This window comes from Ruditapes philippinarum, unplaced genomic scaffold, assembly GCF_026571515.1.
Source record: "Ruditapes philippinarum isolate M1 unplaced genomic scaffold, ASM2657151v2 ctg2953_1_1_1_1, whole genome shotgun sequence".
NCBI classification, from domain to species: domain Eukaryota; kingdom Metazoa; phylum Mollusca; class Bivalvia; order Venerida; family Veneridae; genus Ruditapes; species Ruditapes philippinarum.
The window spans coordinates 18,769-90,819 of record NW_026862629.1 but is presented as its reverse complement, the minus strand read 5'-3'; the positions used below and the strand labels follow the sequence as shown (position 1 = coordinate 90,819).

Genomic DNA, 72,051 nt, shown 5'->3' with positions numbered 1-72,051 from the left:
TATCAAGAATGAATGATTACTATTTCTTAAACTTAAAGGCCCATTGGGCCAATAATGAAACGATGTTTAATTTCCAATAGTTTTCTTTTATTTTTATTTCCCGATGTCTTGTTTAAAGTTTTACTCATTGGCCATAGTGCCGAGTCACCTTTAGCCTTCTTTTTTAGCAATTTAAGAACAAATAGAGTGATTGAGTATATTGCATGGAAGTCAAAATTCCACATTGTTTACATCTTACTACATTTGTCACAAAATATTTTACATTAAGCGCTATTTTCCTTAGATGATTAGCATCTTACAATATCTTAATACATTATATAATAACACAATTTATAACAAAAACCATAGTTTCCCTTTCAATAGAAAGAAAAAATTTCTGAGGCCCAATGAGGCTTTAAAGTAGATTTTATGCATTATTTGCCATGTACTTTAAAATCTTTTCTGAGTGTTATGTTTTGTAATTTATGTTTTAACTTGGTGTTGTGGAAAATCAAAGTTTAAAAGAAATAAATTTTTATGTTAACACCCGTTTATTTAATTTGTTATTATTTGGATTTCGGACATATATGTTAACAGGGGCGTAACTAGGCGTACTCCTGTACGCCCATGCGAACAAATCAATCCTTTATTCTGAAAAAACACATGGGCTAAAAGTTCTAAAAAAGTGATAAAAACAAAGGGGGTAGTGTGGTCGGGGCACATATATTCGTATAGGCCTACTGACTCTTTCGACTTTATCATTATACATAACAAATTCATAACACATACAGTATAAATTAATATCTTTAAAGTGATCTGTATTGCAAGTTCTTGTACAGATTCAGCGGAGGAAAGTTACGAAAAGCTTTATGTGCCTGGTTCAGGACCCATTCTTGATCGAAATATTCTCCGAGCATTGACATCATGCTTCTTATTCGGCAGTAATTTTTCCACAAACCTTTTACTCTTTATTTCCCGTATTGGCCCTTCTGTGTCCTCTTCTGTTTTTGGTTGGGTACCTTCTGGGTGCCCTGCTGGTGTGGCTGGATTGTACGGGGAGCTGCGTTCTACCAAAGTCGCCTTGGATATTTGATTTTTGTTCTCATAAGCAACAAATTGGTGTACTTTCTCAAAGATTGTTGAAAGACATGCAAAGTTTCCACGGCATATTAATCAATTATTGCTGCAGAAGATTACTTGGCCGTGCCGAAAAGGCAGACAAAGACATAGAGAGTACAATTCCATCTCAATGATATGCATTTATTTAAAGAAATCGCCAGAGCCTTGTTTAAGTTGTTAAGATGGTCAGCAAAACATTGCGATGAGTCATCAAGCACGTTCAATGCGCAGTTACATAATTGTTTAAGTCGTATATCTGTTAATGAATTTATTTTATCACAAAATATCTTAAATGGATCCTTTAATGTATATTTAACTCCACATAATCTATGTTATACGCAAGATTTTTTTATTTAATTATAGATATTTCTGAAAGAAGATTTTAAAATACCTTCACGTGTTAAATAACGCGGTATTTTTTATATATTGTAATGTAATGAAATATTTAACAAACCAAACCATTCACTGAACTTGTCACAATTTTCACACTATCATCATTCTTATTATATTGTTACAACAGTTTGTACTTATGAGGTCCAGAATGACGGCCTTTCCTGAGAGAGCATAGGGGGCATTGAACCTCGCATTTAACGCAAGCTTAATTGTAAATAAACCCATCTTTGTCCGAGAGTCTCGGTGTGAGCTGTGGCGTATGTGGTGGGCTAACGTAAACTTGACAATTGCCGTTCAGCGGCCCGCCTCCTCTGAAGGAAGCAAGGCTCTGTACCTAAACATGAGGCACGTTTGACAGTTTAAATGGTCATGCCAGTGTCAACAGCAACAACTGAATTAAAACGTCAGAAGTATGTTTTGTTTGTTTGTATCATTTAACGCCTTTTCCCAACAGTATTTCAGTCATATAGGCGGGTAGTTTCCTAACCATCGTTCCTGGAGAGTTACACCAGTACTAAACTACCAAAGCATCTCCCGGGGATCGAACCCATGCCAGAGAGGTCAGAAGTATGTACGATTTAGACTGAGCGTATGTCTGGTATAACACATATTGATCTTATATATGAATTATATACGGCATATTTGACACAAAAGACTACATGTATTTTTTAATGAAAAAACAATAAAACAGAGAACAATGCCTATGCATACAAGTTGGGAAGACGGTGTCAAGTGCTGTGTGGCAGCTGTAAAAAGTTGCCCCGTACTTCACTTTAGTGTTGTTATATTTTTCTGGTCTTTCGGGATCATTGATACTAGCACTATTAAGTGTTGAGAATTGAGTACCGCTCAAGCCGGTGCTAGGGGGCGTGAGGGATGTAGCACTTATTCAGTATCCCTCATGTACAGACTCAATCAAACCGAGTCTGCAATTCTTATGTAATTTTGTTGCGATTAATGCTTCGTATAATAATAACATTTATCACAAAAACCGTGGTACAGGAGTGTAATAAAGCCATTTAATAGCTAGAAATGTGTCATCATGCCACGGATGCCCCCGCATGCAGCCACAATTTCAGATGTTATAATATTTAGTTCCAAATTTTTTTTCATTTAAAGTTCAAAGCCCTTAAAACTTTTCAATGTTAACACAAACCATTTTCATACAATGTTCAAGGCAATGAAATTATTCACTGAAATAGCATATTGCATATTTGTAGCCAAAATAATGGCTACATACATTTCCACAAAAGTATGAGTTTCAAAATTTTTCCAAATTCAGGAAAGATAAGTTTGTCCAGAATCGTTGAGCCACGACCAAATTCAAACTTAAACTGCTTATTCCTAAGATGTATCTATATTATTTTCAAAGTGAAAGGGACTTAACTCTTCCAAAAATTCATCAAACCATGACCAAATTCAAACTTGACCTGCCCATTCCTTTGACATATCCATATGTCAAATCTGAGTTGAATATGTAACACTGTTGGGTAGATAATGAACAGAAACAGTAAATTTCATATTATTTTCAAAGTGAAAGGGGCATTACTCTGCCAAAAATCATTGAACCATGACCAAATTGGAACTTGGCCTTGGCATTCCAAAAACATATTCATATGTCAATTTGAGTTGAATGTGTTATACCGTTGGGGAGATAATAAACAGAAACTGAAAATTTCATATTATTTTAAAGTAAAAGGGACATAACTCTGCCAAAAATCATCAAACCATGAATAAATTCGAATTTGACCTGTATTTTCTCATGACATATCCATATGTAAAGTTTGAGTTGAATGTGTTGTACCGTTGGGGAGATAATGAACGGAAACTGAAAATTGCATATTATTTTAAAGTAAAAGGGGCATAACTCTGCCAAAAATCATCGAACCATGACCAAATTAGAACTTGACCTGTATTTTCTCATGACATATCAATATGTCAAATTTGAGTTGAAAGTGTCCAACCGTTACTAAGATAATGAACGGAATCTGATGATGACGGAATGACAGAATAACGGAAGGACGGAATGACGGAAGGGTCGGAAGGACAGAATAGGGTAACACTATATGCCCCGGAAAACGATATTACACTAGACTAAGTGTAATAACACTTTGACGTGACGTCATTTGCGCTATATATATAGAGGATATTTGTTTATTTCAGTGTAAGATCGGAATATATTTCACCGAGTGAACACCAAAAGGTATATTTCACGAGTGGCGCAGCCACGAGTAAAATATGAATTTTTGATGTTCACGAGGTGAAATATATTTCGATCTTATATTAAACTTAACAAATTTTCGTTTTATTATATGCAAAGAAACGTTTTAAAAGACATTTTAACCTAGTACTAAATGAAAAGGGCGCCAAATAATAATAATACAACGTGACGTCATTTACTACGTCACGTCATTAAGTTGGTTTCCGGTACTGTGAACACTTGTATTTCACTGAAACAACGTAACGGGCTCAAATATTCAAAACAGTGAAATTATCAAATTGATAATTTCAATGTTTAAAAAGGTTAAATTATCAGTTTTTATCTCACCGATATATTTCTATATACCACCGAAAAGCATGTAATAAAAACATATCGTTGACGCACGCTAATGTAAGCGTTAGACTATAGGCGCGTCATTGAACATTTACTCATTGAAAAAAAAAAACAATATAATGCTCGCCAGAGGCTCGCATAATATGATTTTATTCAACTCGTTCAATAAATTTAGTATTAAACTACACTCATTCAATATCCTCTATATCCGGGACATCAAAAAATTGCAAAAGAACATAAATTTCTGGAACAACTGTTATAAAGATAGTAAATGCCAAGTAGACAATTTTGCATACCAAAGAAACAGTCGTCTAGCGTTTGTTAAATTTTAAATTTAAAATAAATTTTACTGAATACGGGAGCTTTGTTACAATGACATCAGTTTTAAAGTCGCAAAATAACAAATTTTTGCTGCAAAAGAATCGATTATAAATGTAAAAAAGTTTTATGGTACATGCATAATGTAACGTACTTGTTCATTTTACATATTTTAAAACTAATAAATAGAGTTTGAAATCATCATCAATATGTTGTCAATATAGCCTCTAGATAGTCACGAAATGCCAGGATATCGCTTTCTCTTTCAAACATTTTCTCGGGGGAGACTGCCCCCGGACCCCCTAGTTATGGAGTACATATCAAAATAGCTTAGTTACGCCCCTGGTTAATGAAATTCAGTATTATCTCAAAGCTTTATTACTAATTTGACATGGGTAACTCTCACATATCTAAGTTAATATATTGTACTTGATAACTTATAGACATTTATTAATTACTATATTGTAAACCAAATAAAGAACGACATTTTGAATCCAATGCTTGTGAGTTTTATCTTGCATGTTAGGAAGCTATCCAGCTGGCTTAAGGAACATCGGTGGTTTTATTCGCTATACGCTCATGGGGTCTTTCTTCAGCAGTAAAGCTTGAAAGTTGTCGTATGGTCTCTTAATGTGTTGATAAAACACAAAACCGATTTGAAACAAAAATTTTTTTAGAAAATTAAAGTAAGGGTGCTTTTTTCAGTAACGCATTTTGCTTGGTTCTAACTGACAGAAGATTAGGCTGCATCAACAACACACATTTCAATATTGGATTGGTCTCATTTAGAAATATTCCTTCAAGGAAAATTTCACGCTCTGTTAGTTTTGAACTCATTATGGATTACCCGGTCGACAATCCAGTGCTCATATTTTTATCAAACTTGGTTGCAATCCGTGGTTTTCACAACGTAATAACTTTAAATGACATTGTGTATCAATGTGTGAAACTTGTGTCAAGTTTGCAAACTAGAACTTCAAATTGTTTATACATTCTGAGTGATTGCATTGTCTTATTGGTTTAACATTCTTCTTTTTCATTCAATATATTATTTGCTATAGGGAGCATATAACATTATCTAATGAAAGCTTCGTTAAACTTGATAGTGCAAAAGTTCTTGCATCTAATAATGGAAGCCTATGTTATTTTGGTATCACTTCCTAGAGCTGACTGGTACAAGTGTAAAGCAAAACACTAAACCATGATATCGGGCTCGAACCCAAGATCCCTGAATTGAGAGACCAACACTTCAATCAGAACAGAAAATATCTTTATTTACTTAAGTTGCATGTAAGAAATACATGAGATACATTAACAAACAGTTGTGAATTTATACATTACATTGTTTTATTTGATATTTCTACACACAGTACAATATCATTTTAAGTATCTATAAAGGGGTAAATTAATAATTATCACAAGGGATGGAGAAAACTATCTAATGAAGTGGATATTTACACAAAATTAGTATTCTTTTTTCTTTGCCAGTTTGAAACGGACTACAACATTGCAAAGGTGGTAAATACTACATCAATGTTTACATACGGATATATCTTGAGGGCATGTTAAAAAGATTGTGCACTGAATATGTATTTTTTTCACATAATTGAACAAAAGCATTTAAATTATCTTTTCAAATAGGTTTTTACAGGACTTCGCTATGGTTTTTCGGTAATAGGAGCCACACGTTAACATTTTAAATCTTATTTCTCCAACAGATAAGTCCTGTATGACATAATTCTAAAATCAACAACTAAACCTTTATGTATTTTGTAATATAGAGCATTGGAGAAACAATTTTAACTCCCCTAGAATTTGAAAATGAACAACTTAAAAACATTCCGCATTCCACAGAGTATAAATGGTGTTAAATTGACAGTGTAGAAAACGTGTGTCTTGAAGAAAGTAAATATCACATTTTGAATATTTTATGTACTGAAATACTTGCACCCTTTTATTAATAGGCCTCTGTAATTAAGAGAAAAGATTTTTAATTCACTCATATTTTTCAGTAAGACAAGTTGTTTGACTACTGAATAATGCAAAGAGGTAATAAATACCAAATCATTGTCACAGGCAAACTAAAACATCAAAAACACAGCATTATGTACACAAAAACATCCAACTTAACACGATTTTCACAACGAAACAACTAAAAGAAACTATATTATTTTATGCTTTCCAGTGTTTTTTTGTAATATATCAGATGATTATATTCTGATAAACCACTAGTGAAATTTATAAAATATAATTTTCACTGTAGCCGGACTATATCTAAATGCGGATGAAAAGAAAATCATAACTAAATGGAATAACAGACAGAAATTAATGCTGTCACGCGTAAATTTTGCTTCTTTAGGAAAAGAAAGTCGATGTCACCATACATTATATTAAAAATGTAACAAAATTAGAGAAATTTAACAGAACTATTTTTCAAATTTGATAATGTGACGTCATGATGTGATGACGTCACAAAGGAGAATGCGCGACGTTACGCGGCAAAATTAGTAAAAAATACTTAAAATCACTTGAAAAGCATGAAATAAAAAGAAAATTTATTTGTTTTACATATAAGATTGAAATATATTTCATTCGTGAACACCAGCTATTATATTTTCACTCGTGGCTACGCCACTCGTAAAAATATTGCATCTGGTGTTCACTCAGTGAAATTATATTTCAATCTTACACCGAAACAAACAAATATCCTCTATTTAACATTCAGATATGGTATACATGTATTCTGTTATTTGGGCGGCTAATCCTAGCTTACATAGCACTAGACAGACTAAAGATGTAGTAAATTCAGAAATTTCGAGTTCAATATTTGTAAAGTCTGAAACTAGTTCTCAATGAAAAATCGAAAAGGAACGAAAAGACTGAGAAACAATTTGTAAGACTTCTTTTTTTAAACTTCATGGGAAAACGAAAATTTAAAAGACAATGAAAATCAAAATTTGACGCCATACATTTACTGAATTGTGCGACAAATTTACTTCTCAATGTAATGGAAAACGAAAAGTCTACGAAGAAAAATTATAGGACCTTTTAATCAATATTTGAAATGACACTTGTATTAAAATATAAAGCATTACATAGAGAATGATTTCTACATAAAGAATATTCGTATTGATTTAATATTATGTTAATTTATATTATGTCACGCTATTTTTCTTTTTGATGATGAAAGCAAAATATTTGTTAATGAATATATAATCTTTTTTTTTAGTTTATATATTATAGTACATTGTATACTAAAACGTTACTCTGTAAGTTTACAATAATATTGCCTAAACGATTAGAAATATTAACAAAATCAACGCTATCTAGTTATCATCTTTTTTATGTGAAAATGCTAGTACTTATTTACAATTATTCTAAAATGTCTCAATAGCTATTTTTAAATATATTCGACAGGTGGCAAAGTAAAACATGTAGTCAGTACATTAACAAAAAAAAGTAGTGATGTGTAGTTTCCACCTCTCGAAGAATAACTAGACTAATAATGATAATATGTAGCCTTTGAAATGTTTAAATAAGCTTCTTGACAGGTGACAAAAAGAAAGTATTGACAATATCAATAATCTGTAGTTTCTTGAAAAATTACTCGACAGGTAAAATAATGATAATAAGTATTAACAACATGCAACAGATCAAAAAGTATTTGCATCATTTACAAGCTGTTATTTCCATCTTTTAAAAAGCTACTTGACAGGTGATACAATTATTGTATGAATAAACAAAGCTACTAAACGTGACACAATTAAAATATGCATAAACAACATTGATGATCATTTAAACAGTCATGGATAGGTGACACCATGATTATAGGTATTCACAACACCGATGAGCGTTCAAAAACTACTCGAAAGGTGACAAAACGAAAGTATTGACAATATCAATAATCTGTAGTTTCTTGAAAATTTACTCGACCGGTAAAATAATGATTATAAGTATCAACAACATACAACATATCAAAAAGTATTTGCATCATTTACAAGCTGTAATTTCCATCTTTTATAAAGCTACTTGACAGGTGATACAATTATTGTATGAATAAAAAAAGCTACTCAACGTGACATAATTAAAATATGCATTAACAACATTGATGATCATTTAAACAGCTACTCGATATGATATATGTATATACAACGTTGATGGTCATTTAAAAAACTACTAGACAGGTGCCGCAATGAGAATATGTATAATAAACATTGATGGTTGTTTACAAAAAGCTACTCGGCATGTGACACAATGAACTTATATATAAAACACATTGATATATGTATATACAACATTGAGGGTCCTTTCAAAAGCTACTCGAAAGGTGAGACAATGATTAAATGTACATGTATAAACAACATAGACTGTCATTTAAAAAGCTCCTCGACATGTGACACAATGGTGTTAGTATGTATAAACAACATTTGTTATCAATGATACTCGACAGGTGAAAAATTAATTGATGTATAGTTTCCATCTATTGACAAATTGCTCGACAGGTGTAAAAACTTATGATATGTATAAACAACATTGAAAGTCATCAAAAAAGCTACTTGATAGGTGACACAATAAATATATGTATAAACAACATAGATACTCATTTATAAAGCTACTCGAAAGGTAACACAATGATTATATGTGCATGTTAAAACAACATTTTAAAACAAGATTGATGGTCGTTTAAAATGCTACTCGACATGTTACACAAATACAATACGTATAATAACCATTGATAATCGAGGAAACTCGACAGGTGAAAAAACAATAGATGTATAGTTTCCATCTATTGACAAATTGCTCGACAGGTGTAAAAAATTGATATGTGTTAACAACATTGAAAGTCATTTATAAAGCTACTCGATAGGGGAGACAATGATTATATGTGTAAACAATATTGATGATCATTCAAACAGCTACTCGATAGGCAACACAAAGATTAGATGTTTAAAAAACATTGATGGTCGTTTACAAAACTACTCAATCGGTGATACAATGATTATATGAACATGTTTAAACAATATTTATGGTCGTTTAAAAAGCTACTCGACAAGTGACAAAATGAATATATGTATAATTGCTGGTCGTTGAAAAAAATTACTCGAAAAGTGATACAATGATAATATGTCTAAACAACATTGATTGTCATTTGAAAAGCTCCTAGACAAGTGACGCAATGAGTATATGTATTATCAACATTGATGGTTGTTTAATAAAGCTACTCCACAAGACTCGTGACAAGATGATTTTAAGTATAAACAACATTGATAGTCATTTAAAAAAGCTACTCGAAAGGTGACACAATGAATATATGTATAAAAACATTCAATTTGATAGTCAAAGATACTCAACATGTGACCAAAAATATGGATTAGTAGACACCAATAAATGACAAGTTACTCAATAGGTGAAAAAGATAATATGTTTAAACAATATTGACTGTTTTTTTGTTGTTTTTTTTTTTGTTTTTTTTAAACTACTTGACAGATGACAAAAAGGAAAGAAAGGAAAGAAAAAAAAACAATATCAACAATATGAAGTTATCATCAGTGCGGAGTAGGATAATTCTACACACCATAGGACTATAATCAGTCCTGTATTTACAGAGAAAAAAGATAATCTGTCGTTCATTTTATACATTCATGTTCTTTTTCTTTTCTTTTTTTTCATATTACACTTTGATAGACTGTTTTTTTTGTTTTTTTTTATTTTATGTATTGGCTCAATAAAGAAGAGGGTACTCTGTCAACACACCGATGAAATACGGAATATGTTTCACTGCAGTGAAAAAAATTTTTATATAGTGAAAATACCGAATATGAAAAAATACGCAGTTTATTTCATCATCACTTTCTTAAAATTCATAAGTTTATAATAAATTTATATATTTATTTCTCAAAAGTTAGAGTTATATAATACACTGGGAGATTGCAGTTTTTATACATGTTGCCTTTATACGTAATAAGAAACAACCTTCGTCGTTGTCATCTTGTTAGTTTATTGTTTATATAGCACATTCATCATCAGGAAAAAGTAATCGACCAAAGGGAGTTAACTTTAATCACGTAACAATTCACTTGTTTGTAAAAACATTTTTTCTTCTTTTTGAAAATAAGTGATATATCATTTGGTCGCGGCTGCATAAGTCAGTCCTGGTTTGGCATACTGCGTAGGAGCCTTGATTGATGTTTGAGGCGTATAACTATTTGGCGGTTTAGATGTAGTTGGGTTTTGCTCAAATCCTAAGCATGTGTTTCATCCTTTTCCGGCCACGGAAGATTAAACCGATAGCGGTAGTGTTTATATTGTAATTGCGTAGCAAATCTCTGTTATGTATATTTCACGTACATTTCCCCTTCAAACACCACGTTTTTCCGACATTTGACTTGTCTTTTACACGACACGATGCCAACACATCCGCGTCCATTTTCGTCAAATCTTCTTTGACATAAATCTTATGTTCTTTCAGTTGCTTTGACCTTTTGAATAGTTAGACTTTTGTTTGGCGTCTTACAAATTTAACTATAATTGGTCTATGCTTGTCGACTTTGAAATTTCCAAGCCTGTGACTGATGTCAATATCTGCCTACTGCAGAACAAGATCTTATTTTTTCTTTTATTGTGTGTATTACTTTTTGCATAACTGTGTCTGAGGTTTGCTTGTTGTCATCGCCCATAATGCCAAAGATTCGAACATTATTTCTTCGGACTCGTTTTCAAACTTTTCCCAGCAAAATTCAATATTGTAAAATCTTAATGTAAAATCCTTGTCACGATTATTTCATTTTTTAAGCCAGAACTTGTTTTCATTCCCTTTTGAAAAGTCAACATGTGTATTTCATACATTGTTCTCTTTTGTTCTCATTTATTTTTTATTTAAGCTTACAAACAAAATACAAATTATTAAATCGTTGATACATTCAGTTTATACAAAGCTTAAAATTAAGATATGTGCTAGTAGATAAAAAACGCTAAGCAACATAGTGATATCAAGAACTTGTAAAAATGTCTATGTGCATTTCATAACGCCACACATCAAAGAAAACAAATATTTCGTCAAAACGTTTAAACTACATATGAACATTTAAGGAGGAAAATTAAAATGCAAAGTATCGTGTAATTTAACAATAACATTAACATTTATGGGGGTTTGGAACAGTCAGACATAGGCATATAGCAGACTGAAACTACATCATAGAATTTATTCAACGTTTTATCTTAGATTTGATAACAATAATCATGGCCTTAAATCTTATTTTCAAGGGCAGATTACTTTGATATACATTAGCCTTTCAAAGCTATTTTTACTATATTTACTTTCATTCATTAGATTTTCGTACCAACTCTTCAAGCATTGAACTTATCGAATCAAGTTTGTGCTCAATTGCATCGAATCGAGATTTCGTTTCAAAGTTTTTCAAAGAACTTACTTTCAATGTAGCAAGTATTGACTGGATCGGGGTTAAAACGCATGTTTTATAAGAAACTCCACCTTCAACCATTCCTATACATTCAAAGTGACCTGACATTCCCTTACAGAAAACAAGTGAGCCGGAGTCACCATACGTAGCAAACTTTTCAGTATTTACTTCAAGCTGATTATAAAGTTTGATGCGAAACCCACCACAAAACAGTTCTGGACAGCTCCTTGCAGAAAGTGGTGTCATTCTTATTCTACCTACGGTTAAATCTGATTTGCATCCAAACTTGAACAGATCTTTTTCTCTAAACCTTGTTACGCCACATGTCTTCCCAGTTTCAAAAGAGTATGGAACCTTCTCTGTTTTTCCTGAAATGAAGTATTTAACCTTTGTCGTTTCTCGTAAGTGTTGTTTTGATATTCTAAAAAAACAAATTCCATCATATACTAAATGCTTAACGTTTATAAAACAATGGATAATATTGTTATTTGATCCGTAGCAATTTTCTGATAATACCATTTGAATTTACACCTTCATTCATAATGACGAAATGACGCCTTCTTAGTAAAAGAAAAACTCATTCTTATTGGCAACGCCAGTGCTCTAAACAGCCATGACAATGACGGAATTGTAAGCAAAAAAGATTGAGGTGCCACATGAGGAAAATCAATAAAAGAAGTCTCTTCATTTCACGTGCAAATCATTAATCCACTCGGAAGCATAAAATAAAATATTTTTGATAGCATGCCCAAAATAAATATTGCTTTAAGTGAAAAAGAATATATTTTTTTCATTGAACAGCCTTTAGAGTCACGTTAACATTTAGCTGGTATTCACATAATGTTTGCATCACGCCTATGAAGTCAATATATGCAAGGCCATGCCATATCATTTTACAGAGTCGCAAATGCAGCACGGGTATGTGATAAAGAATGATACTGCATGCAAAACATTAATTAAGAATTTTGTTAGTTCAAAAAAATTGCTTTAAGTCAACAACTTTATACACAGTGAGGAGCCTTAGACAATGACCTTTCAGTATTATTCCAAATAAATGTATTAAGTTTTAAGCGAATAGTGTCAACAGTTTCATGCAAAACTTTAAATTAAATTTTACTTATCCAAGTGAAAATTGACGATGAAGAGGTAATAATGACAATACATTTTGCCCTTAATATGTGCAATTCTATATCTCAACATGTAACATTAATCAATAATCCACGTGACAAACGGAAATTGATAAATATATCATTTAGAAAAGTATCGGCGACGCTGGGTGATTAAAAAAAGGTTGGAAATAGAGTGAATTTAGAATCCCTAAGAAAAGCACAACACGGCAAAATTGAAAATGTTGCAGGCAACATTGTTGGAAGTCTTTCTTTATTTTATTTTCATGTATAGTTCATAAACTTTTCCCATGAAAATAGCCAGTCTTTGAAATATGTTATTAATTCAACTTAACTTAAAGATGAAACAGATGAGCATAATGTCTCTTTAACGAAGATGTGCCTGAGTTCACAATAGGCATTTATTCAGTCAATATCCATGCTACAGTTGGAAAGTGACATGCAAATTGATCCCGAAGAAGATGTTATAATTAAAATAAACACCTTAAGTAGTTTTGAAGATTGTGTTGAAATAAATTTGTTGCGCTAAATTTACCCTTGAAAGAGAAAATAATTGCTGGAAAAACAATATTATAATCAATTGTTTCCAGCTTTGTTCAACCTTGTACTTTTTCAAAATTATCTGTGTTAGTTTTATGGAATAACAAAAGTCGAAACTTTATCAAATTCCATTCACCGATGCCTTCTATTTTTCAAATTGCTTCATAGAACCGCGTTTGTAGAATAGTCATTTGTAAGTGAATATTAATGAAGCCTAATAAAGCCTACCATCAAATATGTTAGTATTCACTTGGCCCGTGGCGGTTCGACATAAATTATAGACATTCTCTTGTCGCTAATCGCTCGTTTCTAATTTTTGTAGAACATCTTAGATGAAAACTAACAGATAATTCCTATCTGAGTGATCGACCACCCCAAATTACCTTTCCTGCGCATGTTTCCTTCCCTGACCAATACTTTTCCCTGACCAAGTGATGGTGCTGTCAAAATTTTCTTCCTTGAGCATAATACCATTCCTGAAAACAGGTTGTCTTCCCTGTCCAAGTAACATTTACTGGCCAAGCTATTGGAGTTAACCTTCCCTGGAAAACTTACCATTCTGACCATCCTGACAAAGTTATCATTACTGACATAATTACCTGCCATGATCAAGTCACCATTCCTTACAAGCTTTAATCTGTGACCAAGTTTCCTTCTCTGACTAAGTTAACCCCTCCTGACTATTTTATCATTTCTAACCAAGCTTTCGTCTTTGATCAAAATACCTTCCCTGATCAAGTTGCCATCCCTTACCAAGTTCACTTCCCTGACACGGCTACCTGAACATATAATCTACCCTGACCAAGTAATCGTTTCTGTAAAGGTTACCTCCTCTAATTAAATAACCGTTCCTGACACATTTAATTTACCCTACATAATTGGCAATGGTTTTATCTTACGTACATATATCATTTTATTATTTCATCATTCTATAACGAATATTGTCATACCATTAATTGTAGTCTCTGGGAATTCACCCGATACTGGTGGTCTATCTTCTATTTGAATGAGAGCTACTTCTACACCTGCTTCAGAATGGTTACCTTCTTTGTAGATAGCTTGTACAACGCGTCCTATCTTATTATGTTGATAAGCTACACACTTCGGCTGGTTTACTATATCACTAGAATAGACATGTGGCGAGGCTATTTCCCCTTTATTTTCAACACAGAATTTCATTTCCTCAGGCCGCATCATTGCATGTGCACATGTTATACAACATAGTCCATACAACGGATGGTCAATGAATCCTCCAAGAGTCCCTCCAAGATTAGTAGACATTCCTGTATGTCTTGTAATCATACACCCCATTTTTATATTCTCATGATACTCTGTCGCCATTCCGTAAGGAAAAAATAACCCTTCTCTTATATCGACTGAAACACCGTCATATGTTGTTTGAAATGCATCCTCTTCTATGGGTATAAAACCTTTAACATACACATATAAGGCCATACAGCTTTCTTTGGTTAAACAGAGCGAGCTTGGTTTATAGTTTTTTGACCTCACAAAACTTCCAGATATTACATTTAGATATCTGTGGTGGTCCATTAGTTTGTCTGAGTATTTTGATATACATAGACTTAGTTTTTTGTGTTCCTCGGCACTTATCATCAGTTCCTTCTCCTCTTTGCTAGTACTTATGTCGATCCCTTCTGTACTTATATCACCGTAATTTCTTTTGATCATTCTGTATCCTATGTCATTCTCTTTCAGATCAAAATCCCACATCACAGTTACGACAAAAACGATTTTTCGCTCATTTTCCTTTTTGTATGCAGCATACACGTGAATAACATATTCGGGGTATCTCCTTTGTATTTCTTTGCAAATCGACTCACAATGTTGAACAACTAATTTGTCTTTTCTATTATACCTGTTGCATATTCTATCCAGCGTTTCTTGATCCATTATTCCTGTTACCATTTTGGATGTTGTACTAGCATTTTCCGAGATTTTCTCTGTAATGTTAAATACCAAAATGTACAAAAATATCAGAAATGAGATATTGATAAAGTCATTATTCTTAAATGCAGAGGTTGGCAAGTTGTAAGGTTGTGGCAGGGTCCTTCTTGATCATAAAGCCGACAAACTATCAAACAAGGGCATCGCTAGGCGAACGGAAGCATTATATGCCCGAAAGTGTTGTTGTTGTTTTTTTGGTTTTTTTTAGTAAGGATAGAGCATTTGTAAGACACGGGAATTAAATAAATTATAACCTCCTTCAACAAGCACTCCTCCATTTTAAGTTTTAAAGTAACAGTGACCTTGACCATTGACATTGTGAACCCATAATCAATAGGGGTCTTCAACCCAATATTGACAATCATCCTATGAAGTTTGAACACTGTGGGACAAATGGAACTTAAGTTATGCTTCAGAAACCACAATTTTCAGTGTATAGATCATTATGACTCTGACCTTTGACCTTTTGACGCTAAAATCAATAGGGGTCATGTATTGGACTTGGCTTTTCATCCAAAATAATTTTACAGCTGTACGTTAATTAATACTTAAGCTATTGAGCGGAAACCGTTTTCATTTTTAATGTAATAGTGACCTTGACCTTTGGCCTTGTGACCCTAAAATCATAGGAAGTCTTCTACCCAATATGGATAATCATCCTATGACGTTTGAATATTGTTGGCCAAATGAAACTTAAGTTTTGTGCTCCGGAAACTGATTTCAGTTTGAAGGTAAAAGTGACCTTGACCTTTGATCTTGTAACCCCAAAATCAGTATGGATCTTCTCCCCAAGATGGACAATCATGCTATTAAATTTGAATATCGTTGGAAAAATTGAACTTAAGTTATGATCCGGAAACTGTTTACAGTTTTAAGGTAATAGTGACCTTGACCTTTGACCTTGTGACCCCAAAATCAATCGGGCTCTTCTACCTTATATGTACAATCATCCTATGAAGTTTGAGTATTGTGGACCAAATGGAACTTAAGTTATGCTCCGGAAACCAAATTGCTAACGGACGGACGAACGCCAAGGGTTATATTAACATAATATGCCCGAAATTTTTTTTTTAATAAATGCATTGAAAATTTTCCGACGCTCGGTATTCTATGACAGCTCTATTTATTTCGTATAGTCGAGTTAAAAATGGGCACTTCTGTATGTTATTTATTTCGTTTATGGTATCAAAAATGGTAAAAATGAAATATACATAAGAAGTTCTTCATTTTCAACATGTCTGAGTTTCATAACTATTCGGCTGTATTTTAAGTATGAAAAACTACGCAACGGAGATTATTTGGCGCAAAGGGTACAAATTTTACTCAAGTTTGATTTTCTTTTGGATGAATGCAGCTTTATACACTGTTCATTCCAATCAAATGACATAAACATAACATTTTTTTATGTTATCCCTGGACTTAAAATTGTTTGATTAACATACTTTATGCCCGTTTTGGAAATTGTAGAGGAAATGTTTCCATATACCGAAAACTTACTTCTTGAATGTTGCAAGAGACTTTAATTTTGATACTTCTTTTAATATATAGATCTACTCGTATATCGTTTATTTTAATTTTAATTCCCTTTGTAGAAAAAGTATCCCTAACGCGACAAGAAAAAAGTCCATTCTCCGGCATATAAGCTTTCAAAACATGTATAAAAAAACTTTCATTATGATACTATATTCAATATATATATAATAATAATTTCTTTTTTGTTAAATAGTTGTAATTTATAACCATTCCTTGTGTCTTTTATGCAAAAATATTCCCATTATTTTACGCATTAAACAAATCTTCCACAGCAGCAAAAATACCTCTCGCATGCTTCTTTTTAAAGAAGCAAACTTGTGTACATTGTAACACTAGGTAAAACGAATATACAGAATATGACATTTGTAAATCAGATCATAGTATTTTTATGAGTTACAAGTAACAGAGGAAATAAAATAACACAGAAAATGTAGGGGAATAAGTGAATGAAAATACAGAAAAAATAAACATAACGCAAATAAGATACACAAGATTCAGAAGAATTCAACATTTACAATGAACTGGTAAAATTTTTAATTTTGAAACATCTGCAGCTTTTTTCCTTTGCGGTCATCATGGACTCTTCTATGTGTTACGTAAGTGCTATTCCAGGAAAAGCGGCATTGGTCACAAAGTATAAAAATGCGTGTGTCCTAAAGGAGAATACCATAGGCGAAACTAAATAAAATGGAAATTTGAAAGGAGATTATAGGTTATAAAGCCTGCATGACACAGAGAAGCTGAAAAAAGACTGAAAGCACCCTACTTGAAAAATGCTCCAAATTGAACAGAAGGAAAACACGGGCATACACAACAATAAAACATACTAACCACTCTTATCAAAACTAAATGGGCTGCTGTTAGATAGCTGTAAATTAAAAGTATAAAACAAGCAAATTCGTTGACTTTATATTTTCCGCTTAGTACTGGTTATTACTTACACAACAACTGGAGACATAAGACTTTTTATGCATGCACATTTCCTTGCCGTATTAATGGTTCCCAAAAAGCAATATTGCTCTATATGCATACTGCACAACTAATTAAGGACAATAACTCTGTCTTGAAGGGTCTGACCGGAACAAGGCAAAAATATGTGCATCTGTCCATGGTACTGATTGCTTCTATAAAGTTTCATTGATTTCCAGCCAGTACTTACAGAGAATGAGCGCGGCTTTATATGCGTACTGCATAACTAATCAAGGGCCATAACTTTGTCTTAAACGGTCTGACCAGTACAAGGCCACGATATGCGCATTTCCTCTTAGTATTGATAGCTCCCATTAAGTCTAATTGAATTCCAGCCAGTAGTTGCAGAGAAATGGCGCGGAAACTAATATTGCTCTACATGCATACTGCATATCAAATTAAGGACCATTAATCTAAGTTAAATGGTCTGACACAAACAAGACCATGACATGCGCATTTCCTTTTGGTATTGATAGTTCCCATTAGGTTTCGTTGAATTCCAGCCAGAAGTTGCAGAGAAATAGCACAGAAACGATTATTGCCCTATATTCATACTACATAACTAAACAAGGTTGAAGGGTCTGACCGAAACAATGCGATGATATGAGCATCTCCTCTTAATATCAAAGATTCCAATAAAGTTTCGTTGAATTTCAGCCACTTGTTGCAGAGAAGTAGCGCGGAAACGACTATTGCTCTATATGCATACTGCATTACTTATCAAAGGCCATTACTCTATGTTGAAGAACCTGACAGGAACAAGGCTAAAATATGTGCATCTCCTTGGTATTGATGGTTCCCATAAATGTTCGTTGAATTCCAGTCAGTAGTTGCAGAGAACTAGCTCGGAAACGAAATTTGGACGGACGGATGGACGAACGGGAGGACGGACGTTCTCACGGGACAGTGATTATGTGGCTACTCTAGTGTTCTCTCAGTTGTTCTTTTTAGCCGCACAAAAGAAAATAGCCACATAAAAGCATTACAGAATGAACGACTTTAAAGAAAAAGGACAGTTACCTATTGTCTATAGCCACATTATTACCGCCCCGTGAGAGCGGACGGACAGAAGGACGGTCAAACCACGCCAAAACAATATCCCCCTCCTGATTCCATAGTTTAATATTTAATAGACAGTGTTCATGTAACATTTTATATCAAATGGCTGAAACTTGGAAATCACAATTTTTCGTTGAATAAAAAGCAAAATAAAGAAAAAAATATGATATACTCCCATTAAATAATACAATTACATTCGATAAGTTGTTCTATTGTTTGTGCAATGGAATATGTTTTCCTAATGCTCTTCAAGATTGCACATCATGTGGTATCAAGATGTTATGTTTATCTTAAAATAGTTCTTAAACTTGTTTGAGACGGGCACCAAAACAATAAATTAACCTAAGTATACAAAATTTAAAACAACACTTGTATCTGTATCTGTTACTTATAAAAAGACAATTTAAAGTGTTAAAAGTGTTTTGAAATTACCTTTAATATTCGAGCGCCTGGAACTTGATTCTCTGCGGCATCTGAAATAAAAGATTTGAGTGCTATAGAGCGCAGTTTATACATACATTGCTTTTGTTGTTGTTGTTGTTGTTGTTGTTGCTTTTTGTTGTTGTTGTTGTTGTTGTTGTTGTTTATTAATTTATTTTTTTAGTTGGGGGGGGGGGCTTACACTGTTCCTCCGCTTTATAAGATATGTATTCTGTAAAAATTTTACTTTTCGCAAACTTATATTTTTTTGTACACATTGAAAATCGATCACATACTGAGAGAGAGAGAGAGAGAGAGAGAGAGAGAGTTTATTAAACAAAAGGTTACAACACATGAGTTAATATAGTACAATACTCTTATACAATTTTCAAAACAATAATCCAATGATGGGTTTTCAAACAGCAAATAAACGTTACAATTTTAACATGCATATATGCAGGCTATAAAGAAAACAGAGGGAAAAATAACATGGTAAGGAGAAAAGTAAGGTTTGAAATAATATCTGATGTATCAATTCGAAAGCTTTAAATACAAAGTTGCTAGTTGCTTAGGTGTATATTAATTTCATGTTTTCATAATTTCAATAAATTTCATTATTATTAGGATATTTCCAAAACTGTCTGTCAATGTATTTTATTCTTAAGTTTTTATATACACTACACGCCAGTAAAAAATGAAACTCGTCTTCAAAAGTTTTGCATACATAACATTTTCTTTCATTTCTAGGTTTATTTGGTTTGTGCCATCGGCCTGTTTCTATTGCTAATCTGTGTGCTGACAATCGGTATCTTGTTAATGCAATTTGAAAATTAACCACATGTATCTTTTTTAAGTATTCTTTGAAACCAAACTCTGACAATAACCTGTAAGAAGATGCTCGTGTTGAGTTTTCAATTGAAATGTTATATCAAATGTCAATCATCTAATCCCTGACCGATGTGCTTTGATAAAGCTTCTCCATACGAATACTAACGCTTGGAGATTGGAGTTATCTTCCCGTTATTAACCATAAAGAGTACATTTGAAAAAAAAAGTTATTTTTACCACAAATTAATAGTATGTCAATCTTTTTCATATGATGTTTGTTGTATGCATCGATGTTAAAGACTATTTCGTTTGTAAGCTTAAATTCTTTTTGGCAGAAAGCAAATTTAATCGAAATTGGTGAAACTTGTGTTATATTGTGTTTTTTATCATTTTTTCATAGTTTGTAGGTTGTAGACAAAGCGATCCAATTTTTCTATACTTTCATTTATTTGCAGATAAATTAGCAGTAAAAATAAGACAATGTAAGGATATTAAAGGTATAATTATAGATGGAGAAGGAAATTTGCAGATGATACTAGATTGTTCAGAAAATCTCTTAATACTGATTTAAAGTTATTAAAAAAGTTAACAAAATTATCCGGATTAAAAATAAATTTCAACAAAACCAAGGCTATTTAGGTAGGCTCTCTTAAATAAAGTACAATATCAATTAAGACACGATGGAAATTAACATGGAGTTTAAATAGTTAGATTAAACGTTTGATGATGATTTAAAATAAATGTTGACTAAAAAATGTAATGCAATACTTCCAAAAGTAAAAAAAATGTATAATTAACTTGGAGAAAGAAATATTAACTCCAAAAGGAAAAAAGTTGTTATTTAGTCAATATTACTTTATTTTTTACCAACACCAAATACTGTATTTTTGAAAACACTTAATGACTTATTTTTTCTACCTTGGCGGGAAGGAGGGGGAATAAAACAATCAATTCTTACTATAACATACAAAGAATGTGGTTTAAAAATGGGCGATATTTCAAGATATTTTATTTTATGATCTTAAACGGGGAGGAGGGGGAAAATAAAACAATCAATACTAACTTAAACTTACAAAGAATGTGGTTGAAAAATGGTCGATATTTTAAGTTATATACATACTTCAAAGATGAAATGGTTTAAAAAATTTGTAAGTAGTAGCAAAAGTATTATTAGTGTTATAAGCTAGTAAATACAGTATTTAATATTGATAAAGATTTTAACAATGGACAACTGTTTTGTAATTTGAATACTAATAAGATAACAAATGCTTTCTTAGAGGTTGTTTCAATAGCTTATATAGTGTTTGTAGCTAAACGTTGTAGCAAATATCACATATGCCACTTTGTACAATCACAACTTTGTAGCAGGAAATTCCGACATTGGATACAGTAAAAACTCTGAAAACCGGACCCTCTAAAAACCGGAATCCTCTGAAAACCGGACGATTTTCAAAGTCCCGTATTTTTTCCTTATAAGTTCATTGAAAAAATTCCTCTAAAAACCGGAACCTCTGAATTCCGAAAACCGGACGATTTTGTATGGCTACTAATGCTAAACATGTATACAAAAATCCTCTGAAAACCGGACTGCAATTAAAGTGTCAACTTTCTGTGTATTATAATGTGAACTAAAATATACTCCCAACAAGTGACATGTTCAATTACCAATTCATGGTCACCAGCTTTTTATCTATACAGGTGTGAAAACACTAAGTGTCAGTAAGTGTTTATTTCTTATTGGCAATTAAATTATTGCTCTTACATCATAACTGTGTCTTTCCCTGTATAGGTAATTTTTTAATGTTTTTGAAAATGTTTTAATTTGTTGTGGCTTTTATATATAAAGTGTCGAAAAGACTTGGAAAACTTTTGTACAATGATTCCTGTTTTGCATTGTATAATAAAGGAAAAAGATTTGTTCAAGATATTCTAAATGTAATGGGTAATTTTGTAGATTTGATATGTTTTGAAAACAGGTCACATACAAATCTGTGATTTTTTACAACATCATGGTTTATAGGCAATAAAATTGTACATACTAAAGTTTAATATTTTGATTAGTAACAATTTGCTTAATGTTCAATACCCTATAATAAGCTATTATTTTAAACCTATTTTAACTATGAATAACGATAAGACATGTGTTTATGAAATTATAGCTAAAACTTCAGATGTACCAACAAGGCAAGAAAGGAGGAACCAATGTTTTCAAGACAATAATATTAATCGGCATGTATCATTAATATACTAGTAGTTATTTTTTCAAATGTTTTAAAGATGTATCTATTCAATGGTTCCAACCAAGAATTATTCATAGAACTTTTGTTTAAAATGAAAATTATTGACAAAAATAGTATGTACATTTTGTAAATACTGTAAAGAAACACTTTTACATTTATTTTGGGAATATCAGACAATTCAATATTACCTATTTCAATATCTGAGAGGGAACTTATATAGTTTTGATGATGTTCTCTGTTGTAAATCATTCATATACGATTTTAATTATGACATACATGTATTGGATTTTTTTAGTATTGAAAAGATATAATAATTTGTCTAAAAGAAAATACATCTTGCATACATGTATTGGTTTTAAAAAATAGTTTGAAATAAGCATGAAATATCCATATAAATACAAATGTGACAGAAGATGAAAATAGATGTGCATTTCTAAGATCTTTAATTGTTTCAACTATACTAAATAAGTAAAATTTAGAAAAACTTTACCTCGTAACAGATACACTAATTGTTTAATAGAAAGTAGTAGTTTTGATTGTAAAATATTTTATTTTAAAATAGAAGTGTTTATTATATGACTGTATGTTTATATTTATGTACATCTATATATTGTGTGTGTGTTTGATATCAATTAGATTAATTCAATTATTATGTAATATATACATTGTATATTAAAGATATAACACCCTCACACCTATTACGGGGTAAACAAGAGCCCGGTTTAAGCCGATTGATGCTCCCCGAATAGGTTTTGGACACAGGAAAGTACACGTCTTGTAGTTTCAGAGTTATGTCCCTGGAAAATGTTCAAAGTGAAATAATTCCAAAATTAGGCAAGGCAGAGTAATTGCTCTTTGCACGGCACTTTTAATCAATGCGATCTATCAACCTACAAAGTTTCTTGTTGATAACTCTTATGGTTACCGAGTGATGTCCCGGACAAAGTTCAAAATGTAAAAATGAACAAAGGGCAATAACTACAAAATTTGGCAAGGGGGAGTTCATGTTCTTGTGCGCTGCACATCTACCCATTGAGATCTATCTACCTACAAAGTTTCATGTTGATATCTCTTAATGTTTTAGAGTTATTTCCTGGACAAGGGGAGACAATTAAAAAATTGGGAAAAACAGAGTTATGGTTTTTTGTTCTGCACTTTTACTCAATGAGATCTACCAACAAAGTTTCATGTTGATATCTCTTATAATTTTAGAGTAATATCCAAGACAAAGTTCAAAAAGTAAAAATAAACAAAGGGCAATAACTCCAAAATTAGGTAGAGTTATGATTCTTGTGCATTGCACATCTACCCATAGAGATATATCTACCTACAAAGTTTTATGTTGATATCTCTTATAGTTTTACAGCTATGTTCTGGACAAGATTTTTCTAAAAGGGGAGATAATCAAAAAAATGAGGCTTAACAGAGTTATGGTTCTTCTGCACTGCACTTCTACTCAATGAGATATATCTACCTACAATGTTTTATGTTGATATCTCTTGCAGTTTTTAGAGTTATGTTCCGGACAAAAATCCAAGTGTTAAAATTAACAAAGGGCAATAACTCCAAAATTAGGCAAAAAAGAGTTATGGTTCTTGTGCACGGCACATCTACCCATCGAGATCTATTTACCTACAAAGTTTCATGTTGATTTCTCTTATAGTTTTAGAGTTTCTGTCCCGGACAAGATTTTTCTAAAAGGGGAGATAATTCAAAAACAGGGCAAACTAGAGTTATGGTTCTTTGACACTGCACTCCCCCTCAATGTCCTCTCCCATTGTATGAAGTTTAAACAGATTATCTTCAAAGGTTTTCAAGTAATATTCCGGACAAAGTTCAAAGTGTTAAAATAACAAAGGACAATAACTCCAAAATTAGGCATAGAAAGAGTTATGATTCTTTGACACTGCACTCCATCTCAATGCCCTCTACCACTGTATGAAGTTTAAACAAATTATCTCTAAGGGTTTTCAAGTTATGCTCCGGACAAGACAACGGACGGACAGACGGGCGGACGTACAGACGGACAAGGTGGCCACTATAAGCTCTCCCTTTGGGGAGCATAATAAACGGGGTAACCCAGACGGGTCCTTAGAAATTACTCACGCGAAAAAAATTAAAGCAGCATTGAGCTTGAAAATTAACAAAAGTACTTAAGTTTATTGTAAGTAGCTAAAATGGACAAATAAAGTGTCATATATTTTAAATATATCTGTAGTAGTGATATTTTACATATTCAAACAGATCATTTTCTATTCAACATCATCCTATATAATATATTCCCTTTCCTTATTTTCAGTATCTTTTTCTTCTGCAGATATTATAGATATTGATTTTTCCTCAATTTTCGACAATTTTTTTTTAATTGCTTGATGTCACACAAAAATGCAACAATTGTAATAATAAATAATGATTATTTTTTATTTTGAAGGAGTCAAAGGAAAGCCTAACCTGTGGTCCTGTTTTGATTTGTGACTTTTTTGGGTAAGTGTTCGGTGTCCTTGTTTGTCATTTCCTTTTATTGTATCTTATATTTTATTTATGAAAGTGATAATGACTAAGATATAAATTAAAATTTAAACCTTCTATATTCCGTTAAAGCCTTTATGTTAATAATTAGGAAATACCTTTTACCTCATAAAGACGTGTTTTAACAGCCACCCCCATCTCCTTTTTTAGACCTCAAACAGTGAAAAAAATCCCTATTTAGGCCCCAAACACTGTTTTTCGTTTGAGAAATGTTGTTTAAAAATGTGACCACTTTTTCGGCGCCGCCTCCTATCAAAATGGTACATCAGGGTGTTTCCAGAAGGGGGATGTCCCTCTTCTGTTGGGGGGGGGGGTGAAGGGGTGGTAGACCTGCTCATCGCCAAGAAAATTTTGGACATGTGACAGGCTTAAAATGAAATAATTCGATCCTAGGGGTAACTAGTTACCGACGTTGAAAAGCCTTTTACTCCATTTCAATTCATTGAGAAATTTCAGCACTTTAAAATCAGTTTTGATGGAAGAAACAATGCAAAATAGTGAATGTTCGTATTTTGAGACGTTACCCCGTTGCCATGGTAACAGGAAATTTACGATTGAGCAAGCTGTTACAGAGGCTTTGGTCCAATTAACATTCGTGACACGTTTAATTAGTAATGAAGCAGTTTTCATAGTATCATAGCAGTTTGAAGCTCACAGAGTAAACGGTTAATTAAAAAAATAAAAAATGTCACAAAACAACAGTTTTTCACCAAAATTAGGGTACGTGTTAACATGGAAAGGCTAATTTTTTGGGTAATTCCAAGGAATTTTTTATCATTTTTTTGTTAAATAAAGAAATAAAAATTGTCACAAAACAACAATTTTTCACCAAAATAGGCGTACGTGTTAAAATGGAAAAACTAATTTTTGGGGTAATTCCAAGATTACTTATCATTTTTTATTCATTTAAAAAAAATGTCACAAAACAACAATTTTTCACCAAAATTAGGTGTAAGGGCACGTGTTAACATGGAAAAGCTATTTTTTGGGTAAAACCAAGGTTTTTCATCATTTTTTGGTTAATTAAAAAAATAAAAAATTTCACAGAAAAACGTTTTTTGACCATGTGTCGTGTTAACATGGAAAAACTTGTTTTTGGGTAATTCCAAGGGTTTTCATCATTTTTGTTAATTAAAAAAAATAAAAACTGTCACAAAAAACAACTTTTTACAAACATTGGTTTAAGGGCACGTGTAAACATGGAAGAACTAGTTTTTTAGTAATTCCAAGTTTTTTCGATAACTTTTTACCTCATACAAGCGTGTTTTGACGGCTTTTTGCGACCCCCCCCCCTTTTTTTTGAGGCCTCAAACAGTGGAAAAATACCTCATTTAGGTCTCGGACACTATTTTTCGTTTTAGAAATGTTGTTTAAAAGTGACCACTTGTTCGGCGCCACCTACAATTAAAATAGTACATCAGGGGGTTGCCAGAAAGGGGTGGCCCTTTTGTTTGGAGGGGGGAGTTGAAGGGGGTGATAGACCTGCTCATCGCCAAGAAAATTTTGGACATGTGACAGGCTCAAAATGCCTCGGGTCGATCTTAGGGTAACTAGTTACCATTGCTGAATAGCCTTCACTCTATCGCAATTTCTTGAGAAATTGCAGCACTTTGAAATAAGTTTTGATGGAAAAACACAATGCAAAATAGAGATTTATTTTTGCGATTTTGAGACGCACCTTCGTTTGCCATGGTAACAGAAATTTTACCAATGAGCAAGCTGTAACAGAGACTATGGTCCGGTTAACATTTGTGACAAGTTTCATCAGTATTGAAGCATTTTAATAGTTTCATATTAGTTTGAACTTGTAACTCCGGCTTGTCAATGAAAACGGCCATTTTTTTACAAAAAGCTCATGGCGTAAAATGTTAATTAAAAAATTCAAAAAGTCACAAAACAAGAATTTTTCACCAAAATTAGGTGAAGGACACATGTTAACATGGACAATATGCCCCCCTTCTGTTTTGGGGGTTTGAAGGGTGGGGGGTTAGTCCTGCTCATCGCCAAGAAAAAATTGGACATGTGACAGGCTAAAAAGGCTTCAGGTCGATCTAAGCGTACCTAGTAACCATTGCTAAAAAGCCTTTTACTCTATCTATAGAGAAATTGAAGAACTTTGAAATCAGTTTAAAGGAAAAAAAACAATGCAAAATACAGATTTCTATTGCAATTTTGAAACGTCCCCGTTGCAATGGTAACAAGAAATTTATAATTGAGAACGCTGTTACAGAGGCAATCGTCCTGGCAACATTTGTGTCAAGTTGCATCACTAATGAAGCATTTTTTAAAGTTTCATAGCATTTTGAACTTGTAACAGGAGGCTTTTTAATGAAAAGAGGGCAGTAACCATGTTCATCGCCAAGAAAGTTTTGGACATGTGACAGGATAAAAATGGCTTAATGTCGATCTTAGCGTAGCAAGTAACCATCGCTGCAAAAACTTTTACTCTATCTTTTGAGAAATTGCAGCACTTTGAATTCAGTTTTGATGGGAATAAAATGCAAAATAGTGATTTTTTCTAAATTTTAAGACGTCCCCCGTTGCCACGGTAACAGGAAATTTGTTACTGAGAATGTTGTTACAGAGGCTATGGTCCAGTCAACATTTGTGCCAAGTTTCATCAGTAAAGACGCATTTTATATAGTTTCATAGCAGTTTGAACTTGTAACGGGAGGCTTTTTGGATCTTCATATTACTATCAACAACAATTCTATTCACACGAAAATCTATGATAAAAGAGATGACTTTGACTTTTGCATAGTTAATTATCCACATTTAGATGGAGACGTACCCCATGCAACATCTTACGGGGTTTATGTTTCTCAGTTAATTAGATTCGCTAGAGCTTGTAGCAACGTTAAGGATTTCAACGAGCGGAATATTTTTATTACCAACCAGCTTCTAAAACAGGGCTACCGCTATCATAAATTACGGAAATATTTTACTAAATTTTACAATCGTAACTTTGATTTAAAATCGAAATTCAATAGTGATTTAAAAACTCTTCTGCGACAAGGGATTAGCCAGCCTGGTTTTTATGGCGATGTGATTTACAAACTTCGTAAGATTTTGGGTCATGGTAATTTTTCTGCTGTTTTACTAAAATCATTAAACGTTTTATTAAAAGAGGTTATGACCCTACTATTTTAAGAAATACTGCATGTTTAGTGTTCAACCCTTTTACAGTTGGACACTACGCTTTCCTCTTTTGATTGCATCTGACGGACCAAGTGGGAGACTCTATGATGGATAGTTCGTAAAGCCCTTTGGGACTGAATTGTCTTAATGTTCGTCTTCTGCCTTGCTTCGTCGGGCCCTTGTAGGTGATTTTCTTGTTGCTCTGTCTTCCTTTAGGACATTGAGTACTTTTGTTATGGTCATCGGGTTTATTTTTATATGTTTCTACATGATCATTTTAGTGTTTTACTAATTTAACCTTTTGTAACCATGACAACTGTTAGAATTTCACTTGGCGGGGATTCATTTTATTTACACTGTCTCGTTTATAGGAACATGGTGGGGCTAAGAGCGAGGTTTTGTGCACCATTAACCGGTTTAAACTCCCCAGCAGTCATTATTATGCTGCTGACCGTTCAAAGGCGGCGCCCCACTGTGTTCCTCAGATGTATGTCTATGTTGTTTCATACTGTTTTGGTGACACTTTTGCTTGTGTCCCTTGTTGTTTTCTCGTCTACGGTAAGTATCTTCCCCATTGCCTCTAGTTTTTATTTCTTTGATTAAACCAATTTCCCTGGTCTCCTGTCCCCTTCCCCTTTGTGGGCCTATTATTCTTTTCTTTGAATTCCTAATCAGTTACAAATTATTTATCATTTAATGATTAACCTGTCCGTCCTCTGTCTTTGCCCTGTCCTGTTTTTGTTTGGGGTCCGCCTGGGCTCCTTGCCATTGGTTCTTGTTGCTTGGTCATATGGGGGTTGCGTTCATTGAACGCCGCCTTTCCTTGTTGATCTTGTTTATCATATTTTAAATGAAGACGGCAATTTTTTTACAGGGTAAAATGTTATTATAAACATTAAAAACATTATAAATGTCACAAAACCAGAATTTTTAACCAAAATTAGGTGTAAGGGCACGTGTTAACATGGAAAAACTAGTTTTTGGGTTATTCAAAGGGTTTTCATCATTTTTTTGTTAACTTTTAACCTCATGTAGACGAGTTTGGAAGGCTTTCTTGCCCCCCCCCCCTTGACACAGTGAAATGTTGTTAAAAAGCTACCACTTTTTCGGCGCCGCCTGGCATCAAGATGGTTTATCACAGGGTTGTCAGAAGGGGGATGTGCCCCCTTCTGTTTGGGAGGTTTGAAGGCGGGGGGAAAGTCCTGCTCATCGCCACATGTAACAGGCTAAAAATGGCCTAAGGTCGATCGTAGCGTAGCTATTAACCATCGCTGAAAAGCCTTTTACCATATCTATTGAGAAATTGAAGCACTTTGAAATCAGTTTTGAATGAAAAGCAATGCAAAATACAGATTTGTTTGCAATTATGAAACGTCCCCCGTTGCCATGGTAACATAGTTTCATGGCAGATTGAAATTGTAACAAGAGGCTTTCAATGAAAACGGCCAATTTTCACAATAAGCCCATGGGGTAAAATTATAATGAAAAACATTAAAAATGTCACAAAACAACAAGTTTTCACCAAAATTAGGTGAAAGGGCACGTGTTAACATGGAAAAGCTATTTTTTGGGTAATTCCAAGGCTTTTCATCATTTTTTGTTAATTAAAAAGTAATAAATGTCACAAAAAGACAATTTTTCACCAAAATTAGGTGTAAGGTAACGAATAAACATGGAAATACTAGATTTTGTGTAATTCCAAGGATTTTTCTTCATTTTTGTTAATTAAAAAAAATAGAAAATTTCACAAAACAACAATTTTTCTCCAAAATTACGTGTAAGGGCAAGTGTTAACAAGGAAAAACTAGTTTTTTGGTAATGAAAAGGTTTTTCATCATTTGTTGTATATTACAAAAAAATGTCCCAAAATAACAATTTTCACCAAAATTAGGTATAAGAGCACATCTTAACATGGAAAAACTAGTTTCGGGGTAATTGCAAGGTTTTCATCATTTTTTTGTTAATTAAGAAAAAATGTCAAAACAACAATTTTCACCAAATTAGGTGTAAGGACACGTTTTTACATGGAAAAACTAGTATTTGTGTAATTCTAAGGTTTTTAATCAATTTTTGTTAAGAAAAAAACAATGTCCCAAAACAACAATTTTAACCAAAATTAGGTGTAAGGGCTGGTGTTTACTTCGAAAAACTAGTTTTTCGGTAATTCCAAGGTTGTTTATCAATTTTGTTAACTAACATGGAAAAAACTAGTTTTGGGGTAATTCCAAGGTTTTTCATCATTTCATATTAATTAAAATATGTCACAAAACAACAATTTTAACAAAAATAAGGTGTAAGTGCACGTGTTCAATTCGAAAAACTAGTTTTTGGGTAATTCCAAGGTTTTTCATCATTTTTTTGTTAACCCATTACTGCATGAGCATTTTGTTAAAAATGGTTGTTTTCATTGAAAAGTCTCCGTTACAAGTTCAAATTGCTATAAAACTATTAAAAAATCCTGCTTCAATACTAATCAAACTTGGGACAAATGTTGACTGGACCATTGCCTTTGTAACAACGTGCTAAGTCTTAAATTTCCTGTTACCATGGCAACGAGGGGCCAAAATCACTATTTTGCATTGATTTTTTCCATCAAAATTGATTTCAAAGTGCTGCAACTTCTAAATGGATTGAGATAGTGTCAAAGGCTTTTCAGCGTTGGTTAATTTACCTTGTGATCGATCTGGGGTCATTTTAGCCTCTCACAAGTCCAAGACTTTCTTCGCGATGAGGGGGACTGCCACCCTTCAAACCCCTAAACAGAAGGGGGCACATTTCCCTTCTGGCAACCACCTGATGTATCTTTTGAATAGGGGGCGCGCCGAAAAACTTTTTAAGCAACATTTCTTAAACAAAAACAAGAGTTGGGGGCCTAAATAAGACATTTTAACCATTTCAGTCAACAGAAAAGGAGAATGAAAAAAGCGTTAAAAGGCCTGTATATCGTGCAATGGGTTAATTAAAAAAAATACAAATATCACAAAACAACATTTTGTACCAAAATGAGGTGTTAGCGCACATGGAAAAAGTAGGTTTTGGGTAATTCAAAGGTTTTTCATCATTTTTGTTAATTAAAAAAAGTAAAAAATGTCACAAAACACAAATTGTTCACCATAATTATGTGTAAGGGCAAGTGTTAACATGATAAAAAACTAGTTTTGGGGTAATTCCAAAGCTTTTGATCATTTACTGTGTATTTAAAGAAATTAAAAATGTGACAAAACACAATTTTTTCACCATAATTAGGTGAAAGGGCACGTGTTAACATGGAGAAAATAGTACTTGGGTAATTCTAAGGTTTTTCATCATTTTCTGTTAATTTTTTACCTCATATAGATGTGTTTTGACGGCTTTTTGTCCCCCCCCCCCCGTCTACCATTTGAGGCCTCAAACAGTGAAAAAAATCCTATTTAGGACTCTTTTTTGTTTGAAAAAGGTTGTTAAAACAATGCAAAATACTTATTTTAGCAATTTTGAGACGTCCTCCGTTGCCATGGTAACATGAAATTTACGATTGAGAATGTTGTTACCGAGGCTATGGTCCTGTCAACATTTTGCCAAGTTTCACCAGTATTAAACCATTTTTCATTGTTTCATAGCAGTTTGAACTTGTAACTAGATGCTTTTAAATGAAAACGGCCATTTTTCACAATAAGCTGGTGGGGTAAAAGGTTAATTCAAAACATTACAAATGTCACAAAACAATAACTTTTTCACCAAAATTAGGTGTAAGGGCACGTGTTAACATGAAAAAAGGTTTTGGGTAATTTCAAGGTTTTTCATCATTTTGTGTTAATTAAAAAACTAAACAATATCACAAAACAACAATTTCTGTTTACATGTAAAAACTCGATTTTGGGTAATTCCAAGGTTTTTTCATCATTTTTTGTTAACAGTTTACCTCATATACACGTGATTTGACGGCTTTTTGACCCCCACCTTTATGAGGCCTCAGTGAAAAAAATGCCCTATTTAGGCCCTAAACACTGTTTTACGTTTGAGAAATGTTGTTAATAAAGTGACCACTTTTTCGGCGCCGCCTCCCATCAAAATGGTACATCAGGGGGTTGCCAGAAGTAGGATCTGCACCCTTCTGTTTAGGGGATTTGAAGAGGGCGGTAGTCCGGTTCTTTGCCAAGAACATTTTGAACATGTGAGAGGCTAGAAATGTCCTAAATTCGATTTTACGGTAACTAGAAACCGGCGCTGAAAAGCCTTTGAAATCAGTTTTGATGGAAGAAAAACAATGCAAAATAGTAATTTTTCGCAATTTTGAGACGTCCCCCGTTGCCATAGTAACAGGAAATTCACGATTGAGAATATTGTTACAGGGGCTATGGTCCAGTTAACATTTGTGCCAAGTTTCATCAGTATTGAAGCATCATAGTTTTTTAGTAGTTTGAACTTGTAACAGTATGCTTTTCAATGAAAACGGTCAATTTTCACAACAAGCTCATATGGTTTAAGTTTCATCTTTTCTAAGAATTGTTAAAAAAAAACGTAATTGCCTTGTTTCTCCCTGTCGTTATCTACAGTTTTGCGTAACACATGAGGTTCCGTGTCTTGTTTCCCAAGCACGTTCTTTGACAGTGTTCTCTGAAAATAACGTAAGATAAACATGTCAAGCTATTTTTCATATATCACAGAGATAATTTCATCTTAGTTTTTCTATATTTTGCGTGTTCTTCGATGTTTTTGATTCACAATGTTTCATTGGTGCTAAATAAATACTGCTAAAGCCGGTGTAAGAGGGTGTGATATGTGTCATGCATGATTTCCATTTTAAACTTATCACTTTGTTTCCAGATTTACATTTAATTAGGTTGTTTTTACTCTACATATGATGTCAACAATAACAAAAGCATCTCTTAGGCGTGGCAATATATGCCCGAATGCATTAGTTGGTAATAAAGTTGTAAGTAATTTATAGTTATCAAATACAATTTTTAAACAGAAAGGAAATACATTTATAAATTGTGTCCGGAACATGCTTTAATTCAAATATCAATATTAAGATCTATACTGATATATGCCAAAGACCGTTGCTTTTGTCATATGAATACTAAAAGATAATTAGATAAGCTACATAAACGATCTCCGGGAAAGGAGCAATAACGACCTTTGGAACATAATTTATTTGACATGTTGAATGAAGTTACTGTAACTAACCAAATATCTAAGTCTTTCGCAGTGTTAATCTAAGAATAGTTAATGCTGTTTTTCGTAAGTATAACGCTTTTATAGGCCTTATTGAAGATAAGTGGCAATTTTAAGCAGATGGTTTTCAGAATTTTATATTTAAGTCTTTTCTTGTCTAATGTTATCTACTGGTACATAAGCCTAACATCATTGAAATTCTTTTCAGTGAGGGGTACTGAAAGATTGTGCATTTAGTGAGGGGTACTGAAAGACTTTTCATATTCCTGTGAAATATATTTGAAATTTACCATATATTTAAGTGGAAGTTTGCCAAAAGATATATGTATGCCATTATCCATTACAAAGATAAGCAACCTTCAATGTAGTTGGTACCTTCTTTGATATATTTGTTAAACCTTTTTCTTTCTCTTAGGGAGAGAGATAAAAATTCCATGTTTCTGTCGAGTTTATAGTTTTCAATTTGAAAATCAGAAATTTATAAAAGAAATTACTTTTCACAAACATTTAATAAAATCTGATTTCTTAACCAACAAATCATGGACTTTTGTAATACTAAAAAAGCTAAAACTTTGCATTCATAGACACCGATTATTTTTTTGAATATGTTCTGTTCTTTACTTCTTTTACTGATTTGGCGTTTGTATCAAAAGAAACTGTTTATTCTACTTTTGATTTGTGACCGACTTATCTCAAAATATGCCAATTTTCAACGTAAGAAAATTACTTACTTTTAAAACTCCCTCTCTTTTAGTTTCCATTTTTCCTCCTGTCATCACATTCCTGCCCCATTGATAAAAAGAGGATACCAGTTGCCACATTATTTATGTTGTCTTTTACCAATATCTGTAAGCTACATACAGAATATTTGATATATAGAACATGAAGCCATATACAATAATTTTAAATTAGTTTTTCAGTCTTAATTTGTGTTTACTGAGTATCCACTTAATTGATCTATAGTCATGAGTATAAACTTTTGTATAGGTATTTTACAAAACTATACATGCAAATATATATGCCTCTTAACTTGCCTTTTGCATAATGCAAGTATATTATAGATGATTATAACATTAATTTAATGGCTAATTCTTCATCGGTCCTCACGAGCAGACAGTTGGTATAAAAACATGTGTATTGTTATCTATTATACTGGATTCTGATTTGTTTAATACATGTTTTAAGTTAAGGTTTACTTCAAATATATCAGCACATGTTATCGGCGAGTGTAAGTCTGTGAACTTTTTTCTACGTTCACATCTGACCTGTTGACATAGTTGATAATTTTTCAACTTGAGTGAATATTAACCTCTGATTAAAATACGTCTTATACGCCTGATCACTAGTTAAATCTTGATCAAAATTGGGACAATTTAAACGGATTGTAAGATTACGTTTAGCGTTGGATATCGTGTGCTAATAGCATTGAAAAACTTGAAAGAGTAAAAAAGTGCCAGGCTTTAAAAAAGATTCAAAGGGCCAAATTTCAAAACATGTTTCGATATTGCGGCGGATGCTCTGATCGTGCTTAAATATTTTTGTATTGACGGCAATGATGGGCCAGTCAAATATTTGAGCTTGATTTGATTCCAAAATGTATTAATCTGTGTGATTGTGATCGGATTTTGACATATCAATCAAGACTGTAATGTAGACAGGATCTGTAATATATTGACTCTCTATTAGTCAGCTACTATTAACATCTGGATTATAAGGTAGCGTACCTTCACCTGGCATCATTTCAATGGTAACTGTTTTATTATTAGTAAATTAATTTCAAATTATTCCTTCTTAACTGCCAACACAAAACAATAGTCAATGGGACAAAATGTAACAAACGATTTAATATTATATACAAGAAGCTAGTATATAAAAGATGACAGACTGAGGTGATAATAAACACCAATAAGTCAAGAATATTCCAAGAGTCAAACAATCCGAGACTTTGCACACTACTTAAATCCAAAGGAAAATACCAGGAAATATAATGCAAGAAAATCAACGACCTGATGAAAATGTGGACAATAAAAAGAGACTTAAGTAAACAAAACGAAAAGATATTTCCTGGAATTTTCCAGTGAACACTGCAAAATACATGAAAAGCGATCAAGTTATTGATCACTGCATCCAAATAGTCAGACATCTCCTTTATCTAAGGCTGGAAAAAGTTTTCACATTTACCGCACAACCGAAACAACGAGATAAACGACTTATGAACGTTAATTAGTATATCGATTGTACGCCGAATGATGATGTAAGCCAATCTCAAATCAAACAAAAATTACCAGCTAAGAGTCACATCAGCAACAAAGCAATTCAATAACTGTTACCGGTGAGAAAGAAAATCATGAATGTAATATTATGTATTAAACGACTGCCCAATATTTTCAAGGAAATTTTTATCAAAAGCATAACACCTCGCCGATATTATTTGAGTTGCAATGTCTAGTCAAGGAAATTGTGAGTCATCTCAGGCCAACTCAAAAAATACTCAAGTAAGAGATCATCAAGAGCATTAAGCATGATAAATTGTGGAATAAACATAAAATTTTAAAGATATTTTTAGAACACAATAACATTGTGTAACTGTTAAAGAAATTTGAAATTCCAAAGGGACTTAAGCCAAAAGTAGCAAAAGGCAAATGAAACACATCAAGGAATAAAGGAAACAAAACAGTTCATATTGATTTATCCATATTGTTCACCTTCAAATCAGTTATATACTCATTCCAGAGTTTACCACACAATTCAAAATATAATGTTGCATCATTTACTAAAAATTCATTTAAAACAGATGCTTATTTTCTAAAAAATAATGATTTGTACGAAATGATACTACGCAGGTGAAATACGACGCAGATGTAATTTTTTGAAATCTTTTACAGTGATTGTTTTGGCTTGTTTCATTTCATAATTAGTAATATACTCTAAGGCAAAAAATATATCCAACGCAATATGAGGCTGGACATTTGTGTCTATATTCATATATTTTGCCTTTATGTTCGGTTGTTGTTGTTGTTTACTTTTAAAATAGATGTGTATGCAGTTTTAAGATGTATTAATTATTTCTGAAAAAGTCAACCTGTCACGATTAATACAAGAATAATAATAGTATTACGTATGACCTACGTATCACATACTTCTATATATACACAAATTCGACTCAACGTCGAGAAAGTACTCTTATATAATTAATGATTCCGTAATAAAAGAGATTCAAAAGGAAACAAATGATCACGTTGATATAAGTGGAACTTAAATTAAAGGCATTATAACTACCTTTAATAAGGCCACGTTTTATCTTAAATAAATGCAAACATCTATATCTATGATAAAAAAAATACGATGCACGGTTAGAAAATATCCGGACTTTTCATGCTCCTCTCTTTCCACGTGCAGCTATATACACACATTATATATTGGTGAAAAAACATTTATTCGCCAATAACGTGGTCAGTTTATTTTCAATGATAGTTGTGTATACACAGTATTTTGCCCTCTGATATATGATAGGTGTTTCGTCTATCATGGACTCTTTGTTAGAGGAACAACGCTCTGTAATAAGTTTTGGTTGCAGAGGTGAAAAGCCCATGCCACATCTTTCAGAGGCTTAAAAGAAAGATTTTAGATAATGTGTATCACGTTTCAACTTCTAAACTGGGTTTCTCAGTTTCCGTGAAGGCAGAACCAAGTGTTTGTGGACAGGCCTAGGACTAGGCGGGCAGCTGAGGCGGTGACCCCAACAATGGTAGCAAATGTTAAAGCTTTTGTCAACAAAATCGTCGAGTAACTTTGGAGGAGGTAGCCAACAAGTTTAGCATCGGTAAGGCATCGGCACACAAGATTTTACACGAACACCTAGGCATGAGCAAGGTAAGTGCCAGGTGGGTGCCTAGAAAGCTGTCCGCTGATCAAAAGGCAACCAGAGTAACCAATGCAAAAGAACATTTAAGTCGTTTTAATCGTGAAGGAGATAAGTTTTTGAACCGCATTATCACTGGAGATGAGATGTGGGTTCATTATTCCGAACCTGAGACAAAAGCTCAGTCAAAGCAGTTGAAACGAGCTGCTTCCCCACCTCCTTAAATGTTTAAGCTGTCTCCTTCGGCTGGCAAAGACATGCTTGTTGCCTTTTTGGATTAACGAGGAATGATACTTACTCATTTCATGCCAAAAGGTCAAACTGTCACCGCCAAGTACTATTCTGAAGTAATTCTGAACTAGAAATGTGTCATCATGCCACGGATGCCCCCGCATGCAGCCAAAATTTCAGATGTTATAATATTTAGTTCCAAATTTGTTTGCACAAATGATTGTTTTCATTTTAAGTTCAAAGCCCTTAAAACTTTTCAATGTTAACACAAACCATTTCCATACAATGTTCAAGGCACTGAAATTATTCAGTCTTAACCTTTTGAAAATAGCATATTTCATATTTGTAGCCAAAATAATGGCTACATACATTTCCACAAAAGTATGAGTGCTGAAACTGAAAGTTCAAAATTTTTCCAATATTCAAGAAAGATAAGTTTGTCCAAAATCATTGAACCACGACCAAATTCAAACTTAAACAGCTTATTCCTAAGATGTATCTATATTATTTTCAAAGTGAAAGGGACATAACTCTGCCAAAAAATCATCGAACCATGATCAAATTCCAACTTGACCTGCCCATTCCTTTGACATATCCATATATCAAATTTGAGTTGAATATGTAACACTGTTGGGTAGATAATGAACAGAAACTGTAAATTTCATATTAATTTCAAAGTGAAAGGGGCATTACTCTGCCAAAAATCATTGAACAATGAACAAATTCGAACTTAGCCAGGGCATTCTAAAAACATATACATATGTCAAATTTGAGTTGAATGTGTTGTACCATTGGGGAGACAATAAACGGAAACTGAAAATTTCAAATTACTTTCAAAGTGAAAGGGGTATAACTCTGCCAAAAATCATTGAACCATGACCACATTTGAACTTGACCTGCGCATTCCTTTGACGCATCTATATGTCAAGTTTGAGTTGAATATGTTGTACCGTTGGGGAGATAATGAACGGAAACTGAAATTTCATATTATTTTCAAAGTAAAAGGGGCATAACTCTGCCAAAAATCATCGAACCATGACCAAATTCGAACTTGACCTGTATTTTCTCATGACATATCCATATGTCAAATTTGAGTTGAATGTGTGCAACCGTTCTTAAGATGATGAACGGAAACTGATGATGACGGAATGACAGAATGACGGAAGGACGGAATGACGGTACAGGGTAACACTATATGCCCCGGCCATTACATGGCGGGGGCATAAAAAGTCATAAGGTATCATCGCAGTAATGCTGATAATCTGGAAGAGATTTGTGGATCCATTGTATCGTCGGTAATTCCAAGGTCACAAGGGTCGCAAATGGCACAGAGTCGGGTCAATGGTGCTAAAGTTAAGTGTGTATCGTCGGTAATTCCAAGGTCACAAGGGTCGCAAATGGCACAGAGTCAGGTCAATGGTGCTAAAGTTAAGTGTGTTTGAAGATGCTGTAAGATTGTGAGCAGATATTGAGAATACAAATCAATGTTGTTATGGTGGAATGGGAAAAAGGGCAAAGTTTTGAGTAGTGGAACAACTTCCATGAGAAGCTGTAGAGTAACTTCCGCCAACAGTGCTAGTTCCAAGAGCTAGTGCTGGGTTTTTAGTATTGCCAAAGTCATTAAGTAATTTTAGTAGGTCCATAGCTCAAGTCCGACTGGCTGATTAAGGAACAGTACCTATAAATAGACCAAGTTCTATTGAGGGACATAGGCGATACTAAAGGTAAGATTCCCAATAAGTAGAATGGTTCAGATGAGTAAGGATATACATCAGGTGGTTTTGGGGTGTTGCAGTGACAAAAGCCAGGTTTAAGAAGATGTTCCTCTGGTATGACAGGGGTAAGCATAGTGCAAGTCACGTGACGACACGTGAAAATGCATTTGCAGCATGATGATTGATGGTCAGGGGCAGGTTGGCGCAACAGATTATGAAGATACCAGGAGGGAAAGCTGAGGTTACAGGTAAAGCAGCTGTTGGTGCCTTTCTGGCGATCTGATTGGGAAACAGCAAAAGCCTTGGATATTAACAAGTACAAAAGTGCAATTTTAAGTTTGTTGATTTCTTGTTCTGTGTTAATGTGGCTGCTGTAATGTGACAATAAGCTCCATAAATCTGTGGTCAAAACTCGGGTGGGTTTGGTATGGAGGTGTAAGCTACAATCGGCTTAGGAACTGGACGCTGGCCACTGACAAATAGTGCCAATGAAGGTAAGATATCTAAGATATCAGTTATCCAGTTAAGCTATCTGTCAAAAACTTGTCAGATAGGCATTTGGCAGATTATTGTGACAGGCCAATGCCTGCCCACTGATAATCTGTGTTTACAGGCCAAGCCTGTAAAGGCGGTTTTGTGGGTACTTGTTTGAAACCCAGGAGTGGACATTAATCTAGTGTTTTTGCGTTCCAGTGAGAGGACTTCATCTTTAAAGTCGGGGGGTGTGTAGTTAAGTATGGTAGTGTAACCGTAATCCGGAACATACCGTTCCCGGAAGGTACGAGGTTTAGTCCGGGCAAGACGAAAACGCCTAGCCGCCATTTTGTTAGAAGGTTATTTAAAAAGGCAAGATAAATCCGAATATCTGAGAGATATGAATAGTCATCTGTACAGGGAAAGTGTTTCAAGGTAAATAGAATACTTTAGTAAAATAAACTGTTTAAACTAGAATATATAATGGGATCTAAACTCAGCGTTAAGTGCTTTGTAGGAGAAAATTGTGTATAAGCAGATATTAAATGAAAATAGCAACTCAACTATAAAGTTAAAAGAATTACTTGTTCATTTTACGTAGGAACCATAATCTACATTTCATTAATGGGGAGGACTATCCTTTACATTTAATTTTAGCATAACAAGAACTTTCCTTTACATTTTAGATTTCCAGATTTCAATTTGTTGTGTGAAAATGACCAATGATTTTTTTTATATATTCAGTTCTTCCCTGTTGGTTGTAAAGGTGGTCATACCGATTTAGATGGCCTTCAGCCGAAAGACTTCCATGTATAAACAGCAATGTACACCACTCGGTGCGTAATAAATATTTTTTCAATAGTTCGGTAGTGTTCAATCTAATTTCTGTCAAGTCTCTTTGATAATAATTCTGTACATTATTCTACACACCATTTACATATTATGAGTCTCTTTAGCAACATAATTATTACCGGGGTGTCAGAATTCCGAAACGAAAATTTCGCTGGTCATTTTATTAAAAATATCGACTAGTTTGGTCTACTATAAAGTTGTGACCATCTCCCTTCTCTCCTATCTATGAAAAGAAATCTATAAATACATAGCACGCATTAACAGTAGAAAAACATCTCACTCAGAAAATAATTTACAAAAAAATATATTTCACCAACTTTTGGTAACTGTTAAAATTTATGGGGAACATAAAGCATATGCTTTCATGTTGTAGATTACTAACCTGAAATTTTAGAAACTTCCAAAAATACCATTGGCTATTGTATTTCCAATTCACAAAAAATTATATCAAAGATGATAAATAGCAGGGTTTATTGATAAAGTCGAGGCATTTCTTAATACATGTTTTATTCTTCATCAAATCACACGATTATTAGGTAGGTGAATGAGTATTTGATACTTAAGAAGAATAAACAGTATCTATAGCAGCCACGGTTGGTGACTTAAAGCAAGCCGTTATTTCACATATTCTAAATTGATTATTCATACTCAATCACCTTTAACGCAAATTTGTTGCACTTAAAACTAAAGACGACATAAAGCTGGACATCGGGTAACGCCAGCATGCTTCATGTAATACATAGTACTGTCGTTCGACGTTATATGAAAACTTCATTGTTGATAGTATATAAGTAATATTCAAGCATTCTTTTAGTGTTGAGTCAACATTTCATGTGATGTATATTGTTTTGCTTTCTAATCCGGTTTCAGTTATAAAACAAGTCGGCAAATATATCAATCAACCTTCGTATAAAGAGTAAACATTTTCAATTTTATTTGAAAACAAATGCGAAATACTTATCATAATCACATTATCGGTAATTTGTAAATGTTAAAATGTGGCAGCTGTAAAATATTGTGCCGTCCCTGATATCTAAGTAGAAATATCATTGCTTTTGCAAAAAAGTAAGAGAATCTGGTTAGTTTAATCTTGACGGTCAAGGTCAAGGTCTATTTAAAGTCAAGGTTACAACTTATGTTTGACAGCAGATGACAAGTCATTCACTTATATTAAAAACAAGGGAATCAAGAGTTGCAGGTAAATGTGGACCTGAAATATCAACAAATATCTTAATATCTTTAAAAGTTTCAAAGTAGAATTTTTTATATTTCCTGGTATGCAAAAAAAGACATTACGAAACCCATAAGTACAAATAAACAGTCGTCCTGCATGTGTGCTTAGACATGCTATAGCTGTAAAGCTTTCAGACAACCTCTTTATAACCGATTACATGTGAGGAGACCGGGGTGTCCGTGGCTAAGTGGTTTATGTCTTTGACTTCAAACCACTTGCCACTTCACCGTTGTCAGTTCAATTCACGGCAGACTTTGGATTATTTCATGTGACGAAACTATCCAGCTAGCTGACGGAACGTCGGTGGTTCTACACAGGTGCCCGTTTGTGCTTGAAATATAATGCACGAAGGATACCTGAGGTATTTTGCTACCATTTAAAGCTGGAACGTCGCCAACTGACCAATGCTGTGTCGGTGAGACATAAAACCATATCAACCAAACAAACATGTGAGAAGGGCTTAAGAGCTTATTTACAAAATATATCTTAAGCCATTTCCTTGGAGAACATTTAGTCAGAATGCTTGACCCTAGTAGGCTCAAATCCAATATAAATGACCATCGACGTTTATTACAGAGAACCAACAGTGTTATCTCGATAAAATATTGGTGCAGAACTATAAATTTTTGTCCTGGGGTTCTCTAGTTTGTAATTTAAAATGAAAAACGGACTCAACTTTTCCCTTATTATTTTTCAAATAAATATGTATCCTGAATTTAACATAATATTGTAAAGTCCTTAAATAAATAATTTTGAAATGCTTAACGTCTAAAAAATATGTAAATGCTTTCTCGATACAAACTAGATAAAATAGTTCAAAAGTACTACAAAAACCTTTCTTGCGTGAAATTCTCAAAAATGTTCTTTAATAACTTCATTTTAAAACTTTATACTATGTGGACATGTTACGAAGTTTTTAAAGCACACTTTTTCCTTTTAGATAACATTTATGTCAGGTTTGGTTATACCTAATTCACACATATTTCTATCGGAACTAATTGTGAACCCCTGGTCGCCGATTTGTTTTTGTATTGCTATGAAAGAGGCTTTATGTTGAGCCTGTCTCCAGATACACAAGAATTTATGGTGACATTTGATAGCACTTCTCGATACCTTGATGATATACATTTTAATTTAGATAATATTTATTCAGATCAAACAAATCTAATATCTATCAAACTGATCTTTAGCTGAATTAAAAGAATTCTTGAAATTTTAGTACTTTATTTTTGGATCTTCATGTTACAGTCAGTAACAAAATTATTCATACGACATTTTATGATAAGAGAGAAGACTCTGAGTTTGGAATAGTAAATTATCCGTATACGTACACCGTGCAACATCTTATGGGGTATATGTATCTTAGTTAATACAGTGCATTAGATCTTGTAGCACGTAAACGAGTTTAATAGAAGTGACAGAAATGTAAAATGTTCATTCATGCGCTTGTGTTTCTGGTTATATACTACCGACTGAACTTACTAAAATACATCTACTGGTACAGTATTAACATTTGAATGGTTTACATGCATTTCTAAATGAAAGTATGTAAAAACAATAAATCAATGGCTGATTACGTAAATCGCTTGATAGGTTGAATATTTTATCTACAGGAAACAAAGTAAACTCGTGACAAACAAAATTACTGCCGTGTCATTACGGGTTAAATTATAAAATCTCGAGTAAATCAAAGTTAAGCAATCTTTCCCGCTTATGACATGTTTATCACCATTTTAAAACAGTGGGGGTAGGCCCGCTATCTTCTTAAAATTTATTTCAGGTAGTTTATTAGGTACACATGTCAACAAATATCAACTAAATGACATGATAAATGATTTAGGTGAATCAACAAGTATTAACATTCCAAAGTATGATATACTTATAGTTATGCCACAGGCATATACGTTCGTGCTAGCAATGCAACTATTCCGTTGGTTAAAATCGTTTACGTGCTACAAGATCTAATGCATTGTATTAACTAAGATACATATACCCCATAAGATATTGCACGGTGTACGTATATGGATAATTTACTATTCCAAACTCAGAGTCTTCTCTCTTATTATAAAATTTCGTATGAATAATTTTGTTACTGACTGTAACATGAAGATCCAAAAATAAAGTACTAAAATTTCAAGAATTCTTTTAATTCAGCTAAAGATCAGTTTGATAGACATTAGATTTGTTTAATCTGAATAAATATTATCTAAATTAAAAAGTATATCATCAAGGTATCGAGAAGTGCTATCAAATGCCACCATAAATTCTTGTGTATCTGGAGACAGGCTCAACATAAAGCCTCTTTCATAGCAATACAAAATTAAATCGGCGACCAGGGGTCCACAATTAGTTCCGATAGAAATCTGTGTGAATTAGGTATTACCAAACCTGACATAAATGTTATCTAAAAGGAAAAAGTGTGCTTTAAAAACTTCGTAACATGTCCACATTGTATAAAGTTTTAAAATGAAGTTATTAAAGAACATTTTTGAGAATTTCACGCAAGAAAGGTTTTTGTAGTACTTTTGAACTATTTTATCTAGTTTGTATTGAGAAAGCATTTACATATTTTTTTTAGACGTTAAGCATTTCAAAATTATTTATTTAAGGACTTTACAATATTATGTTAAAATCAGGATACATATTCATTTGAAAAATAATAAGGGAAAAGTTGAGTCCGTTTTTCATTTTAAATTACAAACTAGAGAACCCCAGGACAAAAATTTATAGTTCTGCACCAATATTTTATCGAGATAACACTGTTGGTTCTCTGTAATAAACGTCGATGGTCATTTATATTGGATTTGAGTCTACTAGGGTCAAGCATTCTGACTAAATGTTCTCCAAGGAAATGGCTTAAGATATTTTGTAAATAAGCTCTTAAGCCCTTCTCACATGTTTGTTTGGTTGATATGGTTTTATGTCACACCGACACAGCATTGGTCATTTGGCGACGTTCCAGCTTTAAATGGTAGAAAAATACCTCAGGTATCCTTCGTGCATTATATTTCAGGCACAAACGGGCACCTATGTAGAACCACCGACGTTCCGTCAGCTAGCTTGATAAGTTTCGTCACATGAAATAATCCAAAGTCTGCCGTGAATTGAACTGACAACGGTGAAGTGGCAAGTGGTTTGAAGTCAAAGACATAAACCACTTAGCCACGGACACACCCGGTCTCCTCACATGTAATCGGTTATAAAGAGGTTGTCTGAAAGCTTTACCGCTAAAGCATGTCTAAGCACACATGCAGGACGACTGTTTCTTTTTTACTTACGGGTCTCGTAATGTCTTTTTATTCAGACCAGGAATTATAAAAAATTCTACTTTGAAACTTTTAAAGATATTAAGATAATTGTTGATATTTCAGGTCCACATTTATCTGCAACTCTTGATTCCCTTGTTTTTAATATAAGTGAATGACTTGTCATCTGCTGTCAAACATAAGTTGTAACCTTGACTTTAAATAGACCTTGACCTTGACCGTCAAAATTAAACTAACCAGATTTATTATTTTTTCCAAAAACAATGATATTTCTACTTAGATATCAGGGACGGCACAATATTTTACAGCTGCCACATTTTAACATTTACAAATTACCGACAATGTGATTATGATAAGTATTTTCGCATTTGTTTTCAAATAAAATTGAAAATGTTAACTCTTTATACGAGGGTTGAATATATGTTTACCGACTTGTTTTATAACTGAAACCGGATTAGAAAGCAAAACAATATACATCACATGATACGTTGACTCAACACTAAAAGAATGCTTGAATATTACTTATATACTATCAACAATGAAGTTTTCATATAACGTCGAACGACAGTACTATGTATTACATGAAGCATGCTGGCGTTACCCGATGTCCAGCTTTATGTCGTCTTTAGTTTTAAGTGCAACAAATTTGCGTTAAAGGTGATTGAGTATGAATAATCAATTTAGAATATGTGAAATAACGGCTTGCTTTAAATCACCAAACCGTGGTTGCTATAGATACTGTTTATTCTTCTTAAGTATCAAATACTCATTCGCCTACCAAAAATCGTGTGATTTGATGAAGAATAAAACATGTATTAAGAAATGCCTCAAATTTATCAATCAACCCTGCTATTTATCATCTTTGATATAACTTTTTGTGAATTGGAAATGCAATAGCCAATGGTATTTTTGGAAGTTTCTAAAATTTCAGGTTAGTAATCTACAACATGAAAGCATATGCTTTATATTCCCCATAAATTTTAACAGTTACCAAAAGTTGGTGAAATATATATTTTTGTAAATTATTTCTGAGTGAGATGTTTTTCTACTGTTAATGCGTGCTATGTATTTATAGATTTCTTTTCATAGATAGGAGAGAAGGAGATGGTCACAACTTTATAGTGGACCAAAATAGTCGATATTTTTAATAAAATGACCAGCGAAATTTTCGTTTCGGAATTCTGACACCCCGGTAATAATTCTGTTGCTAAAGAGACTCATAATATGTAAATGGTGTGTAGAATAATGTACAGAATTATTATCAAAGAGACTTGACAGAAATTAGATTGAACACTACCGAACTATTGAAAAAATATTTATTACGCACCGAGTGGTGTAGATTGCTGTTTATACATGGAAGTCTTTCGGCTGAAGGCCATCTAAATCGGTATGACCCCCTTTAAAACCAACAGGGAAGAACTAAATATAAAACAAAATTCATTGGTCATTTTCACACAACAAATTGAAATCTGGAAATCTAAAATGAAAAGGAAAGTTCTTGTTATGCTAAAATTAAATGTAAAGGATAGTCCTCCCCATTAATGAAATGTAGATTATGGTTCCTACGTAAATTGAACAGGTAGTTCTTTTGACTTTATAGTTGAGTTGCTATTTTTATTTAATATCTGCTTATACACAATTTTCTCTCACAAAGCACTTAACGCTGAGTTTAGATCTCATCATATATTCTAGTTGAACAGTTTATTTTATTAAAGTGTTCTACTTACCTTGAAACACTTTCCCTGTACAAATGACTATTTATATCTCTCAGATATTCGGATTTATCTTGCCTTTCTAAATAACCTTCTAACAAAATGGCGGCTAGGCGTTTTCGTCTTGCCCGGACTAAACCTCGTACCTTCCGGGAACGGTATGTTCCGGATTACGGTTATACTACCATACTTAACTACACTCCCCCGACTTTAAAGATGAAGTCCTCTCACTTGAAGCGCGAAAACATGAGATTAAAGTCTACTCCTGGGTTTCAAACAAGTACCCACAAAACCGCCTTTACAGGCTTGGCCTGTAAACACAGATTATCAGTGGGCAGGCATTGGCCTGTCACAATAATCTGCCAAATGCCTATCTGACAAGTTCTTGACAGATAGCTTAACTGGATAACTGATATCTTAGATATCTTACCTTCCTTGGCACTATTTGTCAGTGGCCAGCGTCCAGTTCCTAAGCCGATTGTAGCTTACACCTCCATACCAAACCCACCCGAGCTTTGACCACAGATTTATGGAGCTTCTTGTCACATTAACACAGAACAAGAAATCAACAAACTTAACATTGCACTTTTGTACTTGTTAATATCCAAGGCTTTTGCTGTTTCCCAATCAGATCGCCAGAAAGGCACCCACAGCTGCTTTGCCTGTAACCGCAGCTTTCCCTCCTGGTATCTTCAGAATATGTTGCGCCAACCTGCCCCTGACCATCAATCTTCATGCTGCAAATGCATTTTCACGTGTCGTCACGTGACTTGCACTATCCTTACCCCTGTCATACCAGAGGAACATCTTCTTAAACCTGGCTTTTGTCACTGCAACACCTCAAAACCACCTGATATATATCCTTACTCATCTGAACCATTCTACTTATTGGGAATCTTACCTTTAGTATCGCCTATGTCCCTCAATAGAACTTGGTCTATTTATAGGTACTGTTCCTTAATCAGCCAGTCGGACTTGACCCATGGACCTACTGCAATTACTTAATGACTTTGGCAACACTTAAAACCCAGCACTTGCTCTTGGAACTAGCACTGTTGGCGAGAGTTACTCTACAGCTTCTCGTGGAAGTTGTTCCACTACTCAAAACTTTGCCCTATTTCCCCTTCCACCATAACAACATTGATTTGTATTCTCAATATCTGCTCACAATCTTACAGCATCTTCAAACACACTTAACTTTAGCACCATTTACGTGACTATGTGCCATTTGCGACCCTTGTGACCTTGGAATTACCGACGATACACACTTAACTTTAGCACCATTGACCTGACTCTGTGCCATTTGCGACCCTTGTTACCTTGGAATTACCGACGATACAATGGATCCACCCATCTCTTTCAGATTATCAGCATTACTGCGATGATACCTTAGGACTTTTGTCAAACTTCATCTCTCGCCCACCTCGTGATACCTGGTTATCGGCATTATTGACTTTTCACGGTCAAACTTCATCCTCGCACACCATGCAATACCAAGGAAATTGCCACATCTACGTCCGTCATGAACGAGGTCCAAGTCCTGTCAACCCTTGCGCATTGATCACATCCCCGACAAGGCAGTTTTTCCGGTTAAACCCCAGAAACATACACGTACAATGCCCGATACCGGTATTCGTGACAATGCAACTTTCACATGCCTCTGAAAAACACATAGGATTATGTTGTTATGGGACAACTCCTCCCTGGCTTAAGCTGTCTGTGTTGCTTCTTCCCCAGCAATAACCAAATGAGCCTCAAATTGAACTGTTCTGCAATACACTTGCTAATGTTTCTTTACATATTGTCTACATCGAGAATACATCCAGCATGGAACTTGGTCCATGACTGTTTCCTTCACAAACCTGGTCTCACTTCATGCTTGGCATGAAATGACGCTGGTTTGCGACTCTGGCGCTTACCGGAAGAACACATATCACCTCCTCCCCTTCTCATTTGATTTTTTTACTGCAGTGAGGGACAATCAGACTTGAAATGACCCTCTTTCCCGAAACCGAAACAAGTTCTTCTATGCCATTTGCTTCTTCCTTGAGAAGTCTTCTCCTCATCTAGTTTCAGGACCATGTTGTCAAAACATTTCTGAAACTTCTCAATTGCCACTTCCAAAGAACTCTACTGAGATGGAGCAGCATTGCCTTGTGCAACCTCAGGAGGTTCTTCCAGGGCAAACACATTAGCGTCATCGTCAACAACTTCTTTACTAGCCCTCTTCTTAGAACCGCCATAAACTGGCTGATACCATTGGATTTTATTCATTGCCGCTTCCATGGTTGAAGGTTTATCCATGGCTACGGGTACGGCTACCGCGGCTTCTTTGTCTACCAGACCCTCACAAAACTTTCTCACTGTCTGCCTATTGGAGTAGTATTCAGGTAGAGCTTTGAACGCATTTGTAGCCAGGGTCATGACCCTATCTGCCCAATCATCAAGAGACTCTCCCTGCACCTGTGAAGATTGCTGGAAACACACTTGGGCTGTTTCAGCAAGTTCCCTGGAACAAAATATCATCTCTGCAAGAGCTTCCGATAAGAAATATCGCATTCTCTCTCTATGATTATTGCATGAAAGTCAGCGGCTTTTCCAGTCATGCACCAGCATAAAATCGTATTCCCAATAATTATATTATTACTTCCAGTAATATCTAGCCCTACCTTAAATATCATCACACACTTTCTCACAACGCCCAACCCAAGTACTTAACATGACACTTAGAACTGTTTCCTTTTTTTAAATCAATAACTTAATGATGCAAATTAATTGAAAAATAGGTCTTATTTTGATCTCATTTATATTCAATGCAGTCGAAACTTTTTTTTAAACCTTATTAAGTTAAGAGTTATTTGCAGTAAGAACCTTTTTGCTTCTGTCTTATAAGTAATTTTCATTTAGAACCTTTGGACTTTTTATTTTTATTTCACCCTGGTATAAGCTAATTAAATCTAACTTATTTGGACATAAAATGTATATGGTTGTTTATGTTAACAAGAGCGGTCGGTGATCAGATCTGTCGCGTCATGAAATTCAATTACATGTTGCAGCTACTGTTAAGCCGGAGACAAAAAAAATCAATAAAAAAGCAAAATGCGTTTGATATTTAAGGGCCATAACCAAGCCGAAGATCACTCAAACGGAAAATAGTGTTTTTTGCGGCGCAAGTACTTTAGCTATAGATCACTCCTGTAAAGTTTCATTGAAATTGCATTAGTGGTATAAGAGGAGTGGTCAGGACAAATTTTAATTGTAAAATCCATTAAGGGGTCTTAACTCAGACAAAAATCATTGAACCAAAAATACCGATGGCATGCATAACAAAATTTTGTATTGGTTATTTTCGTAATGTTTTGATGCAATTGCACCAAGATCATTCAAGCGGAAAATCTGTGTAATTTACAAAAGAACTTGAGCTACAAATCAATCCTGTAAAATATCGTTGAAACTGCCTCTCCATCAGTACAGTATCTTACTCTCGGTATTTTTTATCTGCCTCTCAGAACAGTTTCAGCCTCATTATAGTCAGTGCAGTATCTGCCTCTCAGTGAGTTCAGTTTCTCATTTAGTATAGGTTAATGTTAAATAATATGTATTAACAAAAATAATTGGTCAAGCCTGCCGCAGGCAGGCGACCAATTATTTTTGTTAATACATATTATTAAACATTAACCTCTTTAATGATCAACATTATTTTTTTCAACCAAAAACAAGGCATTTGTCTAAATCACCGATAGCTCCGCCCTTTCGCTCTACAAGTTGTCTACACCTTGTCAAGTTTCTAACATTTCACATTTAGATAAGCTAAATTTAAATGGTCCTTTCAACATATAATCTGGCACATTTTTACTGAAATGTCACAGAATTTATACCTTTATCTACAGTAATTACATGTAGGTAAAACAATGGATTAATGAAATGTGTACATCCTTTTAAAATAAATGGAAAATGTGAGGAAAATACATTAGAGATTATTAATTGATACAAATTCGTTATAAGCTTCAAGTTATTCACTAACATTTAAAATCCCTATTAATTTGCTCATTTGAAAAACAGTTCATTTTCTTTTCGTGTGTCAATTTTGGTTTACAGGTGGAGGGGATTAGTTTACAATGAGTAAAAAATGTAATCATTGTATTCTTAATATCAAGGATTGTTCATGCAGTTAATTCCTTTCAAGTGAAAGAAAATAATTTTTTGGTTACTTTTTCTAGAAAATATAAAGTTAAAACAGTCAGCAATTTATAACAGACATTTTTCTAAGAGTTAAGCGGATATAAAAAAAGTTACTATGTAATCATTTGTCTCTGCCTGCCCCACATGTATTATCTATGTAATAAATCAATTGATTGTATCCTCACATTTAGAAAGCCTAATTATTTTTACATTGGCATTGTTTTGCTAACCTTTATATTTTACAATTCAGAGTGCAAACCACACCTCTAACTCCTCCCTAAAATAATGCATTACTGAAATTTGTTAGACTGGTTAGACGACAGATTAAGTAAATTTTATTTAGTTAGTACACATTAACCAAAGTTAGACTTAGCAGAAATTTGAAAAATACGACAATGTGATTGGACAAAAAATAATGTTGATCATTAAGTAAATTTTCTACCTCTCAAACAGTGCAGTATCTGCCTTTCAAACAGTACAATATCTAATTTAAAACTAAGATCTATGAGTTTTATGACAAAATGATCGTAGTTAATCACAAGTGAGTTAAATGTTGTTTCTCACACAGGAAACACGCTATAAATGAAGTCCACTAAAGCTATCCAGCAAGTTTGCTAGAGCCGTCCTCAATATATCTTTTACATTATCCCAAAACACAACAGAAACTAAACAATAACTTCGGCAATAGTATGCATTTTATAGTACAATGTACCTTCTTTTGAATTGTGTATCTGTTAAGTGTTAAATAAGGTTAACACTTATTACTGACACTACAATCATTATGATAAATAGATAGCAGTCTGTTTGTTCTGTGATTTCTTTATTTGTTTATAGTGGAGTATATATCATTGAGAGGACCGTCTGAAGTACCATTAAACTAAAATGTTTATGTAATAGTTGTCGATGACACTAGAGATTTGCAAATCACATCATGTTTGACATTATATTATTCAAGAGGCAACCTTGAGAGTAAATGTAGCATATTTCATTAGAGTATTTCAATGTTGAAGATTTATGTTAACTCTCATAAAGACATATTTGTATAATATACACAGCATACAAACAAGTCCATGTCTTGGTTATTGCAAGAAAAATTTAAAACTCGTATGTTCTTAAAGAGGTTACAGGAATTGGTAGTTACATGTACTTGTTTTCGCAAAACAGGGTGCACTTTGCATTGTATAGGCTCTCAAGAAATGTTTTGTTCTGTTTTGTTTGTTTATCTATTATGATATACATGTACATGTAAGTTTCAACATTATAAAGCCTCAAAATGTAGCTTATAGGCCGCCTTGCAGTGAACTACTTTTGGTTCAAAATTCATATCTGTGGTTAATACTCAATGGAAATTACATGGAGGTAAATTACCATCGCTTTGTGCTTAAAATTAAGCCATTGGGCATGACTGGTAATAGGTCCGAGTTTGTAATCGACAGCGAAAGCTGCTTTTTGGCCTGAACGGGCGGATAAATGATCAACACACACGCACACACGCAGACATACATACGCACGCACACGCACACACACACACACACACACGCACACATACACACATACATACATACTTACATACATACAGTAATACTGTATGCAATTATTACATACATACATCTATTACGCTATCGTGTCTCAGGTGCCCGTTCGTGCCTGAAATAATGCACGGAAGGGCACCTGAGGTCTTCCTCCACTAGTCAAGCTGGAACGTCGCCAAATGACATATAATGTGTCGGTGTGACGTAAAACCCAAAACAAACAAACCTTGCGAATTCAGCTTAAGACTACTATACTGAGCTATTCTGTGTTACTAATGGATAAGTAAATTTATTGTTTACATAAACACTTATTATTTAATTTTTTAATCAAACTGTACAAAACGTTGAACACGATAATATTAACATTATCCCATAACTGCATGAGCATTTTGTGAAAAATGGCTGTTTTTAATTTAAAAGTATCCCGTTACAAGTTCAAATTGCTGTAAAACTATAATAAAAAAAACTGCTTCAATACAAATCAAACTTGGCACAAATGTTGACTGGACCATTGCCTTTGTAACAACATGCTCAGTCTTAAATTCCTGTAACCATGGCAACATGGGGACATCTCAAAGTTCCAAAAATAACTATTTTGCATTGATTTATTCAATCAAATTGATTTCAAAGTGCTGCAACTTCTCAATGGATTAAGATAGAGTCAAAGTCTTTTCAGGGTTGGTTACACGTTACCTTATAATCGACCTATGGTCATTTGCAGCCTCTCACAAGTCTAAAATTTTCCTGACGATGAGGGGGCTGCCGCCCCCTTCAAAGCCCTAAACAGATGGGGGCACCTCCCCCTCCTGGCTACCCCCTAATACGGGGCGGCGCCGAAAAAGTTGTAATTTTCTTAAACGACATTTCTCAAACGAAAACAAGTGTTGGGTCCTAAATAAGTTGTTTTTTTTCGACATTTGAGACAACAAAAAGGGGGTGAAAGGGCGTTAAAAGGCGTGTATATCTGGTTATTCGGTGATACCAATGTGAAATAATGGGTTGTTTAAGTTATTTAATAATTATATCTAGCATTTTTTGCAATATAGAGTATAATCACTACAAAAAATACGCTTTTGGGAAACACAAATTTTTTGTTGTTGCTTAGAGGTGTTGCATTGCAGAGGTAAAATTTAGTGGAAATCTTTAGGAAAATTATTTTTTTTGAGGGCCGCTCTGTAATAGTGTGAAGTAAGTAAGTACACGAATATCCGAATTATTTATTTTATGCTTATGAGTGGATTACTGATTTATCCGTGAAAATAATATTTGAAAATTTCACACTGAAAATTATAACATTGTCAGGGTATTTTAGAGAAAGCAAAGCTGAAATTGATTATTAACGTAATTTCAAAAGTAGTAAAAAGAGAGAAAAACCTTCAATTCATTCAAATTACCTGTCACTAAATTTAGTCTCTGAATTTCTGTTGCATTTTTGTACAGTCTGAAAAATACACTCCCTTCCACATTTAATACCGCTCTTAATGACATTTGGGCATATTTAAGTATAATACGAGCAACAACTGCCTAATGTTATATAAAAACTTGAAAAGCAATGACAGTCATCAGCCCGAAGAATACGTTAACAACCCAGCGTTCGTAAGACAGCCTTTCAACAAGTCCATGTTTTCAAAAAAATTGAATTTTTACACATTTGTCAACATTAATTGTCTGAAACAATCCTCAAATATTTTTTTTCTTTTTAAAAAAGAAATTTCGTGAACTTGGAAAACAGTATTCTCAGTCGTGGCTACGCCACGCCATTCGCGAGAATACTAAACTCATTCGATGAAATAAAATTCCATCTTACACGCAAAGAAACAAATATCTTCAATATATTAAATGTAGTATCAACATAAAAGTTTTTTGTAAATTTATCAGGATTTTTCTAAAATGTATTAAAAGGTTATAAATGCCTGGGAAAAGGAATTATCCGGGATCTAGGCGTAAAGGAGATACTTGTGTATATAAAGAGCACAACGAATGTTTATAAACAACAATTATCAAACTAAAATTTATTTCTATTTATTGAATATGATATCATAATGGAAGTTTATTTTAAAATATAAATATATCATATTATTTTAAAATATCTATATTTGTCGCAATAGACAGACATTTCAGAATTTCAGATACGGCATTACTTTGTGAATTTATGGATTAGGTTCTACCTTTTAACAAAAAATATGCAACTTATTAAACAACGAGCACATATCAAGAAAACGTTTTAACTGCTTCGGTTATTCGGATATTCTGTAAAAGAGAACAACTGTCAAGTCTGATTTTGTACATAACCTGTGACTGTTCACGTTTTTTGGCGACATCTTTGATGTGCAGCATGAACATTTAACTTGTGTTTCTCATGTTACGCAAAAAAACATTATGTCTAAACAGACAAATCCATAGTATTTCCGTCTGATTGTTTTAAAACATTTGCATAAGTCTTCTGCATTACATATTTGGTCAGCATAAGGATTAAGAAATTCTGGTAAAAATTATAAATCGAAATTGTAATAGTACCTAGTAAATGAATATGAACAACAAATATTTTTGAGTGAAGAAATCTATCACAGGAGTTAAAATATGTTTTTAAAAAGTCGATTTTTACAAACTTTAAAATATTATTAGAAAGCTTCATTATTTAATTACACAAAACATAATTAAATAGATCATTCAAAAATAAATCACATGATTTATAACCTCCTCTGTGGCAATTTTTATTATTTGCTTTACAAAATCTATCTAAAATCTATCTATGAATCGGAAACGAATAGGTTTTCCTTAAAGGTTGATAGATCGTTGATAGAAAAGTCCTTATAAGATATTGTGGGAACTGCGTTCCGTGAATGCTGCCCTAACATGTTGTCTATAAGTCTTGCGTTATTATGTTGAACCTTTAGACTTTTAGATGAAGCAGGATTTTGCATGATTATCAACTTCATCGGCGAGGTTATTAAAAAACAGTTTACATATTTATACAACCGCCGATGTTTGTTTAAATTTTTGACGTTTAGTTCCTTTGACATGTTTTCCAATCTAGAGAAATGTACCGCTGTTTCGTTGTTCATTTGGTATTTGCAAATACATTTATCAAACATTTTTTTTGTACATTCGATGATTCCGTTTACAGTCACCTGCCATATCATTGTTTACATTGCATTGTACTCGAGCAAATGGTATGTCTACGAAACGGAATAGCAAGGAGTCAATGGTATGGCCAGACGTAAACCAATTGACTGGAACAAAACCATTTCAATTTACAAAAAAAAGAGATCGAAAAACAAAGTACCTAGGATTTCTGTCATGTTGTTTACATGATGTGACTTCAAACATATTCAATGATAACGCCTTAAACCATAAACAAATAAATTTCTTCAGTGAACAAATTAATGCAATAATAGCTTCCTCACTTAAAAGTAATTGGAAAAGGAGAGTGAACATTCACTTTTATATTCACATAATACTCGAAAAAGAATATGTGTCAGTCAACGTGTTAAAAAGTAAGGGTTTATTTTAAGTTCACATTTGTGTATATAAAACTCTTCAGTTATGTATGATACTTATATTATTAACTATTATAGTCTGTCCCATTGAAAATGGAAATGAACTTTTGCCTGGTATGAATTAACAAAACGAGATTGAATAAAAATTAAACTATTTTTGTAAACTAAAAAAAAGTCACCCTCAAGATTTTTTAGGATTTTAATCTAAAGTGTCTACTTTTCTTGTGAAATCAAATTGTGATTTCCCTATGGAAAATCTCTGTTGTTTATTTTCCGTAGTCATTGCCGAAGTACTCTTCATTTGAAGATGAACGGGAGAAAGCACGTGTCATGTTTCCAAAATATACATGAGGTTCTCGGGGTCGTTTCATAATTATTTTAAAAAGCTGGATCTACAAGATGTAACAGTTTAGAATCTAGTTGCAATGCGTGATGTTAAACTTTAAAAAAATGAAAAATAAGCAACAAGAACACCGAATCACATGAACTGCACTTACTTTTAAGCTGAATAAAATCCCTTGGAATTCGAAATAGATCTTTATAAACGTCACAACAAATTCGCATTCTGAAGATTCCTTCATTGCCAGTTTCTAACCAGTTCCGTAGATCTTCAAAACTCCTAAATGTCATGACCCCTACACTAATGATCATCCAGATTTTTTTAAACTGTTAATCCGTCTCAATATTAACACATTGTTCAATTTGTGAAGTTATATCTGGGTTAGCAAATGAAATATGTGCATGAAACATATCATAATTCAGTATGTTCCATATCCATAATTCAAGAACGGCCCATCAATTTTAGTTGTCAACATCACAATGTTTATAACTCTTGAAAATGGATTCCTGACGAAAAAACTTTATTACGTCAACAACAATTTACGAAATGTATGACGTAACAAAAATGCCTCGCGCTTTTTATGGATGATTCCGGGTGCGGCATTGACAGAGGGCGGTAAGGCATATATGTTACCTCATACATATAATTCTAAGCCTTGAGATAAATTTGTCTTGATGGTATTTAAGATAATTTTTGTATACCCAGATTTTGCAACTTAACTGTTAAAATTGCACCTTCAATTCATATATTAACCATAAAACTTTTGATAACATTTGAATAATTTTAAACAGACTTAATAACAGTACAATACTTATTCCATTAATTCACATATAACCTTCGTTTTAATTAAATATGCTTTTAAACTATTTTATATATTTCTTAGAAATGATTTCCCTACATATTATCTCGTTATTCAGGACGTCCGTAAATCCTACTCTTTTTATCTATAAAATATACGTACAATACGTGGTACAGTATTTTTCTCCCGCAAAAATATGCTATCGTTTTTGTTTTTTTTTGTTTTTTTTTTTTTTTTTTTTTTTTTTTTTTTTCACTGAATATTTTAAAGTTTAAAGAAGGCTAAAATTATTGAGGACGTCGCTCGGTGATTCTCTTTGACTCGATCTCCCCTTCATATTAACATAATGATGATGTGTAACACTTATCGATATTTCTGGACATTTTGTTAAATTGTGGGACGGAAAGTTAAATCTGTATTTACGAGCTTAAAGTGCATAGGTCTACGTTTGATTTCTCAAACTAGAAAGCATGATATTATATTCTTATTATTTACATTTTCCTCGAACGCGAGTTTTTTTTTATAGTGAATCAGTTCTCCTTTTTATATATTTCTTGTCAGATTTACATGATAATGTAACGTTAGCATTTGTTGGCGATTTCTTGTGAAAGTTGAAACCTACAGAAAGTTTAAGCGCACGAAAATCGCACCGAAATAAGAAGGGTAACATATTTTTGTATCCCATCGAACCTGGTCAATTTAATTATTTTTGAATAGACGAGATGCATGCTAATGGACAGAAATCAGACTACAGAATTATGTTTTTTAAACATTAATTAGCTAAGAACCATCTTTATAGTCTTCTAGCTAGTGTTCCCTACGACGCGTTGCTGTATTCAAGATACGCGCTTGATTGAAAAAGCACTTCATTGGTCTTTTTCTCTTTAAAAGAATATAAAATACGGCAGTGTATTATGGTAATTATATAAATCTTTGTGTGTTACAATTTATATTTAGCGGTTACTGATGTTTTAACTTCAAAGATTTTGATTATTTTAAATAATGGTTTGCTAGTAAAATTGCCTTTTTGACACCAACTGTGTTACATTTTTCATTTTAATGATAACATTTAGCTATTGATTAGTAATTTAACAAGAATAATCAAATTTTTATAATTACCGAGTATATTTCATGCTAATTGTGAGACGAACCCTAAATGACGTCTATATGGGCGCCGCCATTTTGAAATGGACGTCACGTCAGGTTACAACGTAAGTCAACGGGAAAAAACTATTATTTATCATTTTGACTATATTATTGAATTTATGAAAAAAATGAAAAACATGCCTAGAGATATTGACGTCAGGGTTAACATGATATTAATTTAAATGATTTTACTATTATATTAAATAAAAAATGGAATATTCAAATTTGATGGGACAGACTATAGTCAAGATATAATGTTATGAATTATATGAATTTGATATCACATCTTAAACAGTTTACAATATTTTTTTATGCTCTTTTATCGTATGCTAACATTCAGCGTATGTGACACTGTAACGCGTATGACCCCGCGTTCAAATGAATACCGTTTTATTGAGTTGAAAAACCAGCTCTGCTATGAGATAACATAAATGCTCTATTTGAAAAATGATATAATGGCAAATGTTTTATGATCTCATTATAAGTATAAAAAAATGATTCTTATACAAAAATGGCTATGTTTGTGTATGTTTTTGTTGTTGTTGTTGTTGTTGTTGTTTTCTCTCATTCCAGTTAAATTCTGAATTTACTAAATTACAATGTAAGAAACTAAAAAAAAACTAAAACTTTTTTTTAAAGTTTTATGTTTCAGTGTTTGAAGTTTTCTTGTGTAATGTTTAACTTGTCTTATATATGTTGAAACAATGTATTTGCAGTTTGATGAAATAAATTGTATGTAGCATATTTACAAAACGATTTACGGGCATAAGACCAGGGAAAAACTACTTTTAAAATCAACACTCCATACGTGTGAACTTAATAACAATATATTTGTTTTAAATAATTCAAGATTTAAAGTGACAAATTCGATGCATGATAAAAGAGATGTTGTTGAAGTTGATCATATTTTATATAATGTGGTGCAGGGAGATGTCACTTCACTTAACATTAGCATGTATTTACAAGCGCTTGAGGGTAAAGTAAGTATATCACGGAGTAATAATTACACGGTTCCTATATTCAACAAAACAAACCTAAGTTATATATGGATATATTATTAATGATTTCTGTATCTGATGGTAAAATTTTTGTGATATCATCTTGAAAACACAAATGGCATGGATTAAAACAATGCAGCAACCGTCATCTGATAATGATATATCATTATTGTATTTAATTTTTTTGATATAGATAGGCAACATTCCTTTCGTAATCTTTGTTCATGAAAAATAACAATAATAACAATCATCATCATCATCATCATCATCATCAACAACAACAACAACAACATCAACAACAATTTAAACTAATCTTAGAAATGGCAAGAGCTTAGTTGAAGGTTAGATCATAAATAACCGTTTTATTAATATATTTGATACAATCGCATTCTTGTTAAAATCTGGCATATATTATATAATGTCTCAGTAATAATTCGATTATTAAGTTGATTTCTTTATTTTTGTCTCATCTATGCATTAAAATACAAAACATAAACAAGAAAAGCATTGATGCAAAGCATCAAAGGCGTCGCCAAAAATGATCAAGTTTTGCACCTAAATACTTAACAAAAGATGTGTACTTTGTAGCATAACCATTACATGTGACATGGAGGCTCAGTATAAGTTGAAACTTAAACCAAAAAGAATAGACTCTGTCTTGCCAGGATTCAAAGACAGTTTATAGTCAATTAACCAATCACTTATAAGACTCATGCCATAAGAGAGAATTTCTTCAGATTTCTTAGGGTTGCAGACAAGTCATTGACATATATTATACATAAAAGAGGACCTAAATGAACCTCAGGGGGACACCATAGGTACTCGAAGCAGTAGAAGAATGAGTACCAGCCACATCCACCAGCTGCTGTCCATCAGAGATAAGACTTTAACCATGTAAGAATGTCATTACCTATGACAAATGCTTGAAGTTCCATGAAGAAGAACAAGAGGAAAAGAAGAAGAAGAACTTCTTCATGTGCAGTATAATATGATCAACTTATCAAATGCCTTTTGTAGATCTAAAAGTAACATGCATACAATACTGCCTTTGTCCATTTCAACTTTAATACAATCTGTTAAATGAAGCAAACATGTGTCAGTTGAAAAACCACTTCTAAACCCCGACTGAGACTGCCTGACCATGACTCGAACCAATTACTGTCAGAAGACAAATTGAGCTATCCGGCCGGCTACACATTTTTTCTTTAATAATGAACAGTTCTAAACCACAACATATTTCCCCCACTATATTGATTTGTGTCCTTGGATTTCTGATGTTTACAGAGCATAGTGAATTAAACTCGGGGTTATATGCAGTCACAGGATGAGAAAAACTTTCAGTTTGACCAGAACTCGAACCTCTGACCCACAGAATAATGTACCGTGGCTGTAGCAATTGAAACATTTTCTCCCCTAAATAGTGAACAGTTCTAAACCCTGACAGGTACTTTTGGATTTTTTAATTAACAGGTAGATTAATTTTTCATAAACAAATAAGAAAAAACAAACTAGCATACTCGTAGACTTAACCAAAATAACAATTTATATATTGTATAATTATTTTTACTAAAAAGGGGCTTAGACAGTTATTGGTTGTGACATTATTTATAACAGGTCAATTTGAAAGTGAACATAACTGTACTAATACATGTACAATATCTAATTTTTTGTACAGATAAAAAACTAACCTTTTTTCTATGATAAGAAATTTTATGAATGCTGATTTGTATTTTGCATCAGGATGCACCGGGCGAAACATGAAAATACAACAAACGAACGACTTTGTGGTAGACTGTATTTTCATGTTTTCATTTGGCGCCCGGTTACTTTTTGTACTTTGTTTGTTTTCATGTGGCACAAACCATTCACTTTAAAATTTAGTGCACAAATTTATTCAAGTGCAAGAAACAATCTACTATATAAAATGTCTGTTGTCGGGCTGGAGGTTGAGACCGGTGTTCCTCCATTACACGTTGATAAGACAGAACAGTCCTTTTCAAACTATGCACATGTTGGAAAAAATAAGAATAACAATTCAGAATATGATGATTTGAGACTTTATAAATTATATTGCTTGATCCAAGTTTATAAGGACATTTTGAATCAATACATGCATTATCATTTATAACTTTAAATGGAAGTCTCATTCCTTTAATAATAATGTCATAACTGTAATTCGTTAAATACAGAAATATTATAAGACTCATCATATCCATATACTAAGATATACATGTATACACACAAAACTTTTTATAATTTCCAGTTTCTAATAAATAAAAATAACATTCTATTAACATTGGTACTTGGATGAAATTCATAAGATTGTAGAAAGAAAACAATAATGTATAATATAAAAGTAAAAAAGAATCTCAAATAGTCTATATCATATGAATAAATAAAGATTGAGTTGTATGGGTGTCTAAACATTAAATGCATATCTCTAACAGATACAAAGTTAATATTGTCCCTCTTTTAACCTTCCATTAGACTTTACTATATAACTAACTGCATATATATCAAGTGTTTAAAATTGATAACTTCAGGAGATTATCCTTTCTCTGTTTCAATATATGGACATGAGCACCTATATGCACAGCTCTAATTTTCTACCTTTTATTTTATTATTTTATTAACAATTTATATACAAACACATAGAAAATAATAATTAGTTTCACATAGTGATTAGAAGATTCTTATAGCATAATACCCGTAGGAATGTTCTAACTGAACAAACTAGAAAAATCCAGTGTAAGGTATATAAAGCCAGTAAAAAAACAATATTCACTCCTCAGGGCCTCTATGCTTTTGATATCCTTACAACTGATAAATTTTATACAATAAAAATAGTAAGTAATACCTAAGCTCGACAGAAAAGAACAAATAATTTAGTAAAAATGAGTTACTGCCCCATAAAATAGAGAAAACCTGAAACCCAAAAGAACACCCTAAACAGCAAAATTATGAAATATTGCAGACTCAGTTTTATTAAGCCATGCAAAGTAATGATTTAGTATTCATAAAAAGTTTGATGGCCATGTTATAGCAGTAATGGCATTAATTGCAGAAAATTGGATAGATTTCAACATCCGGATACTGATACACTTTGTAAAAACAATCATTCTGTGCAATAGATGAATGTAATATGGATAAAATCAATAGGATAATCGTTTACAACAGTTCCATTACCATTCTTCATACTCATTTTCATGTGAACGTTCTTCTTGTAGGAAAATGTTGAAGATATATAAATGAATGAAAAAGAATAAGGCATTCAATGTAGATCACAACGATATTCGAAATCCGGGTTTTAGTATTGCCAATAAAGCTAAGGGACAAGCTGTTAAACTGAGCCTGTAATTTCGTGAAAATAATATCACAATGCACATGTTTTTTACATAAAGTTATTAAATACAAATATAACAACATATTTGTTTACTTGAGTTTTATGAATCAAAATAAAACAAATTAACAAAACATGACATTAACTGCTAATAATAACAGTTCCTTCCATAGGCCAAAATAAAAAGCAGTCCATAAGAGACGACGCCGCTCACCGGCGTCGCCAATAATAAGACCAAAACAAAAACCAACAATATAAAGCATAATTTACATTATTGAGATATATTTGTGCATTTATGTACATAGTAGTACTTTTAATTACAGCCAAAATATGAAATATGTAAATCAGTTTATACTGAAATTTAAATAAAGGTGATTTTCCAAAAATTCTTCATTCTGGCACAAAAACTTTGCACCTAGTATACATTTATGGAGAGGAAAGCAGGTATAAGCTAATAAAATCACACGTGCATGCGCCGTTTATTCACCTTTTACATATGGGTGAATTGAAACCCCATGTAATGATAAATTTGTTTAATGCCGCCCGATAGTTTCATTATCAAAAAATTACTGTCAAATGTTTTCACAATTGTACATGAAAAAAGATTACGAACCGACCTTTTATATCTAAGAAATAACGAAACGTGAAATTATTTTTATGCAAGGGGTACCAGTTTGGGGTACACGTCCAAGGGGAGGGGCGCTGTTTACCAAAGATTATCCTAGAGGCGGTGTTTTCAGGAAAAAAGTGTTAAAATGTTTGTCAAGTGGGGGATATTTTGTGATATAGAGGTTGTCCAAAGGGTACATGTCAGGGGTAGGGGCTTTAACGCGTTTTTAAATGACAGTTCAAGGTAGAGGGAGGTATTGTACCGTCCATAGGTTGTACATGTGGTACTCATTCGGGAAAAGTGCGTTTCAAGGAGAATGATGGAGGGCTACAATGCTTGTCCAAAGGGAGTATTATTTAGGAAAAGAGTATTTTATAGGTGGATGGTAATGATGATATACTTGATGATTTGGCAAAGTATGTTGAATGCAATGATGGTGATATGAAGCAGAATGATGATACTGTTTGTAAAAGCAAACATGTTGCACCTGTGCCTCACAATAATGATGGTTTATATTTTTAAAACTGATATAGATATTTTGTTGATGACAATGATGAATAAACGTATTTTGATTGTGATGCCATGTTTACAGTGCTAATGGTGATGATGAGCAGAAATATGTTGAATGTGATGATGATGATGATGATGATGATGATGATGATTATACCGATAATGGTGAAAATGAGCAGAATATTTTTATTGTGATGATGATGATGATGTGTATGATGATTGTAGATATGTTCACTTCAATAAGTATGGTGATTATGGATGAGCAAAATATGTTTATAGTGTAATGGTATATAAAAGTCTGTTATAAGCTTGGTCAGTAGAGCTGCAAAATGGTATTCCAAGGGTCTTTGGTCCGAGTGCACATTTTTTTTTCACCATGAGACATTAGGCACCAAAAGATAAACCGTGATTGTATCATGTATGCAGCTTAAAGGTCACTGAATAGTCTTCATTCTCTGTAACAATAGGCAATGACATAATTCAAGTGCAAAGTGTGTTAAAATATAGCACTATTCACTTTATTAATGGGAGAAAATGTGAAGCTGTCTGAAAAGTGAGTTTAGTTGCAGAACATTATTTCTTATGTCCCTGGTTTGAGTAGAGTTCAGGCTGCATATATTGTTCTCTCACTACATGACAGTTGCAGTAATTATGAATTGATGATGACAATCTGCTGCTGTTTCTTAAAATAATTTCTGACATTTGCATTGAAATATAAAGTTACCGTTTAAGCACGAAAATGGTGAAGTTTTGGATTATGAAACATCCGCTGATGTGTTCAAATAATAATACATTGTACTCCAAAATATTATTTGCAACAGTCCAGATGCAATAATTCTTTTCTATTGGCAATTTTAATATATATAGATCTTCACATTCTCGAGTCTGAATCCCACAGCATTTTCAAATATTGAAATAAAAAAAACATTCTCTTAAACACAAATATCTTACATTCTCAATATATATTGCAAATATTTGTGAAAATAAAGTGTTTGTCTCAGAATACAAACACATTATGAAGGAACCTTTCTAGACATGCTCTATGTAACGTCATATAACAAAATAAATCGAAAAGTCAGAATTATTTAAAGTCAAATTCGGGTTTATACACCTGTCACTATTATGTAAAAAATCAAGGTGCATTTTAATTACTTCTTACCCGATAAAATTACACAGTGTACAGAGTTTAAATCGATCATTGAATTGAACGTGTGCTTTAATGATAAAACGCTTTTCAAACCGTTGTAAACCTACATTATGCATAACTACCGATTAGCTATATGTAGTTTGAAATAACGAACGAGGTATAAACGGTTCATATCACGTTATTATGATAGCTGAATAAAGATATGTAAGAAAAGCTACGCGGAAGTAAATTTTCAAATGTAAAATACGTTGTCCTATCTAGTTTTTTCTTCTTTTTCTAATGGAAGAGAACTGATAACCAAACAATACCATTTTGAATGCTACAATTTAAGGTTACTTCATGAGCAATGGTAAGTCACATGTTTAATACACTCAAATGTAATATAACATTTTATGATGAAAAACAGTAAAGTATTATGTGGTTCTACGTAACTCCTTAATTAAACCTGTATTTTTAAGAGAGATTTTTCGGACACGGTCCGTCTGTAAATGTTACAGGGACAAACTGAATCTTACAAGATATAATTTAAAAGAAATAATAAAAATCGATGCAAAAAATAGCTAATAAAACTAAAATATTTTTGCGACTTAATAGGTGTTTAAATGGGTAAGAAGACAATGAGTTTAGTATGTGTATGAAAACTCATAATAATAAACATAAAATTTGTTTTATGTTAATATACCATTACCAATACAGTTCATTTTTAACAAAAGGTTAAACGATATAAAACGTTGAACGTATCTGATTATTTCAAAGACCTAAAAAATGTGTATGTATTTTTTGTAGACAGACCCCTTGGCAGTATGGGCAGAAGACAGACGGAACACAATAAAGGAGTTGCGAAAACTTGCTGAGGAAATTAAACTCCATGCCAAGAAAGCAAAGATTGCTAGTGTTGTTGGCGGAGGAACAAGTGTTGTTGCAGGCATTGGAGCAGCCGCTTGTTTCTTTGCTGCACCATTTACTTTTGGTGGGAGCCTTGTTCCAGCAACGGCCCTTACAGGTATTGCAATAGCTGGAGGTGTAACATCTATAGGATCTTCAGTAACAAACTATTTCATCGAAAAGGGATATCTTAAAAGTGTTCAAGAGGCTCTTGATAAAGATAGAGAATCATTTAATAAACTCAAAAAGGCTGTTGTAAAGGCTAAAGCAATCACCGCAAAGGAAAGTGTAGAGTGTGCTTTTAAGATTGGCAAAGGCATTCCAGGTGGTGTAAACGTTGTTACATCCATTGCTCGTAAACTCACAGTATCTGAAAAAGCTGCTGCCAGTCTTTTAAAACTCGGTCGGACAGCAAGATTTGCCGGCCACGCAGTTGCACTCGTTGCTTTACCACTTGATATAATCTTTTTTGTTAAAGATGTTATAGATTTGACCAAAGGAAATGTCTCAAAAGCCGCTGAAAGAGTTTATGAATTAGCAAACAATTTACAGACAGAGATTGATGATATACTAGTGGATTCTTAAACATTGATAGCTGTTAACCTTATTTTAATATTTTTTGTTTGAACTTGTATTACATGATACCCTCTGCGAGGCAATACTCTTTGGAAGACAAAAGAATGGCTGATGCTGAAAGGTGTCGCTCGTGATAGGTTAGTGCATGATGTGGTCCTTTTTTTAGGAAACATGTTGATATAATAATGTTTTTAGGGATAGCTCAGCAGAGGTTGCATTGTTATACGTATTCAGTTTCGTATTTTCTAGTATATAATTATATTAAATCTTTCTGTTTTTTTTTACCCTTCTAACATTTTATTTATCATTTTACTATAATTATTAAAAATTTATGATGTTTTAGTTTAATTTTATTTCTATTTGAATTTAAAGAGAAATATTAATCGCATGTTGTTTTATGAATTTACTATTTATCTGCTGCATGTGTATGGTGTAGTGCTGACATACATTTTGCATTTACAAGTTTCAAATTCTAAACTTATACTACAATTTGTCACAGTGCATACAATACTTTATAATTAAATATGAACACATTGGCTATGATTAAATCCATATTCATTTTCTTTTCTGTTATGTTCTGTTTGACATCAATTTCATACTTTTAAAAATCTGTCTATTGTTTGAGTTTTACGTCGCGTCTACATTGTCATGGTAATATGACGACTTTTCAGGTTTTCTAGAAGAGGACAACACCTAGATGCCCCATCCGTGCACCGAACACGCCCCTGAGTATAACCACCAACGTTTCATAAGCTAGCTCTGAAATTGTAAATAAACACAAATCTAACAATGATTTTCTTTTTAATAATTTTAGTTGATATATGTTGCAACAGTGAAACCAACTAATATGTCAAGTACATTTCAAGTGTACACATAGAGGCGTTGACTGCAATGTGAATCAGAATTAGAAGATGGAGGGAGAAGATTAATGTTTTCACACTCGGTTAGATCAAAACGCTTGGTGGCAGATTGACCTTACTGCAATTTATGGAATTACCAAAATAGTTTTGTACAAAAATATCTAGGTTTAGTCTTTCAAATTGTTATGTCAAAAAGAGAAAAATATGTATACTAAACAGAACATTTAAGTTTTTACTATAAATACAGGATTTATTTTCATCTTGAGATATGAAAGTTATCATGCATGAGCACCACTCCTGAAATATTTATTTTCATACCACTGAAATAAAGACTGTTTTTATAGAAGAAACTTAAAAATATCTAACATTTATTTACTGAAATGAATATGATTTGCTTTTGTCACTAGTACAGAGACTACAAAAGGTTACTCTATACACCTGTGTAGTTTTGTTTTTCAGTTTCTAAACAGTTGGTAACTTAATTTATTTTGATATTGAAATCCTTTTAACACTGAATGAACTGTTCTAAATTATAAGCTGGGCAAAGTCATGACTGAATTTCTTATTGTACAACACATATCTATATAGCATAACTATATAGAGGACTTTCTCAGTGTTAGATCAAAATATACTTTACCGAGAAAAGATTTCATATTTTCATTAGATTCAAAATGTGAAAAATAAACTTTCTTTATTAATGTCGTGCCTTATAGGGGGATAGCAGAGGAGAGTGTGGATGGAGGAGGGTTGGTATTCGGTAACGGGGCATTAATTGTGTTATGTTGTAAAGAATCATTGAAAATAGTCCTTTCTATCCATATTAGATTTTTTGTCTTAAACGTCAACTAAAATCTAGATTAAAATTCATAGTTTAGAGCTCAGATTGATAAAATTTCTACAACGATTTAAGTATTCGATTTTAAAAAGCAATTATTTTACGTAACAAGTCTAGTTGTTCGTATCATCGGCATTTTGCAGTTCAATGATTTTTAGGCGTTTTTGCCTTTCAATTACTTATTCAAAGTTGATCTGGTCTACTCCCCTTTTACCACTTACGCAATTTGAATTACACATTTCAGGATTGAATCGTACCTCAAGTTCTTTCGATGAGTTATGGCCCTTGTAAAGGGCATTTTGACCGGTTAATGATTTTATGTCGCCTGGTTCACAATAGCTGATAAATGCAACAAAATAGTCACAATATATATAGATCACTAAGCGATAGTCTAAGAGTTGTGTCCCTTATAAGGCTGTTCGTGTTTTTCTTGCTGAAAATAATTGGCAATAAAATCTTGGTATGGGAATAGACGTTGTTGCTTTAGGAATTAGAATTGGATTATTTTACGTCGCGCAAGTGTCGGAATAGATTATGTACAGTGTGCGTTAGCAAACGGAGTGGAAGTGTTTGTTTACGGCTAGTATCTTTTCTCGCTGTATTCACTTTACTTGGTAGGATTGAAAACTAACCAGGGGCCTCCTAGGTCACAGAAACAATGTACACTTTCTTTTGCTGAAATGACGGGCTCTCCCTCAAGATCGGTAACATTTCCGACAGCATCCAAGGAAAATGCAAAGCGTACAACAAGATCGACGGCAGGACAGGATAGTGAGGTATTATCTTTATTTCGAGATATGGAAAATGAAAAAAGTACAGATTTAGCTGCAATTTATATTAAAATTGATGATATAAATTCTGTAAACTCCTTTAAAATCAGAAAATGAGTCACAAGAAAATCGAGATAAGAAAAAAATAAATGCAGAAGTTTTTTACAAAAGTTAAGACAATTAAGAAGGGCAATCCCGTAGAGATCATCTTAGATTCATGGAATACTTGGCAATCTTTGTGAAAAATGGAAGGATACTTAGGTGAATGTTAGGCAATTTATTAATAATGACCTGGACCGACCACAAAGAAACGGAAAATGTGCTGATCAAGAGAGCCCATCGTGTAGGCAGAAGGTATATTTCCGATTGTAACTAAATTCGATAACTTTAAGGATAGCAAAATAGAGTGAGAGGCAAACGAGTAACAGCACCATGTGATCAAACATTTAGGCGACCAATCATGAAACGAAGGACGAATCGAAAGTGAAGCTTTAGGCGAAAGATAGGTAACAGGCAAGGTACTTGTGTTTATATTGGTAATTTGATAGAATTTAAATTTCATGTCAATGAAACCATTACATCACATGTTAAAATGCAGATTGTTTAAATGTCTCAATATTCGGCAAGTGAGCGTTCCTTTCAAACTACCATAAAATCGATTGCCTTCATACAAAATATAGAACAGTTAGCTTAAGAGACCTGAACTATAGTAAACTTCTGCTAGACGTGTTAACAGCCGCACAACGTCAAAATAAAAGCGACATCTTAAGTTATGAACTAGGTCTATTTAAATATTTACGGTAAAAATGTCATAAGTGCAATCAAAACCGTAAAAAGATAACCGAAGAGACCTACGGAAAAGGCAATTTCAAAATGATTATACTATGATATAAGAATTCGTAAAATTTGCCTACTTAATTTTTTCTATAGATTTATAAAGTGTGCAATAAATTGTTTGAATATGTTTGAATTTAATTTCTTGCAAAACTCTCCAGTTCGTTATTTATTACCATAGCGCGACTCGTAAAACTAAAACTAATTCTATAAATAGATTGCACAATGTTAAGGTCATCATTCTATTTATAGGTACAGCAATAACATACATAATGACCCACATGGTTAAAGAAAACGAAGAGCGCGATTAATTGACCGATAAGATTATTTTATTTGAACATGTTTGCATTTCGAAATTCTCCACTTCGTTATTAATTGTACTTATCGCGCCATGTTCATGTTTGATTAATCAAACACCCAATCGGACTGATCGGCTATTATGACAGACAAAATGACCCGAGAAGTTGCAATTGCACTTTCACAAAATCTGATTTCATTTCATAAAAGGGCGGACACCAATCAGACTTTCAACAATTTGTAGCGCTCCGAAAACGTTTTAAAAACAAAACTACATTTATAAAAGTTATCTTTACCGAAGGTCTAAGCGCGATCAATTAAATTTCAAAGCCTTTTACAAACTGTTAAATTCTAGAAATAGTAATATAAATAACCAATCTGCATTGATAGATACGGGAGCTTGGTTTGATTATTTTCATGAGTTACTATTTAAAAGTAACAAGTCTAATTTATGTACATATGAAAGAAATTGGGACTTAATACTGATAATGAATATCTGTTTTTAAATTCTGAAATTTTCTCTGATGAAGTCATCAAAAGTATAACAAATTGAAATGTTGAAAATCACAGGGAAGTGATGGTATTAGAGCAGAATTTTGTAAACATTCTTCGTCATTTTTCGCACCTGTCCTTTGTAAATTGTTTAATAAAATATTTTGTACTGTGGTTTTCCCTTACATTTGAAGGGATAGTATAATAGTGCCCGTATACAAGTCTGGGTCTAAGGATGACCCTTCAAATTATAGAAGAATTTCTTTAATCAATGTTATGTATAAGATTTTTTCTAATATTATATATGATAGGACTAAACAATTTGATATTATAAGTGTATCCCCAACCGGATTTCGAGACGGTTACTCTGCAATTGATAATATTTTTATATTACAAAACATGGTGCAGAAATATATAAGTAAACCGTGTGAACGATTTAATGTGCTTACGTAGATTTAAAAAAAAACGATGAATTTAAACAGTTTAACTTATTCAGTTATATAAATAGATGTCGTGTAAGAGGGAAATTATTCCCTGATCTTTTATCAATGTACTCACAACTCTGTCGATGTGTACAAGTTAGTACCATCAAAACTACATAATATCTTAAATGTAACATGTACAAGGCATTGGGACGTAACGAGTACGATTATGTTAACTTGTATATAAAGGAGATATCTCCCTTTCTGCATAGTAAGGGACATAGCAGTATATTCATTACGGACCAAATTACCGAAATTATATGCATTCTTTTCGCCGATGATGTCGCTAATTGCACCGATACTGCGATCGAACTTCAATCTCAGTTAAATTTTGTTATAATACCAGTATGTCTATAAATGAGAATAAAATTGAAATTATTGTATTAAGAAATGGGAGGCCGCTCAAATCATATGAAAAATAGTTCTGCAATGGCGTTTCGGTTAATGTCATCTCAATGTACAAATATATGGGTCTTTTATTTACACCTAAATTATCTTGGACAAAAGCAAAATCTTAACTTGCTGCACAAGCTAGAAAATCTATTTATGCTATTAAATCATATTAAACAATTTTTGGAAAATTCTTACAGTCTGATTATTTTAAATTATTTGACTCTATGCTAAAACCTATACTTACCTATGGTGCCAATATTTATGGTAGTGAAATCGCCGAAATCCTTGAACATGTTCAAAAACAATATTGTAACTATTTTCAAAGTATAAATTATTATGTTAATGATAATGCTGTATTAGGAGAATGTGGAAGAGCGTCTTTTTTTATTGACCATCTTGTAAAAATTATCAAATATCGGTGTAAACTTCTTTGTATGCCAGAACATAGACTTCCTAGAAATTGGTATTTGATTGAAACTAGACAAGATAATGTTGAAATACTTCAGTAAAAAACTTATGTATTCGTATGGGTTTGGTTTTGTATGGCTTAGTCAAGAAACTGGGGATATCAATCTATTATTATTGATTGTAAAACACAAAATTGGATAGAAGAAATTCAGAATTCACCCCGATGTGACACCTATAAATTTTTCAAATCTTTGTTAAAACCTGAAAAAAACATTTATCTATTGATATGCCATATTAGGTAAAAAAGTCAGTATCGAGACTTACATGTTTTAGTCAAAAATTATATATTTTAACTGGACGACTTTGGATTTCCCAAAATATGAGCGAATTTGCCAACACTATTTGCAAAATTTATCAATTCTTTTATAATAAATTGTAGATGAAATTTGTGTATTTTCTATTTGTAACAGATTTTCCCTA

At 33.0% G+C, this 72,051-nt stretch overlaps 2 protein-coding genes across 2 annotated transcripts; one reads left to right on the top strand and one right to left on the bottom strand.

The window, feature by feature from the left end:
- Positions 1-14,375: 14,375 nt before the first annotated feature.
- Positions 14,376-34,050, bottom strand: LOC132719627 (uncharacterized). Its single transcript, XM_060703429.1, has 3 exons — positions 34,021-34,050; positions 32,641-32,728; positions 14,376-15,412 (listed from the first exon to the last, which is right to left on the bottom strand). Exons 1-3 carry the CDS (start codon positions 34,048-34,050, stop codon positions 14,376-14,378), a joined length of 1,155 nt encoding a protein of 384 aa, XP_060559412.1.
- A 30,914-nt stretch (positions 34,051-64,964) lies between these two features.
- LOC132719630 (uncharacterized) lies at positions 64,965-66,916 on the top strand. Its single transcript, XM_060703433.1, has 2 exons — positions 64,965-65,088; positions 65,526-66,916. Exons 1-2 carry the CDS (start codon positions 65,086-65,088, stop codon positions 66,207-66,209), a joined length of 687 nt encoding a protein of 228 aa, XP_060559416.1. The 5' UTR covers positions 64,965-65,085; the 3' UTR covers positions 66,210-66,916.
- Positions 66,917-72,051: the final 5,135 nt, after the last annotated feature.

Bases quoted from the DNA above. Each gene is read 5' to 3' on its own strand.
- LOC132719627 (XM_060703429.1), bottom strand. From the start codon at position 34,050: ATGGAAACTAAAAGAGAGGGAGTTTTAAAA. The intron at 32,729-34,020 runs GTAAGTAATTTT...CGTTATTTTCAG, and splicing joins AAAGAGAGGGAGTTTTAAAA to AGAACACTGTCAAAGAACGT. The intron at 15,413-32,640 runs GCAATTACGTTT...TTAACATTACAG, and splicing joins TAACGACAGGGAGAAACAAG to AGAAAATCTCGGAAAATGCT.